The following is a 72,089-nucleotide window of genomic DNA, read 5'->3' as shown; positions in this document are numbered from 1 at the left end:
ATATCCTTTTGGTTCCTTCTTCATTGTCCGACCCTTATTCCATTGTGTACTTAATAAAATCAGTAGTTAAGTTACGAGTACTTACTACCTTGAAAGTAAAAAACAAAAGGTGTATACATACTCGTATGTTCATTCATAGTTGAGCCGTCCTCGCAAATATCTTCCCATATTTACAAGCCCCTTTGTTCATTACGTAAAGGTTTGCTCTACTCTCATCATACGGGGCTTACTACGAAGCAGTGTGCATGTCCGAGAACAAGCTTTAAACTGTACGACAAAAGAGTGAAGATATAATATTAACATTTAAAACTTTCGCGTTTTGAATACATTAAATCATAATTTTATTGGGTCTATCGCAAATTTCTTTTGTTTACCTTTGTTTGTAACGTTTCGACGCAGGTTATACTGACCGTGATCTCGGATTACTGAATGACCGAAGACTTCCTGTTAGATCTTAGCTTTTTTTTTAATTACTTGCTGTGCATTAGCCAGCGTAGCCTAAGATCCGATAGGTAACGTTTAGACGCACGTGGGTAGGTATAATTTAAATTATATAATCATGAATGAAATATAAATAAATTTCTATTTATTTCCAATATTTGTGTGCTGCGATTGCTGCAAATAATTGTCCAGAATAAATGGCAGTAAATTTGACTAGTTCTATTGACGTAACATGAATAAATTAAGAATTTTCGTAAGTATCAACTATCAACAGTCTTTTTTTGAAAACTTAAAAACATGAATTTACACATAGTTAGGCACCTTGATTGTTTGACGCATTTGGTAGATTTTCTTATGGAGTTTATCCTATTTGTTTGGGCGTTGCTGCTCGAGCATGTTGCCTGGCGTGCGGATAATTGGTACAAGAATGGGGCTAAACTTTACCATAAGATTAACCAGTAGGTAGTATGGCAAATTTGCATACAAGTTAGGTCGTTTATTTTGGATACTAATTTAACTTTCATTTAAAATTACATGCGCAGGTGATAATTATCCGTGCATACAAAGATGTTAATATTAAATTTTAGTTTAATAGCATCGTGTTTATGTTTTGAAAAATAACGATTTGAAAATTAACTATTTTTAAGTTGACATAAGTAAATTTTGCCGGGGACTTAAATAAATAAAATATACAACTGTATTTAATTACGGAAACGTAAATCTCACCGGATCTATGGGAGTGATTCATACACCTTCACCTTCACCCGCAGCTTCATTCGCATAGAAGTCATAAAAAATATGATAACCCCACTTTCACACCCTTAGAGATTGAAAAAAAAAAATTGATTGTATTAATCAGTGGAGCTGTAACATTAGAAGAATATATGTTTAAGATCCTACTGAAGATCCTACGATCAATCGTTTAGGACTTTAGGATGTGCGTTTTCTCTTATTATCGAGTAAATAGCTTTATATTGATTTTAAAAAAGATCGCGATATATTGAGTAGGTATCATCTATTAAAAAGTTATAAAACGTATCTCGGATTTTGGTGAAAACTCAAAATGTTAACGGTTTTAGTAATAATAGTGTACATTTATTTTACTTTTTGTAATTTGAGAATTGGTTCAATGGTAGGAGTGACGTCAACATCTAGGCCACGTAGTGTAGCCGTCCCGTGACTTCGCATAACAATTTCAGCTTATGCATTCCAAACATCAGCACTGTTTTACGTCAAACGGTATTTATCAGTTGTTGGTAAATGGGTTAGCGCCCAATATAAACTCTAAAATGCATTTTCACTTTAGTTTGTATTTATTAAGCGAGGATAAAACAATTAAGCATTTTCATAAGATGAAAATATTACATTAAGTCTTATAATGTTAAGTGCTAAAGGATAGATACAAGCATTGCATTCACGTGCCCTTTAACGCAAATAACATGACGTACTGACAGCTTGATTTCTAATAAATTATTCCCTCTAAGGAGGTTATTGACCAATTAACTTTTTCCATAGTCACGTGGCTTAGCTCGCGAAGCGACTAAGCGAAGATTACTTATTGATTGATCCTGACAAATTGTCTAATGTTCAAGAAAATCCAGGTACTTACCGAGTATTTATACCATAATGACCAAAGTTTGGATAAATAGCACACTGGTGTAATATTACACCACAAAACGATAAGCCACTTTTGACGTTGTTTGGAATGGAACTTAAAAGATATAAATAAATAACTTTAGGTTAGTCATTTTTAAAGGTAACACAAAGAGTAATAATGATGTAAGTAAGGATAATTACTAACAAATGCTAATAAAGGTTAACGAAATCAAATGTAACGTTGGTACCTCTGTGATTAAACATATTATACTACCTACTCTTTGGATTAAACCTCTTTTGTAAATTATGATACTAGTGCATTCGTATGTATTTAACTTCCACGTGCAATCCTATAATCTATTTATATTACAATATTTAGATATACAAGAATCAAAGTTTAATAGCGTTATTTATAAAAGTCTGACAAATTAAAATATTGTATAAAATATACTCATTTACTACGTATACTCATTAGTTCATATCTGTCGTTTTGACATAGGTAATAAGTATTAGGTAATTTAGAGAGAAACAAAATTTAACAGAGATAATGCTAAGTTTAATAAATAAGGGCCATAAGAGGGTTGGTGGAATAAATAGTAAAATAAAAGTAGGTAAGTAAGTATTAACCTGCACGTTACCTTTTATCATGTCTTAGTTTGCTAATCATTGAAAAAAACAAGAATAAGCTAAAGTTAGCTTTAAACTTCTTCGAAATTACTTAAAAGAACCCACTGAATATAATATATGGTTTCAGTGGAGCAATCTCCGCGTAATTATTCCGCTTACATACGCTGGAAAGGTTGAGACAGCGCGATGCTGCGTCTCAGAGTGCTTTGACTGCGCGCCCAAGGGACGTGGCTCAGTCCGCTCAGCACGGTATACCTAGTCAGGTCACGCCGAATGTCTATCCAACTTCGTCTTCATGCAAGTTTTGTGTGGAATTTATATTTGGATAGTTTTAGAATATATAGTTATATACTAAAACTCTAATTCAATGTGCTCGTTCATTCAGCGCATCGATAAAATACATATCTAACTTATATCAAGAATTTGAAATAGAGGCGGATTGTCAAAATAAATTATGTAGAGCCACTGTAAATTTACTGCCATATTTCGACAGAAGATTAAAACTGTTAGAACGCCATTTGACTTTGATCCTTATTCTTTCATTCATGAGTTAATTTGTTAATTATTACATTACTTTTAGCCTACTGTCGAGTAGAGGGCGTTAATTTTTGATATTTAACAAATTAACACATATCAGTGAAAGAATAAGGATCAAACTGAAATGGCGTTCTAAAAGTTTTAATTTTTTGTCGAAAGATGCCAGTAAATTTACTGTGGCTACATAATTTACTTTGAAAATCCGCCTCTATTTCAAATTATCTTGCTTATATTATCAAGCGGGTGTTATTCTTATCCTAAATGGAGATGTAGAAATTTTACACCCACAACTTTCTATTTTAGTTTAGCTGAAGCCAGATAAAATGTTAGTTATAAGCATAGCTCAAGTTCCATTCTGTAAATTATTGTGGATATAAATCATCTTAAATATGATTCACAATAACAGAAAAAAAGGCGAGTGGCGTGAGTAACAATTTGAAGCGAAGCCGAAAATTTTAATAAAGACGCCACGAGTATTTTTTGACTCAGTTAAAAACAACACTACAACACTACTTTGCAACTTACTTACTTTGCGTTGCATACAATACTTTTTCTACGACTACTTTGAAATAAAATTGTAAATTCAAAAAAAATTCAAGAAGTAGCAAAAATGGAGGGTACGGGCGGGTAAAAAATTAATGAAATTAAAAAAAAAACATGTCTATGGTTCACTTATTTGTCAGAGATGACATTTAAAATAAGGTTGGCAACACTGTATTTCGTTCAATATTTTTTAAGTGGTCATTACACGAAGTATCGAAAAAGTGCCTAAAAGATACTGCGTGTATGCACAAATGCTTTTTTGGGGATTAGACTAAAGACTTATCTTGACAACTATAAGGTAGAGTTTTTAAGGTGTGTGCACGACTCTTTAAATGACAAATAAAAGGACGGGAGTAGAAAAAATAATATAACAAGGAACTTCAGGCAATTTACTTAAATGACATGCTGTTTGTCATCTGCCAAGCCTGTGTAAGTTTAGTTTTCCTCAGAGTGCGTACAGGTTTAGTATAAAAGACGAGTTCTTCCAGATTAAATAACCTAATCATGAAATGGTATGAAAATTAAAACGGGATATCGAATTTTGTCCTAATCAGTCATATAGCTTAACAATCAAATTAACTAAATTGATAAAAAACACCAAACAACGCTTTTATTTCTTAATTTTTCCAATACAAAAACAAAGTTATTTACAAAGCAGATACATACACAACAATAATATATGCATTTAAATAAAATTCGCGATGTGCTTAAACCAAATTAATATGGTAACACTGAGGGGCAGGAATCCGGAAAACTGGAAATTCAATTTTCAACAGAAAATGGAGCACCATTCTTCACTGTCACGCTAACCCATGCTGAATCGAATTCTAACCATAACGGCCATTAAGGCTCCAAATATGCATAATAAATCACACTAAAACTTTAATTATGTACTACCATAAAACTTTTTAAAGGTGGACTTGGAGTGTGATATTACATACGATTGGATAGAAACATTGCTAAAAAATATTATTACCCAGGTACAAAAGCCTATAAATTTTCTGATTAAAAAAATACTCTGGGCTCCTTAGGATGCAACGAATAACGCTAAGATGACGAAGATATTACCACATCAAAGTTGTCGAAGGCCAAAAGTTTGTCGATCATCGCGAAGGTGCGCCAGCATTAGGTATCTACGTACGGCACGATGGTTTGACAAACACTTGACCTCTTTAATTTTACCGGCCCTAGCCAATCACTTAATTAAGTACTTTACAGTGTTATTAAATTGTAGAGTGGGTCAAACACAGATTTTTAAACAAAAGTTATCACTCTTGTGAGCAATAGTTGCTTAAAAAAAGAATAAAATTGTATTTGATGTGATTAAATAATCAGAAAATTAGGCCCTTAGTTTGAAACTAATCGTTGTGACCCAGGAAATCTACTCACTATCGTAATTCACGGTATTTAATTGTAAATCAATTCATGAAAATTATAACTTTATAAAATTCGATATAAAATATGTATTTGAAGCTAATAAAGTATTAAAAAGGTCAAGGACATTTAGATACCTTATTTTTCTACAAGCCACTGTTGGCAAGAAAAGCAACCGTTATTCTTAACATGCAGTTATTCTTTAACCTTTACAGACTCTACTACTAAAAATTGATTTTACATAAACATGGCGACGGCGTAGCATGCATTATATATAAACGTATATAAGTATTCTCCTCGGTCTTTAGGATACAGCAGATATAAAGGTACCACAACTAGAAGTACTTGGGTAGTACTTCTTACCTTTTCAAGAATCAAACATGTAACTTTTTGAATATTTTGTGCGATCATTATAAGAGCTCTGATTATTTTTTAGAGCAGCTAATTAGTTATCAATCGGGCGCCGACTTTATTTGCCCTAAAATACTCGTGCTATGGTTTGTCGCAATATTATTAAATTTATTTTGCTTAAGTAGTATGTATTACGTAATTTTCGTCTGCCAATTACTTCACTATTCATCTAATGGACGTCAGAATTTTGTTTCTAATCTTATCGTAACTTCTGTTGTCCTAATTTGTTGTATTTTTTTAATAAACGAAATTACTTCGTGAGAAGGGTTTCACCGACTTATACCGATTAACTACAGGGGGCCTAGCCAAATGATAATCGTTGATAGAAAACTCTCATCATCTTCCTCGCGTTGTCCCGGCATTTTGCCACGGCTCATGGGAGCCTGGGGTCCGCTGGGCAACTAATCCCAGTAATTGGCGTGGTCGCTAGTTTTGATAGAAAACTCTAACTGAAATTTAAATAATATATGGAAATAGTGACGTGACTTTTCGTAACGTCTGTCATCCCGGTACATTTTTTCTATTCGTTTGGCTTTTTTCGATGTAGGATTATAATCTTGACTAGGCCCTCAGGGCTTTCTTGGTCAGATTTTATGATAAACGTGAATACTTTCTGTGTTACTGTTACTGAGGTGAGTTGTTTTGATGTCGAGAATCAAACGTACGTTATTTTAAACTACATGTCGTTCAAATGAAGAATTGGTCGCCGACGGTCAGATGATGATTGTAAGATAGGCAACCAATTCATCCGTTACGGGTATGTGTTTAAAAAATGTAAAATTAGCAATATACTAGAGAGGAAGCGTTGTGGCACAAAGCACCAAAACGTTTGCTAAATTATCTTTGAACACTAGTTGCCACATCTAGTGAATTTAGGACGATGTCTACGATATCTCTGCTCGTTTTACATCGTCGTAGCGCTATCTCGTACATGTCGACTGTCGTTAAACACTCATCGTTACATTGCCAAATGTCGACTAGGATTCTCTTCTTGGAGCATTTTACGTTTTCAATTTCATAGAAGTTAATTTGAATAAAATATAAAGATAAAGATAAAAGATAGTTTATTCAAGTAGGCATAATTACAATGCGCTTATGAACGTCAAATAAAGCTAGGTAGACCGGCTGCAACCCTACACCTCTGCCCCGAGAATATAAGTTTGTAAAATTGTATTATAATATATTTGGTTATTTACGTAGTTATTTACTTTAGTTATTTATTTAGGAACTTCGTTGATCCTGCAGTCGTAAGATAACAGGTGGTCCGCACCCCTTTTTACCCTTAACCCGAATAATAATATTGCCAATTAGATCTAAAAAATTAAATAAAGGTAGGAGCTAAGCGGTGGGAGTGTTAAAAATTAATAAAAAAACGACCTCGTAGAAAGCAAGAGCGTTAAATTATTTCATAATTGCTTATACTACCTAATGCCCGAAATGAAAGTTTACCTAATTGTTTATTTTAGGTGATATCTATTTATATTAATATTCCTACAGAAAAAATAGATTTCGTGTATTGATGAAAACAGACTACCTACTGAAAACTTTTATACTTATGTTGATCAAAAATCGTGTAATTTGCCAATTGATTGATCTACAGCCTACAGCACTTAGTCAATTATGTACAATCAAAGCGCAATAGAGTTAAGTACTACTTTTACGAGATTAAAATGGGTTTGACTTAGTACTCCCAAACTGTAAAGAAATTGGCGAATAATATTAGACACAAAAAGGTAACGTTTACCTTTAGCTTGGCCAACAAAACATTTATTAATTGTTAGTCCGGATACGATTTGTTTCAAGCTTTTTATGTAATGTTAGATTTTACAATGTATAATTTAGTAAAAATAAAAATAAAATAAAAAATAAAAAATAAAAAAGCCTTTTATTTGTGAATTTTTTGAGCGTTTTTAGGGTTCCGTAGCCAAATGGCATAAAACGGAACCCTTACAGATTCGTCATGTCTGTCTGTCTGTCTGTCTGTCCGTCTGTCCGTCTGTCTGTCCGTCCGTATGTCACAGCCACTTTTCTCCGAAACTATAAGAACTATACTGTTGAAACTTGGTAAGTAGATGTATTCTGTGAACCGCATTAAAATTTTCACACAAAAATAGAAAAAAAAAACAATAAATTTTTGGGGTACTTCGAACTGAGACTCAAAAATTTTTTTTTCATCAAATATCATGATAGGTCTTCAAAAATGATATTGAGGTTTCTAATATCATTTTTTTCTAAACTGAATAGTTTGCGCGAGAGACACTTCCAAAGTGGTAAAATGTGTGTCCCCCCCCCCCCTGTAACTTCTAAAATAAGAGAATGATAAAACTAAATCTGTTTAAGCTAACACGAATATATTTAGTAACTCTATTTTTAGGGTTCCGTAGCCAAATGGCAAAAAACGGAACCCTTATAGATTCGTCATGTCTGTCTGTCTGTCCGTCTGTCCGTCCGTATGTCACAGCCACTTTTCTCCGAAACTATAAGAACTATACTGTTGAAACTTGGTAAGTAGATGTATTCTGTGAACCGCATTAAGATTTTCACACAAAAATAGAAAAAAAAACAATAAATTTTTGAGGTTCCCCATACTTCGAACTGAAACTCAAAAATTTTTTTTTCATCAAACCCATACGTGTGGGGTATCTATGGATAGGTCTTCAAAAATGATATTGAGGTTTCTAATATCATTTTTTTCTAAACTGAATAGTTTGCGCGAGAGACACTTCCAAAGTGGTAAAATGTGTGTCCCCCCCCCTGTAACTTCTAAAATAAGAGAATGATAAAACTAAAAAAAATATATGATGTACATTACCATGCAAACTTCCACCGAAAATTGGTTTGAACGAGATCTAGTAAGTAGTTTTTTTTTTATACGTCATAAATCGCCTAAATACGGAACCCTTCATGGGCGAGTCCGACTCGCACTTGGCCGCTTTTTTTTAATTTAATTGCAGTGAGACGCCTCATTCGGTTCTCGTATTGTTTTTTTTCTTTCTCGTAATGTGTTAATCATACAAGATAGTGACTCTTGGAGACCCTATACATCTCTAAGGATAATTTGATAAACTATGTTATTTTTTAGTTCTGACACTTAGAGACATTTACACCTCTAAATACGTTTAGATTTTTTTCCATGTATCTGTTTTGTTTTTATTTTAATATTATTATTATAGTTGTTTTATGTAATTCGACATTAAGAGACCTTATACATCTCTAAGTAATTGTATTACGTTAGTTTGATTTGGTAGTTGTAGTTGTATTTAATAATTGTTGATGTAAAAATTATTTTGCTTGTATGTAAATTCAATGTTGACGTGTAAAAGTGCCCTTGTGGCCTATTTGCTGAATAAATGTTGAAGTTGAAGTTGAAGTTGAAGTTAAAAAATATATATGATGTACATTACCATGTAAACTTCCACCGAAAATTGGTTTGAACGAAATCTAGTAAGTAGTTTTTTTTATATACGTCATAAATCGCCTAAATACGGAACCCTTCATGGGCGAGTCCGACTCGCACTTGGCCGCTTTTTAGGGTTCCGTAGCCAAATGGCAAAAAACGGAACCCTTATAGATTCGTCATGTCTGTCTGTCTGTCTGTCTGTCCGTCTGTCCGTCTGTCTGTCCGTCCGTATGTCACAGCCACTTTTCTCCGAAACTATAAGAACTATAGTGTTGAAACTTGGTAAGTAGATGTATTCTGTGAACCGCATTAAGATTTTCACACAAAAAAAAAAAAAAAAACAATAAATTTTTGGGGTTCCCCATACTTTGAACTGAAACTCAAAAATTTTTTTTTCATCTAACCCATACCCGTGTGGGGTATCTATGGATAGGTCTTCAAAAATGATATTGAGGTTTCTAATATCATTTTTTTCTAAACTGAATAGTTTGCGTGAGAGACACTTCCAAAGTGGTAAAATGTGTGTCCCCCCCCTGTAACTTCTAAAATAAGAGAATGATAAAACTAAAAAAAATATATGATGTACATTACCATGTAAACTTCCACCGAAAATTGGTTTGAACGAGATCTAGTAAGTAGTTTTTTTTTATACGTCATAAATCGCCTAAATACGGAACCCTTCATGGGCGAGAACGACTCGCACTTGGCCGCTTTTTTTAGTTAAACTCCACGTCTGGCAGGCGTGTCAATGTTGGTAGGATGCATGAGTCCATAAGTTACTTTTTAAGTGGTATTGGCATTTTTGATTTGAACAAATGTTTTAGTGACCAGTAGCGTTTCCAACTCGATGTTATGCGCCTCTCTATTTCTGCTGTATCTGTATCCAAGAATGATATTAGTTTGCCCAAGTATATGTATTCTTTTACATATTCGATTTTTCTTCCTTTTAATTCTATCTTCTTTTCCTTGTAGTTAGTCATGAGCTTGGTTTTCTCAAAGTTAATTTCCAGTCCCACTGATTCGCTGCTCTGATGTAGGCACTGTAACATATTTGCAAGTTCTTCTGCGTTGTTGGAAAATAATACAATGTCGTCAGCAAATCTTAAGTGGTTTAAATACTTAGAGCCTATTTTAATACCTTTATTCTTCCATCCAATATTTTGTAATATAAGTTCCAGAACTGCAATAAATATTTTTGGGGACAGTGGGTCTCCTTGCCGGACGCCTCTCCCTATTTGAAAGTATGGCCCTAATTTATCCAGCTTTACTCGACTTTTACAGTTGTCATAAATATTAGTTACTAATTTTATATATTTCTCCTCAATGTTATGATATTCTAATGCAGCTTTAATTGATTCATGGGAGATAGAGTCAAATGCTTTCTGGTAATCGACAATCTGGTAATCTAAAATTTAGTAGTAGCTTACATCATTTCTTGCCGCATTTTTATGATATACTTAGTCGTAAAAGTGTGAACTGTAAACGCGATGCGCTCAATTATTTAATACAAAGTAAGATTAGCTTTCAAGTTTGAATTCATGCCGATAGGTAATATAATTTGTGGGCGTTTCTGCCAACAATAGCATAGTTAGCGTGGTGAGTAATATAGAATTGTGGGACTGTGGGTTGGATTTTAATAGAATTATAATAAAAGGCAACGTGAAACATTCAGCCCACGTGCTGCCTACGCAAATGGTTATTGAACCAGATAAAATAGCAGGTTCAGGGATCGGATACCGGTATTTTTTGTATGGGAACGGAAACGGTATTTTTTCGTTCTTTGCTAATTACTTCATTTCTAATTGGGCATTGGGCAATCTAATAATACGAAATCGAAACCTACAAACACAACTGAGTGCTACATTTCGAGTATAAAATAATTCGAAAAATATGGTTATTTCTATGTTTTCGCAAAAAACCGGTTCCGATCCCTGAGCAGGTTAACCAGCATCTGCGAGCTGCGGTTCATGTGACATTTACAAATTTATTTTTGTGTTAATTTAGTATTGTTTTCAGATATAGTTTGTTTATTATACGTTTAATTTACTTGCATGTTGATGTAAACAACTGTATTGATTTAATTAAAAAATACTAGTGGCGTATTGTGTGTAACTAACTATAATTAAAGCTAATTAGACGAAATCAGAAGCAGACCGGCTCTAACATTTTCTAATGAAAAGTAGTTTATTTTTTTTACCCTAGTTTCTTTCTGTTGTTTATAAATAGCATAGCTTCATAAAACTTGTTTTCTTTTTTATTCATGCCTAAATTTAAATTTAAGTCATCTATTTAACTGTAAATATGTAGTTTCGGAATATTCCAAAATTTTGTTTTGAAATTAGAATGAAAATACGTTTGACGTGAATGAAGTTCTGTCGGGTGTTTAAGCGATCCTTACCACTGAGTGAACTGAAAGCACAAAAGGCACAATAGTAGTTATTTTTATGCGGCGGTGCAAAGTTGTTGTTTGTGAGTGTTTATATCTAAAGTCGAGCTCGCTTGCACAACTTTGAATTTAAACATTTCACTTAGCACGACTGAGCGAAATCTGTTTTGCACCCTCTATTTATGACAAAAAAGTGACACTAAAATAGGACTATCTATTTGTGTTACTCCAATCCAATTACTGAACTCGGGGCCAAGCTAAGAGACAATAATTTATAAAAAATGCCAATATAAACATAAATACCTAATACAAATACATGGTTAATGAAAATTAAATAGTCTCTGACCACGCTAACTTTGCACAAACTTGGCAGTAAGAATGCATACCTATACATCCCATTAAGCTCCATCCTTCGCGTATCACTTGGCATAAAAACTTACCGTGGTTAAAGGTCCGGTTAAACTGGCGTTTTTCCGTCAATGATTGACATTTTGGCTACCGTCCCTGGCCATTGCCATTATTTATTATCTACAGTAAGTACAGGAGGTACCGATGACTATAAAATAACGATTTTTATTAACTATCGCAATGGTGTACGTTATATTCAATACGTTACACCTCTTTTATTGGATTCTCTTTCTTTTATGCGATTACGGGTACTCTCTATTTACTTTCATGAAGTTTTGTCAGGCACGCCACCTCTTACGATTCTACACACACGCATTCACACACGTATTCATTTTACACACGCGGCCCAAAGAAATAATGCTTCGAATTCCTGAATTAATAAAACAATATCGTTTCAAATTAGTTAATTATTGAAAATGATAATACTTGTAATAAAACTAAAAACCCATATGTATGTACAAAGTAATGAAGGCGGGAAGAAGGAGGCCTTTGAGTAGCAGTGTGACACTCTTTCAGGGTGGTAAAAAATGAAGTTTTGAAAACAGACTTACCTTAGATTAGAACTGCATATTTTGATTATTCTTGCTCTAATTTAATCACAGCTCTACCATGACACTCTGGCAACCGAAGAGAGGAAAGAAGCACAATTCATTACCATTTTGCATAATTATAAATCACCGGTACCTACTATTTAAGGATGACTCATACTAGAACGGTACGGGTCCGGGCTATGGCGACCGACACTTCGTTTTCTATAGAAAGCCACTTCCGAGCATTGGTAAACACGTGACGTTACACGTGACGGATACATGTTTACGCAATTTTTTATCTAGGTATTATTTTATACCCAGTTTAAGCTTCCCAATAATAGGACCTAATCACTGGCTATGTATGGCTTCCTAACCGACTGCACACCGAATAAAATTGTTAGCATTCAAGACAAAAAAGTTACTTTGTTTCGTTGCCTCCGGTACAAAGCAAAACAGGCATCAGGGGGAAGTAAGTAAGTAATACTTAATATCACTTACAAATACGATTACCACCTGATCTGGAATAAAATGTATTGCCTTCCGAATGAGGCGAAACATTATTGAGCCGAATTATGAACGACAACCGAGTTGAGAAGCGTTTGAATTATTCATAAGTAGAACGGTCGATGCGAGGTGCCGCGAGACAGTCACATGTAACCGTGTCAGATGTTATCATGCTCCCAAGGGCTGCACGTTAACGGCGAATGAAGTCGGCTGTTAATACATTTTACACGGATATTTATGGCTTACGAATAACGTGGGGTTAAGAATTAGGTAAGAGGATATCATCAACAGTCCTCGCAAGTAGGTTTCAGACACGGATGTGGATCGTTCATAGGATCAGTGTCTTAAAACCATCCGTTCAAGCATTGTAGCTTCAGTTATTAAAGTTTAGAAGTTGTTTCTATCTCTATGGCACGCGCATACTTGTAATTATATTACAGTCCCGCTCGCATAGTGGTAGTGGCATTGGCCAACGGCATCATGGGCGGGACAGCAATATAAAATTACGCACGCGTGTGAATGGGATAACATGGGTACTAAGAAAAGAAATAACGTCATGCCATAATAAGCTTTTTATTTTTATTACATTGTACGTCCATCCATCTTGTAAATAATATGTATGCAGCAATTTAAGGACTCACCAAAACAAATATTATGGCTAAACGCAAATTACTTACTGTTGGCTGGGGCTAGTTACAATACGTTTATTTTATATTTTTACTAAGGACAAGTAGGTATTGAACTGGAATAGCTAGGTAGATGTCTTTTTGCATTGTAACATTGACTTCAGCAGGCATTAAATTTAATATCTTGCCCATAATAAAAAAAAAGTTTCTAATTCTCAATGTTATACGAATAATACTTTGGGTCCCATTTTCATAACTGTGATAAATCTGTGTGGCAACATCAAGACAACATGTTTATTATTTTACATTATTTAATTACAGATAAAATGTATGTAGGTAGTAGGTATTTTTAAATTATGACTCAAGCATCTCAACATTGATATATGAGTCGCCTAACTTCAAACTCGGGTAAATCCATGTGTCAGATTACCTATGCGATTTTTGTATTAAGAAAAGGTAATAGGGTAGATATTTGCTGAGAGGGTCGAATGGATTTACCCGAGTTTGAAGTTAAGCGACACATATATGTTAAATAACAAATCAGCACTGTCAAATGACTTTACGTACAGTATTTATATAAATTAAATATTAGCATCAATAAAACAACATATATATTGACCATTATTTTTAACTAAACGGGACCCACAAACAGAAAATGCTACCCGTTGACGTCGTTTCTAAATAGTACGGCTAAAGTATCTACATACATTATGATATAATTTGAATATAATTTATCTATACAATAGCTCAATGTTTTTAAAATAAATATGTCGATTTGCGTTAAATATACACATTTTTCTAACATATCACATCTTTTAGCCTAACAAATAAATTTCTACAATAGTCAGTGTAAAGAGCTGCAGGAAGACTTTGAACACCAATCGACGAGAATGACTTTTCACAGGGCATTCAGCTAAACTCAACACGTTTTCTTGCTTATACATACTTACTATGAATTGAATAATTATTTGACATAATATTGTAAGTGATAAATGATGTCAATGTTTTAATATCGGATCATAATAAAAGTTACATATCTATATTTTTGCGTTAGTTTTATATTTGATTTCAATCTGACTCGGATTACCTAAAGTTACCGCAAACTAAATAACAAAAGCTCAGAATAATCCCATGTTTAAAGTCAAACCCTTCTTTGGCAATTACATATGATTACTTTAACATACATAAATCTGTTTTCACAGTTTTATTCTAATCATATCGAAAATATTCTGCTGAATTACACAGACTATACATAATAATTGAACTCTTAAAATACTGTCTCACTTTTAAATTGCCTACCAACACGTAATATTCTGAAGTTTTTAATGACTTGTGGCGAGAATACGTACCTAAGTAAATATTTACAAAAGTCACGAAGTTAAAATATTTAAGGAATACAGATCGTTAGACATCAGCAGGTTTTATTATACAAATGAAATGGGTTGTAAAAAACACATTATATTACTTACTTCAACCTAAATATAAGAAGATACTTACAAAAGGTAAATAATCAAAGAGATGTAGTATACTGATTCTGCAGAAAACGATATTATTAATGATACACTTTGATTTCCAAAATTGGTAAATATGATAAAGAAACTCTCATTATTTTGGTTCTGAAGACGAATGTTTTTCAAGTTTCTTGGCAAGGGTAAAATCAAACTTTTGAACATTGCTAGTTCGTATTACTTACTCCATATCATATTTTATTTTATTTTTATGTCGATTGTTATATAATATATATTGTTTTGAATATAAATTAATTATCGTGCCTCCAGTTTAAAGTATATTGAACTGTCTTGAACGACAGAGGGTATCGATTTATTTTTATTAAGGAAATCGGACAACATTTAAAGCAGTATCCATACATTTTGCAGTTATTATATTAAATATCTAACCGAGTTTATTATAAATCTTTTATAGTGATACAGTAAGTATAATTTCACATTTTCGTAACGTTAGTTTATGACAAAATAAATTATTGGGCATCAGTATCGGACACAGTTTCGATAAATATTTGGAGCTTTACAACCCTAAAGAAGCAATCTGTTCTGTGTTCTCTTCTGTGTGTGTGGCAGGATTATGTAATGCAAATAGAGACTAGTCAAGCCTAATCCGATCCCTATTCTGCCTAGTTGCAAGTGGAATTATTAGAGACCGTGATCTTTTAAATATTTTCTGTTTTTGTGATCATAAATTTGTTGACAATTTTAAAATTGGTGGTATCAAGAATGTTTTTGGAATAAAGTGTAAGTAGATATTTTTCCTTCCGTATTGTTTGTTTACATTTAATTAAATAGTGCAGGTCAACACAAAAAGTAATTAAAATTTGAAATTAGTAATTAAACTTTTTTAAATAAACAACTACTCATGTATGCAACTATTGTAGGTATTAGTAGATATGTTTTAAGGGCAATAGGTATTTTGGCTTTAATTTTATAGAAATAGGTACTTTTAATCCAAGAGGACCTGGCAGTTTAAATGGCGACCAACATTAAAATTTCTGTCTTTATTGTCTTATTAAAAAAAAAACAGAAGGTATATATTATGTTATGATTTAATAATAATTATATTTATTAAATACAAACCGATCAAAGATCTACGGGCAGGGTATGCAAACAAACGTATTTTATAAAATTAATTTCAGAAATTTAAAATAACCACAATGCAAAAATCTTAATAATTTTAAGTAAATTAACCATTAGGTATATTTACTTTCAGATCAAAATAAAGTTAACGGTATATATACCGTCTAGAAAAGTTAACGGATTTTACCAAAAATATTCACATTAGTTTGTTATGAATGTTATGATGCATTTGTAATGTGACGGCACATTATTATTTGGAGGCCCCATTAGCATCGTACCACGCTTGAGGTAACCACCGTAATGTTCATGAATTTAACCAGATTATGCATATGAGCATCCAGTAATAACTTCATTATAAATTATCACTGTGTATTTAATACATTATTTCAAGTGTTCAATTAGATATATTCAACAAATGACATTAATATTGTTTCCATAATGTCATTTAAAATTTTCAATGATATCAATAGCAAGCTAGAGGCTGTGTGAAAAGAGAAGAGTCGTGGAATATATGGGGCCCAATACATGCCACGACTCTTCTCTTTCCGAACAGACTCTATATATTTGGTAGGTAAAACCTTTGTGGTTTTGATGTTACTTAAGTGGTTGCGAGATAGAAACGAATGATGCTAATATTCTAAGGCATAAAATGCGTTATCTAGGGGATAGATTGGAGCTATAAGTATTATTAAAGTTGTGTTTTATGTAACCCTGTCGGAGAAGAACATCAAGTATAAAGTCGTATAATTGACTTACATTGTAAGAAGCTCAGGTAAAATAATAATTGACTAGGTATGTAAATGTAAGTATTTAATTATAAATGTAGACATCTTTATACCTACTAAAAATATGAACTCTAGTTTAGCTATAGACACTTAAGTAATGCCGTAAAAGTATTAAAAAACAACAACGATTCAATCTCATAATATTTTGATAACAATTATTAAAGAAGCAAAACGTGTGAATTATGTAGGTAACTGTTGAATCAGACTAGGAACTTAAAAATGAACGGGACAACCATTTACCTTGAATGTGAGACGACGGTAAATATAAAGAAATTATGGTTTAAAATATAATATTGTCATACAATAAATAACTATATTATCGAAAAAAAATGTCAACACATCGTGCACAACACGACACAACACATTCACTACCAGCGAGGCTAGGCGAGGTTCGTAGGCGCTTTTCCGTGTTACCGGCCACGCTTAGCTCGCGGTAGTAGTAGTGTAGTTGCTACGCGCTACTCCGCCGTAGCGCGTAGCAAATGAGCGCTGGCGCGTTGAATAAAACAAATTACTACAAATTGGTACTCATGTTTGCGATTCTAAAACTCGACAGTTCCTAGGGCTGACGGTGAGAAATATTGGTTGACTAGCAGACTCCAGCTGAGGAACCAAAGAGGTCGATAATACTGCAGGCAGGTAGACGTTGAATTACCTTGGCTTGAATCTGAATGTGGCCTCTTTATACTTAACTCATTTACAGCAACTGCGAAGAATAAGAAAATGTTAGCTGTTTTGGTTTGGATAACATACAATTTAAAACAATGAACTGAGAACACAATAACATAATAACAAACCGAAAACATCGGAAAATGGAACATCTTCTGAACTGTGGTATTTTTATACAGAAGTTAATCGGATGGCGGGCAAGAAGGCAGCGATTTTTTTTGATTTTAGTGAGTTTTTAATTTTCTTCCGTAAGTAAATCACTACATCGCTCGGAATGATTTCATCTGGGATGGTAGTGGTGCACGTAAGCTACCAATGAATATCGGCGCTGATAAAGTTTGGGATCGCTCTCAATTCTGCCAAATAGCACAAAATACTCACCAGTAACGGTTTGTTTCTTGATGTCAGCATAACGCTCGTCCGGACCGATTTTGTCAGGGATAGTGGCCGTGCACGTGAGCTGCAGCCGGCCGTGCGCCGGCGCACGCAGCTCCGCCACCGACACCCACAGAGAGATCGGCGTCACCGGAGGCACGCGAGGGCGCTCGCGGATCTACCAAATAGCACAAAATAAAATATTTAAAACCTTCGCGTTTTGAACACATATTAACTCACATTTATAGAGGGGTCTAACGCGAAATTCAATTACCTTTATATACCGACGTTTCGACGTATTGTGTGTTGCGTGTCGGACTATTGACAATAATTAACATTATGTGTAGTGGGTGGTTTGAAAATGTGATGTCTACCCCAAACTTTTTCATACACTTTTCGTCGGGTAGTTGCACAAATCTCTGTTTTGACATTTTGCTGGGACATCAGTTGGCCGCGACCATGACCAGTGAAACCTGTGTCGAAACGTCGGTATATAAAGGTAATTGAATAAATTTCGCGTTAGACCCGTATAGACGGGTCTAACGCGAAATTTATTCAATTACCTTCACACACACACACACACACACACACACATTTATAGAAATGTGAGTTAATATGAGCACAAAATAAAGTCCGCGTGGTAAATCTTGTGAAAAGAGTTGTCGGGTGCTAAAGTCTTACCTATGTAACCATCTCAACCTGAGACATTCTAAACTTTAAGAAATACTTGTCAACTACTTGAAGTTGAATTGCACAAAGGTAAGATTGATTAAAGCGATTCAAACTAACCCGGGTAGTGTGCGGTTAGTCGTGGTAGGTAACTAATGCGTTGCACGGAGGATATTTATCTTAACTAGGTGCTTGACAATTCTCACGCCGATGGTATCCAACATCCAACATGCTGATAATTGAAGTTACTACATATACATAATAAGTATTATGTAAAAGTATTACGAGGCAGATTTACTGTAGTATTTAAAATATTATAAATAAAAATGTCTATGTCTATTTACCTGATACTATTACGACTTTATTTCCTTATACCTAATTATTAAATTTGCTTACCTATAATGTCAATTTTATCTGTCTATGGCTCAAATTACTATTATTAACATTTATTTTATTTTATTAGGGAGATCGCTGGTGAGATTAACGCCGAGTTGTAAGACCTCTATCATGTCGCGTGAAAGAAAAATGGGCAGTAAAAGCTAGTATAGCGTGTAGGTTATAATTATTTAAATAAAATTTTAATCAGATTGGATGTCACTTAATGCGAGGCCAGAAATAGCTGAAAGTTCTTACCGATTTTTGCCACAAAGTATTAAATAAAGTAAAGGTGACAGTGCTCGACATGCTAAATGTCCAATAGGGGACACCCTGCACCCCATTGTCACCACTATTTCCAATGACAAACGTTTAAAGATGTCGTGTAATGGGACAGTGACGAGCATTCGGAACCTATTCGTTGTTTCATCCATATTGTTACATACTTCCTTATTCCTTCCTTATTGTGTCCAAAACTGAAAGATTAACATGTTACTGGCTCTCCAAACAAGCGAGTAACTTATGCAATTTGTCAAGATGTTCCTTTATGAGGGGAAGATAGACTATGGCTATCAAATAAATGGCATCTCATTGAAACAGAACGCGTGTAGGTAATATAACATTCAAAGTGATCGGATGGGTTAGTCCGAGATTGAGTACCTATACAAAAAGAAAAAAAAAAGATATAAAGAAATTACGATACCAACGAGGAACTACCTCAAATACTAATTTTTAAACTAATACATAAATAACTATAAGCGCTGGTGGCCTAGCGGTAAGAGCGTGCGACTTGCAATCCGGAGGTCGCGGGTTCAAACCCCGGCTCGTACCAATGAGTTTTTCGGAACTTATGTACGAAATATCATTTGATATTTACCAGTCGCTTTTCGGTGAAGGAAAACATCGTGAGGAAACCGGACTAATCCCGATACGGGCCTAGTTTACCCTCTGTGTTGGAAGGTCAGATGGCAGTCGCTTTCGTAAAACTAGTGCCCACGCCAATTACTGGGATTAGTTGCCAAGCGGACCCCAGGCTCCCATGAGCCGTGGCAAAATGTCGGGACAACGCGAGGAAGATGAATGAATACATAAATAACTATAACAACATCGTATCACTACATTGTATAAAACAAAGTCGCTTCCCGCTGTCTGTCTGTCTGTATGTATCCTTAGATCTTTAAAACTACGCAACGGATTTTGATGCGGTTTCTTTTAATAGATATTCAAGAGGAAGGTTTATGTATAATTTGCTAACGGTCGCTATTAATTACTAAATGTAGAACAACTGTTGTGTATTTTTTATATTAGAAAAAAAAAGTACCTACTATAGAGCAAATTTTCTCAATTCAGCAATCGCTTAAACATGAAGCTTATGCAAGTCACCCTATATCTATTAAGATAGTGAATCCTCAACGGTTGGCAAAAAAATGTGACTCTTCGCAAAGTAAAATGTCCGCTTTCAATCAGATGGTACCGAGCGTGTGATACCTGCCCCTGGAGTTCCAAAGTTTTCGTTTTCTACCTTTAACAAATTACTTTAACGAAACGGACTATATGCGTACCACGAATTTATAACCTATTATTTAAAAAAAACTAGTTTAGCTTTGAAGTTTGCCAGTATTCTGGCATAAAAGCAAGAAATCCACGAATTATTCGTCTTCCGTACAGTACAACGCTCAGTCGCTCACCTTGGCAGCATCCTCGCTGTGTTCGTTGAGCGTGCACTTGGTGTGTTTGGTGTGGTTGAGCACCGGCGCGGCGGTGGTCTCACTCACGAGCGCCCAATACTTGGCGGTGTAGTTGAATTCCGGTGCGATATAGCGGTGCTGGTGCTTTCTGTGCCGGTAGCCCCCTCCTCCTTTCGTACGAGTGGAACTGGATACCCGGTAGGAGAAATATTGCACAGATTCGTCGTCCACCTAGAAAAAATGGTACCTTACAGAAATGTTCGCGAATTTTCCCCTTAACCTGTCGAATCCCACGATATGACGTCACCATAAGCGTTCTGGCTCATATATGAGCCGTGGGAGCTGACAGATTAATCGGAAATTTACTACATACAAAATAGATTAAGACCGTGGTAGAATTTTTAATTTTTCTGATTCTATAGCAACATTAATTTCCTGAGATTATGAAAATCTTTACATCACCAGCGTGTCTACCTGCATAAACATTGATGCTAGAATTTGCTCACGTTTAGACTTTTGATCAAAACACAGTTATACACAGTAGGTTTCATTCTTACTTAAACCACTTTATATCATGTTCGTCGCAAAATCTAGGTGACATAGTCAATTTCCGACTCACGCCTAGCGCCCGCGGCATACATTATTCCCTACTCCATAATGCAAATAGAATAAAAGGGACAAATGTCTGCAAGGAAATCCAAGCAGCAAGATAAAAAATACGCCGACTGAAATTGAAAAAAAAAAAAACTATTTTAAATATCGACTACTTTTAGGCTGATAACTAAAATAAAAAGTGGCTTGTTATGTCAAAATGAAAGTTTTTCAAATGTTATTAAAGGATACTACGAGTATAAATTTGTTGATTGCACCAGTACATGCGGACACAAAAAAAAAACATTGTGATTCCTCATAGTGAGTGTTACTCTAACAAAGTGCTAAGTGGCACAGAAATCAAATTGTATTTGACTCCCAGCGATACAAACACGCGATTGACAGTCGCCCAATTGCACCGCAATACCAGTATTATTTCAATTATATCGCCAACTGTATCCCTACATTAGCTGTTGTACTGTTTCTAGCCTGAGTCTGAGCCTGCGACTAGTTGTAACGCTGCAAAAACTAGCAGTGTGTAAAGGGTTTTTAGTGGCTGATTACCTTTTTCAATGTCACCATGCAGGGGATATGCAATCGCAGCCGGCGTTCTGGTGCTGTTTGCCCGCAGCAGGCCCCGCCTGCCACGTCCAGGGGCCCGTTTCACAAGTTACACACTTTTATGAAACGGGCCTCAGGTTACCGAATTCATTATCACAGTATGTTTACCTTCTCATTATCAATGTACCAAGTGAGACGGGGCGCGGGCGCCGCCGGCGCGCTGGTGCAGTTTGCCCGCAACAGTCCACCCACAACCGCGTCCGGTTTCCCGAACGTTATGATCGGCGGGTGCTTCTGCGCATCTGTTAACAACGGTCTTTATTGAAATTAAACGTTTATTAATCAATCTGTAATACGTCTTTGGTTACCGCTAGTTATTTATGAGATAGATAATTTAAATATAATGAATTTATAAGTGCATTATCAAGCTAGATTAATGATCAACGAGTCTTTTTATGTACCTGGGCGTTTTTTTTAAAGTTGTCCCCTACACTTTTTTCAAATTTGGGATTTTTTATGTTATTTCTACTCAGAATCACGAGCTCTTTCTATCCTAATAGGAGAAAAAAGTGTCCTAAGGTTTTTATTTCCATTCCGTCACCATTTCTCATAGACTTTGTATGGCGGTCGCGGAATGGAAAGACCGAAAAATGTATGGAAATTTCGGGACACTTCATTTCTCCTATTAGGATAGAAAGAGCTCGTGATTCTGAGTAGAAATAACATAAAAAATCCCAAATTTGAAGAAAAAGTGTAGGGGACAACTTTAAAAAAAACGCCCACCTACCAAAGTAACTACTTGGTCTAACCTGGAGCCTGTAAAAACATAAACTCGTGCATGATATAAAATGAGCCCTTCGTTTTTAATCAGTTAAGCTGAGTTTATTAAACGTGCTTAATGAGCGTGCGAGTAGGTATCATCATCAATTCATCATGCAGCCTTTCCAAAGTTAATTAAGGCCGTTCTACTTTTTCGTGGAGAAAATACGCGAACGAGATAAGCAGACTTCTTGGTAAACCTAGGTTTTATGTTTCACACAGTTATTATATAGGTATACGATGTGATCGTAAACAAACCGAAACAAAACAATAAAATTCTACTTCATTCCGTACCTTTTGTAATTCACGCTATGGTAATAATAATTGATAGTCTGTGTGGAAAGAGAAGAGTCGTGAAGTGTGAGGGAATTCTACGACTCTTCTCTTTCCGCACAGAATATATATGTCATTCGATTAATAAGGATAAGTTTGTCAAGAGATTATTTGCATTTATTTAATGTATTTGTAGTCAACTGATTAACACTAATTAAGCTCCGTATCGCACTTCTTACAAGCTCGTACGAAATATTAAATATGTATTCTTAGTAAAATGATATTGATAGGTGTATGAAAAAGGCCAAACTATTGTAAATAAATCGACAAGCCCATATCAGGGGTCGCAACAAACCAGCCTACACAGCACATTCGTATTTATTCAAATGAGCTCATTTCGTATTCAGTGTCTGCGTTTTGGGCGAGCCTGATAATATTTCACTCACAGACGACAGTCAGCTCGTGGGGCGGCGACGCGGCCGTGAAGATCGGGGTCTCGAGGGACACCTCGCACCAGTACAGGCCGGAGGCCGACGGGTCCAAGTTCTCGATGGTGATTGAGTCCTCCGTCGATAGTGACATCTGTTCACAATGACAAAAAACAGTTGGTTTATTTACCTTTAAAAAAAAGCGAAGTATTACAGTACAAGCTCAGAAGTGAATAAAATTGTTCTTATTATCATCATCATTATCATTATAATATCATTTCCGTACTAATGTTAAAATAAATTTGATCTAAAATGAATTCTAGTAACTGGGATTACGTTTTTGTGTAATTATTCATATGTTACAATATCCACTAATATATTAACTAATATAGCTCATTTGAGAAACTACAAATGTATCGAGAAAGTCTCGAGAAATCCCAATAAGGCCTAGTTTTCTTTTTAAAATAATAATCCTATATTGGGTAACCCCAATAAGGCCCAGTTTTCTCTCTTTAAGACTAAGTCAGATGGCATTCGTTGTATGTAAGTCTAATGGATTATGGATTGGATTCGATTTCCAAACCTGGAAAGCGCTATGATGTGGAGGATTCCAAATATTCCTAAATTAGGTTCAGCATTAATTCACTTCATCTAAATACTCCGAGCAAAACGAACCAAAAGCTATTTAAGTTAACTAATATTCTAATGAATTTCACAGCCGGGATAAATATGCTTAACTTTGTAATTATACTTAAGTAACAAACAACATGCTCTCAAGACAGGAACTTCTCTAACTTAATAAGATTAAACAAGCTAATAAAGTGCGTGCGTGTGGAAGAAGAAATAATGTAAAAGAGGGCAATATTAATAAATAAAGGTACATATTAGGTACGACATTATCGTATGTAGGAAGCACGTGTAGCTAAAATAAGTTGCGAAGTTGGCAACTCTGGAAGTGATTAGTGACTTAACTGTTGCCTGATTTTAAAGAACAATTAGCAAGAATGCCGTTAAATTATACTCTCTAATATATATAAGTACTGTAAAATAGTATAATATTGTTTTCGGTTTACGAATGTGTTGCAGAAAGTTGTTTATTAAAATTGTGTATTGCATAGTGTTACTTGGTAGAAATATCATTAGGCAGAAATACTTCTGGCATACTGCTTTTCGCATAACATTACTTCGTAGAATTTATTTTCTCATAATATATTTTGGCAGAAAACTCTAACATAACCCACTTCTACCAAATGAATATTATGCGAAATGACTATTATAGCAAGTATAGGTATAAATATATGCTAAATAATATGCGATAGTATCATTTTCAACTAAAAGTTTTTCTGCGATATTTGATATGCGAAATGTATTTCTGACAAATAATATTCTGCCAGATGAGGGTAACCCGTTTCTATTGTAGTTATCGTAGGTATAGTTAGTATTAAGTACTTCGTTGGTGTAATCAATACCGGCCCATTAACTTTACATCCCGAACAAAGCTTAAATAAATCTATAGCCTTAGTTCCATTACTTTTCTTTCGTTTGAGCAGTTATTTGGGTTAACTTTCAACACTCTGTGGAAACAAACTTTGTCAAATTACTTTTATTAGTTAAGTAGGTGCTCGCAAAAACATTCTAGAACTTTGTTTTGTTACAAAGAAAAATGTGAGGCCACATCTGGATTCTGGGTATATATATCCTGAAGGGACAAGCGCGTAATGGTTTTAACACTTTTAACAGACCCAATATCATGTTAACAGTAAAGTAAATTCGTGTTAAAATCTGGTATCTAATGTCTGTACGACGATCTCAGGTAATTAGAAGATATTAATTAACTGCCGTAATTGATCTTACTTAAGCACCTTAGAATTTTGCAGTGCGAATCTATTTTCAGCGTCGGGAATGAGAGTTTGTAAGCATCAGTAATTTTGCAGCGCAGGTGTTACTCCGCCCTATATTCAATTTTATTCGTTTATTCTTAAAACAAGAACCGTTTAAAATATTTAGGTGCCTTAGAATCCAAAGAAACATACAGTTATACGTGCCCGGAATAGGGGCTTTTCAGAAAAGACACTCTTGTCAATTTGGCACTTGTTCCTAGTTTTCATTAAATTGGATAGATAGCTATAGGTAGCTATAAATGTATCCACGGTGTCTGCCCGCCCGGCTTCGTCGCCAGACTAGGCAAAGGCGCTTTGTAGCAAAAAGTTGTTTTTACGACGACGCTTTTCATTAAAAATGGGAAATTTTCCTTCAGCGCTGGCTGTGTGAAAATTTTCGAAACTGGTCTTTTAAATGTGCTAAATGTTGACACCTAGGCTAAAAGTTACCTAGTATACGTTTTATACTAATAGAAACTACTGTAAATGTAAAAGTTTTATGGTTTGCAGTACGTTTTATTTATTATAAAAGAATGAATGCTTCTCTGATTTTCGTTACTTTATGTAAGGTACTTAAGGTAACGGAGGCACTCGCTCCCGGACGTACTGGAGCAGCTTGGACTCGGAGCGCAGGAACTCCACCTTGTAGAGGAGCTGCGGCGGGACCTGTATACTCGTACATGACGACTTACATTCAACCGCCCCCCAGGAAACGTGTAGTTAGTGAACGGAGGCACTCGCTCCCGGACGTACTGGAGCAGCTTGGACTCGGAGCGCAGGAACTCCACCTTGTAGAGGAGCTGCGGCGGGACCTGTATACTCGTACATGACGACTTACATTCAACCGCCCCCCAGGAAACGTGTAGTTAGTGAACGGAGGCACTCGCTCCCGGACGTACTGGAGCAGCTTGGACTCGGAGCGCAGGAACTCCACCTTGTAGAGGAGCTGCGGCGGGACCTGTATACTCGTACATGACGACATACATTCAACCGCCCCCCAGGGAACGTGTAGTTAGTGAACGGAGGCACTCGCTCCCGGACGTACTGGAGCAGCTTGGACTCGGAGCGCAGGAACTCCACCTTGTAGAGGAGCTGCGGCGGGACCTGTATACTCGTACATGACGACTTACATTCAACCGCCCCCCAGGGAACGTGTAGTTAGTGAACGGAGGCACTCGCTCCCGGACGTACTGGAGCAGCTTGGACTCGGAGCGCAGGAACTCCACCTTGTAGAGGAGCTGCGGCGGGACCTGTATACTCGTACATGACGACTTACATTCAACCGCCCCCCAGGGAACGTGTAGTTAGTGAACGGGGGCACTCGCTCCCGGACGTACTGGAGCAGCTTGGACTCGGAGCGCAGGAACTCCACCTTGTAGAGGAGCTGCGGCGGGACCTGGTGGAGACAGCGCAGCGTGGCCGAGCCGCCGCGCGCCACCCACTTCGGCGCCGTCAGCTTCACCTCCACGTCCGTGGCCTGACCGCTTCCTGGACATGACAAACATTATGTTACTTCTAAGGGCCACTTGCACCATTCACCCGGGGTTAACCGGTTAAATCTGGAGTTACCATGGTTACCAGTACACTTTGACACTGGGTTAACGGTTTAACCGCTTAACTTCGTGTTAGTGGGATGGTGCAAGTGGGCCTTAATTGTTTAATTTAACAATGGAGCAATAACTAGGTACCTACTAAACCTCAGTTTTTCTCTCCATGTTAGAAGTTACTTTCTATAGTCGCTGCAATTTTACAGCTTTCAGATGTACCAGGTAATTAAGATATAGTCCGTCAACCAAATCTTGTCAGTAGCAATGTAAAGCAAACTAAAGTAGGGCAACACTCAAAGAGCAGTATTGCGCTAAGAAAAGCAGCAATGTACATCGAACCAAAAGATATTTTTTTTTCCGCTGAGCGCGCCCTGCGTACGTCAATTCAAATTGTCACTCGCGGTTTATTGAAAAAAATTGAAACGGACGGACAATTTAAAAGCGATGTTAAAACAATGTTAATCAAAATGATGAACAAATTTGAAGATATCAAAAACTATCGTAGTGCTTATATTCTCTTTGTTCCCTATCTATGTCTTCTAAGTTTACTAAAATAAAATCATATCAAAATGCAGATAATTAGATAGTGCATATATTTGTTATTTACAATATAATATGCCACTTGTTAATGTAAATTAGTGTACTCTTCTGGATGAATATGACATACCTGTGTAATTTTTTTGATTGGTATATATTGTACAATAGGATTACATATTAAAAATAAAACAACTGATATTTGGGTGTTTATTTAATTTAAAGGTAAATAAGATAAGGGTCACTTTAGCTTACACTATAATTCAGGTCATTAATTGAAAAAATATAATGAAGTTACCAATGTTACCGGGTCACTTCAACCAAGCATAATACTCTGTAGTATTCTATTGCATCTTTGTAAATAGTCACAACTGATTGCTGAAAATATTAGACATGTGGGCCTATGGACGGTTTCCAGGACACAATTTATGGTCTTGTTGGAAGGATTTAGGCATACGTTTTAATTTTATTTATGCCTTTTAACCCTAAAACAAAAAAACTGAACATAATCTTAAAAGTTCGAAAGAGTTCTTCCAGTATGTACTTGTCATAACCTCAATTTTTAGTAATGTTTACCATCAACGAGCATGATTGTACATTGTAGGCCCCTTAGCTTTGCTTATTCTTATTTAATATATTGGTATTTAATGGTGACAGTAGAAATATCTCTTGAAACAGAAACGATTCAGAATGAAAACCAAATGAAAACAAATAAGGTGACGGCTGTCGTTCACGATCCACATTCCACAGATAAAACACAGATGACACGCATTTTGGAATTATTCGAACACAGTGTTGCTAACCCGCGATTTTTCAAATTTGCCGCCTTTTACTACTGACAAGATTTGGTTGACGGACTTTAATATATATATATACTAGCGACCCGCACCGGCTTCGCACGGGTTGCGTAATTTTAAAGATCTAAGCATACATAGGGACAGACAGACAGCGGGAAGCGACTTTGTTTTATACTAAATATGTATCGTTTTTATTATTATTGAGAAACAAACAGTCATTCATTAACATTAATTAGTAGATTAAGCAGCAGTAAATAGACCTATAGTTTCCTTTAGGTAATATGTCTATTGTATCTTGATTTTCTTTGCCACACAATTACTGAGTGCTCACGTAGCCTCGAGACGTAGACGAGATTTTTTAACAGCCTGTTCTTTGTAGATTTCCTCGTTAAGGCTGTAGCATTTACAAAACCAACAGTATATTTTTTATTTCTTTTTGTGCGTTCATTGTTGAAGCCATTGATTAATGAATTTTGGGACAGGAATGAATACGAGTAACTGATGCTGCTACATTCATTGCGTATTCAGTAACAAAAGACTCGATTTTCGTTATAAAATGCAATGCAAATGAGAAATATACGAGGGGGCAAACTGAAAGTTTTTATAATGGAGAAACTGTAATAAGGCGCTGCTTTAACTCTTTCTGATGACGTGTACAAATTTTCGCTTGAATTCACACGGCTCATTCTCCTAAAGCCCATTTTGTATGGCAATTTCAGGTCGTCAGATGTTTTGTATGTTATTCATCAAATCAAATAACAAGCGAATGACATACCTCAAAAAATTTATAAACAGTTATACTTTCAACAACTATAATTTGTATCCTTCTGCTAGAGTCTGTGCGGAAAGAGAAGGGTCGCAGAATGTATTGGTTCCCATATACGTAGGTCACTCGATAAGTTTTGTGATGCTCGAAATTCGAAAATGGAACGCAGCTGAATTATATGTTTTTTTCTACTCCAGCACTTAAATGTGTCAATTAAATGACTGACAGTGATATCTAAAGCAATGTCATTTGAATGCTTTGTCTATAGGCTCATAAGATGACTGCTAGCAGTCATCTTATGAGTATAATACAACTGCTTTATTTTTTTCGACTCGACTACGTCTCGTTTTGTAACTTCGACCCTTGAATTTTAAGAACCCTTATTATATCACTGTTGCATAAACTACTATTAAAAAGCAAATTTATTTAAAAATAGAACACAAGTTGCCGATTCGCACCAATTCAAAAAATGAATATGTTACAGTCATTTTTCTAAAACGGTTCCCGCATTTTTTCTTTGAAACGATGGAGCTTAACCGCGAACATTTGCGTGCTATGATATTTTATGATTTTAAATTTGGTTTATCTGAACAATTGTGTTTGCAACGATTGCAGTCAGCGTTAGGAGATTCTGCTGCTTCACGGGCAACAGTTTTTAGATGGTTCAACGAATTTAAAAGGGGTAAAACCAGCCTCGAAGATGACCACCGAAGTGGTCGCCCGCAAACAGCAGTAACTGCAGAAAACGTTTGGACTACTGAAATGTTGGTGCGAGAAGATCCACGAATAACATACAAGGATATAGAGAATATCTTAGGCGTCAGTTCGGGGAGCGTTAGCATCATTCTACATCAACATCTTGGAGTAAGGAAGCTCTGTTGTCATTGGATACCACATTTGCTCTCCGATACTGAGAAACAGGCTCGTGTAGATTGGTGTCGTGAGATGCGTCTACGATTCGACAACGGGACATCGCGGCGTGTATCGGAAATAATTACAGGTGACGAAACATGGATTTACCAATATGACCCGGAAAACAAGCGGCAATCGTCAGTATTCTTCTCAGAGGGAAAGTTACCAACAAAACTACAAAGACCTCGTAACGTCTTAGCTCCCTGCGATTTCTTTTTGTTCCCGGTGGTGAAAGAAAAAATAAAAGGGAAGTTTATTTCGAGTGCTGAAGAAGCCGTGGCTGCATATGAAGAAGCAATTTCGGACCTATCTGATGAAGACTGGCAAAAGTGCTTCCAAAGTTGGTTCAGACGAATGGAACTTTGTATAGAGAGTAATGGAGAGTATTTTGAAAAAATGAAAAATAAATAATACTAATATCTTCAATAGTTTTTTTTTAATCTCAAAATTTATCGAGTGACCTACGTATTCCACGACTCTTCTCTTTCCGCACAGATTCTATATGCTCTCTAAGTGACATTTTTAACAGCTTTTAGTGTTGCCTATGTATGTCTATGCTGCGGACAGATTAAGTTTCAGGAATGTTTAGTAAAATATATGATTCTTGTAGGTATTTAGGTAATATTTGTTTTGTTGGTGTGGATTAGTTGGGTGTGTATTCAATTTGACCGAAGGGAGCCCATTGGAGCTGTGTACATAGTCCCTCTAACATACGAGCCGCACGTGTCGGCCGGTGTTTGCTCCTAACTGGCGTTGCTAACAAATGGGATGCCGTTCAACTTTTTGATTGTAATAATACCGGAATACGTGTTAACATAAATTCCGGAACAAATAAGGATAACTCTCTGGTCAGATGAAACAAAGCTTTTCTTTCCATTTAATGTTTAGGTTTGACAATTCTTTCAATAATAGTATTTTATACAATCGTGATATAATGGAGAGCTTTTCAGTCGAGTATTAAGGCCACGAAGCTTGCTGAGTACATGCTTTTTTTTGAACTTAAAAAAAGCAAACAAGCACGAAGCGAAGATACGATTCCAACCTTATCTCAATACATCTGTTAGCGATTTATCAGATAAAACTAGAAAGGTTACAAGAATTCTGCAAGAGCTCGGCGTAATAAATTTACACACATAAAGACTCTGTTTGCCCTCTTGTTCAAAGGTCGTGTCACCTTTCTTGACTTCTTACGAGATATAGTCTACTCAATTATTATTGTTGTTTTATGCTTCAATTTGTTACATATTATTTATTAGTGACCAGCGTGTTTCAGAAACTATTTGACGCTATTCAGTAAAACTAGATGTCGTTATGTTGTTAGTTACCGACATATCACGCAATTTATCCTAAAGGTATATTTATAGTAATTTAATTTATATTATGTAGCAACGGCTGGCTGACCAGGTGGCGACAAGCCTGGAGATGTCGGTCAGCACGGCTCTCCAAGAGGCAGAGGACAGGAGCTGATGGAGAGAAGCCATTTCGAAACTTCTCAGAAGGAGGCACGATCCTCAGTAATGAGGGAACGACGGAACGAGGAGCAAATATAAAAAAAACAACAACCTACAATAAGAACGCCGCACGCCCTATAGTTGTAGCTTTCATAACTCAATTAGTTTAATTAACACACAAAACTAAAAAAAAACAACATACCTAATAAAACTTACTCAACCTACCTGATACTACACTACACTAACTAATGCTGCAGGTAAAAAATTTGCCCTAAATAGCTTTCTAGACAGCCCAGTACTCCAATTTTGATGCTTACTATATTGCCTTTAGGTACTAAAGCTTAATTGAGCTATAAGTTTGCCCATCACACTTATTTTCATTTGCGACCTTCACAAAAAATACTTACCTAATACCTACAGACTTGTCGGTTTATTGTTGTAACACTTGTAACAATATTAAGTGACTTAGTATTAAGTGGCATCGTCATTGGCTATGGATGATTTAAACGAGCACAATCAAAATTAATAGGTAGTCATAAAAATAATCATACAATATTATGAAATTGAGATTTAAAAATCAATCGTGATCGTTGCTCCGCGTCGCAAATTGCCTCAATAAAAATGTCGACGGCCGTAAAACCGGTAATGTCGCATCTCATTACAATTTAACGGTTTCATCAAAACTGTGGTCTAAAGGCGACATTTGATGCAATATTTTCACTCAGTAGAAAGCGTTCCTAATTTTCTAAACTCTGGTATACAAATGAGCCACATTTCATGCGTAAATATTCTACACTGTATAATGTTTATTGTACCAAGGGGAGTTATTATGAGGAGAGTTTTAATCACAGTCTTATATAGCGTTTCTAAATAAAGCTAAACTAATCTTCTCAGCCAAACCAATATTAAACCTAATCTAGTTCTGTGAGAGTAAACACAATATAATTAAAGGACTGTCTGGCGTCAAGTTTCTCTATCTCTTTACGCGAGCTGAATTTGTTTGTCCAGCCGACGTTTTGTGCTGTCAAAACAAGAATAATTAGGTATATACTTCTCATCAATGGATAAGGTTGAAAAAAATAGATATATACCTATTATCTAGATTTTTAGACACGACTGTATTTAATACGACACAAAAGCCTGCACTGCGCATACGCGAGAGATAAAACAACAAGCGAAGTTAAAATGAAAAACTCCTTATAATTATCATACATTATAGAAAATTATAGTTTTGCCTATGGGTATGGATATTTATCGCTCCTAGTTGAAAATCGCAAGCGTGAAAATTGAGTTCAAGGGTATGCCAAGCGCTACAGAGCCATTGATAAATATGCATAATTTACCTATTTAGATTTATGTAAATATTTTGCTTTCGGCATACGTACAACGTACAATTTACGTACAAGAACATAGGTAGTTTTTTTTCGAAATTGTGAAGTACGTAACTTGTACAATATTTAAAAAAAAGCAGGAAATTTAAAAATAATGGAGTCCCCGATGTCGGCACAGTTCTAATAGTTACTCTATGATCGCAATATTTGCGCTCGGCGATGAGTGTGTTCGGCCTTTGTACAGTCAGCAGCAGAAGTTGCTAAGCAGGCGAGGTGTTCAAAATTACCTTGACACGCCCTTATTCTCTTAACAATAAAGTCGCGTCAAGATCATTTTGAACACGTGGCCCGCTTAGCAACTTCTGCTGCTGACTGTACGCAGGACACCGGCACCATCCGCATCCTTATTACTGAATCGCGATTAGAAAGGGATTGAGATAGCTGTCAATCCATATTGATTTTGACGTAAGTGTATGGAAATCTGTTATTTCTAATCCCTTTCTGATCGCGGCATGATAATACGTGTGGCGAGGAGACACATTCGGAATTTAGAAATATATGCTTGTTTTGATATTTAACAGTATTTGGCACTTATTATACCTACGTATAAGCGTTTTTAGGGTTCCGTACCTCAAAAGGAAAAAACGGAACTCTAATAGGATCACTCGTCTGTCTGTCCGCCACAGCCTATTTTCTCCGAAACTACTGAACCAATTAAGTTGAAATTTGGCACACATATGTAAGTTTGTGACCCAAAGATGGACGTGTAGGTAACGTAATTAAATGAATTTTAAATATGGAGGCCATTTTTGGGGGGGAAATGAGAAAATTAAAAAATAAAATTACTCAAACTATATCTTGTTACATATCAAATGAAAGAGCTCATTGTAAGAATCTCAAATATATTATTTTTATAATTTTAAATTTAATAGTATAGCAGTTATTCAAAAAAATAGGCAAAAAATTACCCCCCCCCCTTCCCCCCTATCTCCAAAAATAAAATTACTCAAACTATATCTTGTTACATATCAAATGAAAGAGCTCATTGTAAGAATCTCAAATATATTATTTTTATAATTTTAAATTTAATAGTATAGCAGTTATTCAAGAAAATAGGCAAAAAATTACCCCCCCCCCCCTTCCCCCCTATCTCCAAAACTACTGGGTCTAAAATTTTGAAAAAAAATGCATAAAATAGTTCTTTACCTATAGATGACAGGAAAACCTATTAAAAATGTGCAGTCAAGCGTGAGTCGGACTTAATGTTGATGTCAACTACTTATAGGTACTTACTTGTTATTCGTAATTCATTGCGTATTTTTTTGGAAATTGTTCATTTGCAAGTTATTTTTATGTATTCAACTCGTATCAAGGTTTCTATGAAATATCGGGGAATTATTACACTTAATGTGTTTATTCGTTATTCGCCAGGAGTGGAGTGTATCGCTATTGTAAATCCGACGCCGGAATCCCATTCCCGTCTCTACTTTTCACATAAAACTTTGTATTTATGCTTTTTTACACGTTTGAAAAACATTTTTGACTAAAAATGTGTTTAAAAAAAATTGTCCATTGTGAGTCGCACTCACGCACCGAGGGCAGACGCAAACGAATTCGAAAGTAGGATGCGCACATATTTATGTAGTAATAGTGTGTAGTGACTTAGTAAAATGCAATTGTTTTTTGTATGGAGGCCGAATCACCTTAATGTTATTACAATCTAACTAATTATAATTAGGTATAGGTACAGTACATAAGCAAAAAAATATATAGTTATCGCCAATCATCATCATCATTCGGTAATTCGGTAGCTACACATCCTTATTCCTATGGTATCAAAAGTGAGTTACGATAATAATATACACAATAAATGTATTTGGCCGTTATAAGTAGCCGTCATCTACTCACTTAATTGTGACTGTACCAATGTCCAAAATCTACCAAAATTGATAAGCTTGACTGCCGTATTCGAACTTCAAGATATTCACAAGAGACGACACGCACTAGATCCATTCTAGATACGTTATCTTAAACATATCGTTATCGTATCTTGGCGATGTCTAAAAGATATCTAATAGATGTCTATTACAAAATCCGAATCGAGCCCACAGACTTTAAAATTCGGATAAACAAGCAGCCAGGGTGGACCAAGGACATGAAAAAGTTGTTTCGGGTTTTCTCATTAGCAGCCACAAGTAAATTATTGCACTTAGACTAACGTCCTCCTTCGTAACGATTTTATCTACTAAAACAAAGTGACATAGTAAATCTTTGATACCGAAGTCGTTTACCCAGATTGTGCGCTTAATAAATTATCAGACAAAGATCAAGCCACCGCAATCCGTAGGGTTGCCAATGACGATACTTAGAAAACGAACAACTCGAACAAGGCCGCTCATGTGTTGTCTCATGACTTCTTTGTTCTTTCTTGTACTTGCGTAGCTACATGTTAAAGACTATTTACTAAGCTTCAGGGTTTAGCTTTTGTGCCTTAATACAATTTTATATTACCAATGTGCTATCATTTATTACTTCTGGAAGGAATACCTAGTGAAGAACGCCACCTCTATTTTTTAAGTCAATTACACCATCCGTTATGCATTTTAAAAACTGTGGAATATGCGTGTAAATGAAGCATTGTTAACTTCATTCATCTTTCCTCAGTTTGGACTTAGAAAATATTGCATATATGCCTCCGCATAGAAAATACTGTGCGTAACGCACATTATATGCGTATTTAGATCTGTAACGTTAATTGCATAATTATTGACAAGATTGTTAAAAAATAGAGTTATTTGCCAAAACAGATTTCAGAGTGCAATAATAATCTAACATCCTTATAGGTAGCCACAGCACACAGGAATCAAATTAAAACGACTTTAGAGTCGTAGAAAGTATTGGATCCCATACAATTCACGACTCTTCTCTTTCTGCACAGACTCTAGTGCCGTAAAATGTGAACATGCCGTTAAAATTTATATGAGAAATGTCAGGCACAGTGCAGCTAATACCCCTTTTATTTCATTGCGCCAGCCTGACCAAAATGAAAACGTAGTGAAAGCTCACTTGTTGATCCGAGAGGAGCTAGAACCTTTTCCGGCTGTCACACATTTTGTGAATCTTTCTATCTCAGTACAGGATGGATCCGTCTTTTCTGCCTCTATAATTTATCGTTATTCTAGGTTGTTATAGGTAGTCATCGCATTGTTGGATTTTTGCACCACTGCTGGGCACTGACCTTCCCTTGTTGTATCAGAGGGTAGCATCGTCGTAGTTTTTTATAGATGAGGTGAAATGAGGCTGGCTTAAAGTTTCGATCTGGGGGCCGATTTTTGAATATCGATCGCTCGATTTCGTCACTCGAAAATCGGTGAAAAACAGCGAAATGCTAATTTTTGAAATACGAGTGTAAGAAATTGGGAATCTATTGGTATTGACCACTCGTTTTCAATTCTATTAGTAGAATGTACAGGCCTAGTAGTGGAGATATTACTGAACGAAATACACGAAATCGAGCGGTCGAATTTCAAAAATCGGTCTCCTGGATCGATTTCTAACTAATTTCTACTTTCACTCAATACCTTCAGCTCACCTCATCTTAACAAAAATTAATACCTATGTAAGTATGTAATTTAAAATACGTGACTTTGTTACATAGGTAGCGTGAAACATTGACCTTGTAAGTATTCTTGAGAGTTGTTAACATAGAGAGTAGGTAACATAACCATCATTTTCATTACAAATATTTTTATTCCTTTTTTTATTAAATTAGTACCGTACAAACATTAAATAAAATAACACGTTACCTCACCTCACCTCTAGTATGTATGTATTCCCTTTTAGTTTTCAGTGTCTTGATAATTGTGATCATTGATCACGTTCTAGATTTTACCCTGTACTCAATTCAAAGGCTTTCAACTATGCAATCGTATGTTCCGCCTCAATAGGTTTATTTTTAAGGCGAATAAAACATCAATAGGTTAGGCTAGAGAAATCGTTTTCCTATTTTTATTTGCTATACGCTAGGGTGTCAGAAAGATTAAGATTTATCACGCAGGAGGAAGCGGGGTATTTTTAGTATAATGTATTCAGGAAATTTTAGTTCATTTTGGGGCCTAAAATCAATGAAAAAGTGTGAAAATCTGACCTAAATCTCCCTACATAAAAATATTTAAGAGCCTGTATAATGGATTATTTTGCTAAAAGGGACGGGAAGGGGGATAATATTGAAAATTACTTAGACATGTACTTAGTTAACATATATTGACGACCGGTCTGGCCTAGTGGGTAGTGACCCTGCCTGTGAAGCCGCGGTCCTGGGTTCGAATCCCAGTAAGGGCATTTATTTGTGCGATGAGCACAGATATTTGTTCCTGAGTCATGGTTGTTTTCTATGTATTTAAGTATTTGTATATTATATATATCGTTGTCTAAGTACCCACAACACAAGCCTAGAGCTTACCGTGGGGCTTAGTCAATTTGTGTAAAATGTCCTCTAATATTTATTTATTATTTATTATTATTATTTATTATTGTAGGTAAGGTTAAAAGTTAGGTAAACTTTTGTACATCGTTGCATCACTAATTGCAATAAAACTGCAGTGGATTCGTTTGCGAGCATAAAAATAAATTCATGTACATTAGATAAGGTTTCATAGCTAAGGACTGTTGCCTCTAATACCTATAAAGACTGTTGAATCACAACCCTACACAAAGTGTAAGTAATACATTTCTTCCGCACACGGCATTGGGGTCGCGCGCAATGGCCCGCGGTCGCTGCCGTGCAACTGACACGTCCGTATATTGCAAGCTTTGTCCCCCACGCGTCCCTAGGGATGTGCTTTTCACGGGAATCTTACATAAACATAGAAGTATTACCATACCTCCCGTATGAAGCGGAGTTATGTATGTGGCTAAGCACAATGGTAATCAGTGAATCGGTGTACATTTTATTGTACCGGAAACACACCTCATCGCGTCATTCATCCGTCGTTGTGGTTAGGTACTAAAAATCTCATTCAGTATAGTAGTTTATGCAACAGTGATATAATAAGGGTTCTTAAAATTCAAGGGTCGAAGTTACAAAACGAGACGTAGTCGAGTTTTGTAAAAAAAGACCCGAGAATTTTAAGAACCAATTATGAGCTGTTGCATACATTACTTTTTCTATGACAGCTGCAGCAAAAAAAAAAAAAAAAAAAAAAAAAAAAAAAAAAAAAAAAAAAAAAAAAAAAAAAAAAGAGTTATTATTAAAAAAAAGAGTTATTATTAAAAAAAAAGAGTTATTATTAAAAAAAAAGTTATTATTTAAAAAAAATTGAGTTATTATTAAAAAAAAAAAGAGTTATTATTTAAAAAAAAAAAGAGTTATTATTGTAAATGAAAACATACCTCTTTCAATCAAGATGATCGGAACTTGTATCTTTAAAAAAAATAAAGCAGTTGTATTATACTCATAAGATGACTGCTAGCAGTCATCTTATGAGCCTATAGACAAAGCATTCAAATGACATTGCTTTAGATATCACTGTCAGTCATTTAATTGACACATTTAAGTGCTGGAGTAGAAAAAAAATATATTACTTTGTAAGCAGCGACAATTTGAGCGACTGTTATGAATAATATCAGAAGATTCGTTTAGCCATGTTTAAGACGAAGAGACTGGTTGTATTAGGTCTGGATATAAAATCCGGGTAAGACATGCATTTTGCAAAGGCACGTATATTTGTTATTGCCGCTGATGTATGTTTTCTATGCATTCAAGGCCAACCTCTAGGCTACGGCAACAACCTTGACCATAGTCGATCCCATCACCCGTGTACGCGAAAATTAATGTTTAAAGACGTTTGATCATATAATTTGAAAAGTTCAGAGTACTAAAAATTTTTTTTTATAGAATTACATGAAATATTCGTATTCGAAAGACAGTCCATAATGAAAAGCGGGTGTCTCTCCCGACGTCGACGGCATTTGCTAGCTATTTCCCGTTCCTGTCCACGCACGTCACTATGCCTGTCCCGTTTGATAAGTGAATGCAATTATTGAGTTAGCTCTTCTAAAAGGCTTTTGAATGGTTCTCTCGTAATAATGAAGGCGGAATCGGCATTGTTCATAACTATCTAGTTCTGATTGGCTCGCAAATCTTTTATTTTATCTTCTTTTATCTTTTATTTTCTTTCCAACGAGCAACGAAGAAAATAATGTCAACCTTGTAGATCATCTTCTTGGCGTTATCCTGGCATTTTTGCCACGGCTCATGGGAGCCTGGGTTCCGCTTGGCAACTAATCCCAGTAATTGGCGCGGGTACTAGTTTTTACGAAAGCGACTGCCATCTGACCTTCCAAGCCAGAGGGTAAACTAGGCCCGTATTGGGATTAGTCCGGTTTCCTCACGATGTTTTCCTTCACCGAAAAGCGACTGGTAAATATTAGGGCTCGCGGTCGAGTCCGTGTTTCGTTTACACGTTTCGAATACCCGTTTCCGAATAACACGTACACGGTTTTCTGGCCCGTTCCGCACGTGTAATTAAGAAACGTGTAATTAAGATCCGTTCCCACGGATAAACGGGTATTCGAAGAAACGGATCTTATTTACCCGTGGCTCCGGAAACGTCCTTGACGAGTAGCGAAGGAACGAACCGGCGTAGGTACTTAAGAGCTACAAATGAATAGACAAAAGATTCGTCAGGAGTTTCTGTCATATTTAACCTTATTTCGTGGTTTATAGAGTCGAAATTCAATAAACGGTTTACAAAACCCTTTTCTGAGCAGGTAGTTTTTGCTTGCAATGTTGCAATACGAGTAGAAAATTAGAAATACATTAGGTATACCTACATGCTAATATCAAAATAGTATTTTATATAAGACTTCAAATACTAATACTTTATGGTTTATTATATAACTTGATAGCAATAAATATAAAGTGCTAGTAATAAAAAATAAAAGCAATAAAGAGTATAAAAAGAAGACTGTAGGATAAAAACTGGCCCTGCATGATCTGGTAGGTATACATACCTACAATATTCTTGCCAATTGCACATTATTAAACAGTTCTTATATTTTTAATAATCTGTAGATATAAGTCCTATAAGTATAATTATAATTAAAATTGAAAATCAAACGAACTTACCAAAGTGAAGTTCGATGACAATTATGTAAACAGCTTCATTCGACGCGATTTATTGTTAACATGCTGTAGTAGCGCCACCTAGCGTCAGCCTTGCACGGATTTTTAGAGGGTATACTTTTTTTTTTTTTTTTTTTTTTTTGTACTCCCACTACTAAACCATCACTCCTGAACGGTCCGGTCGGCGCTCTCGAGTCATTTGTTTAGAGTTACCTACCTACCTATTTTTCACATTTTATTATTATAGGGTAGGGCAGACAAACATGTCTTTGTATAGGGAGGGTTTGCATAAATCGCGTCGAATGAAGCTGTTTACATAATTGTCATCGAACTTCACTTTGGTAAGTTCGTTTGATTTTCAATTATGTCTAACAGCTTCATTCTTTGCGATTTATTGTTAACATGCTGTAGATGTTCAGAGCACAAAATAAAATGTGAAATTGAGATAAGTACACCATTATAGGTGAGTAAACAAATAAGTAAGTAAACAATCATTAGTAGTCAATCATATTTATTATATGAATAATTGTACAAACTCATCACATAGCTTATCGGTAAGTATACTGTAATGTTTCAGAATGAATAAGTAATAATCAGGTAGGTACATTGTACATTTAACCTCATCTTTGTTAACATTATAATCATATACATAGGTAGGTAATACGTGTAAGTAAAAAAAATTGTTATTTACAGATTACTATTGGAAGAGAGGATTACATTTGCGAAATCATTGGGATTGGCAATAATTGGCCTATTGTAAAATCTAGCGAAAACTGAGGAGGAATCTGTCCAGCCTGCAGTTTTCCTTATGACGTCTATACTGATCCCAGATCTATTGGCTGCAGACGTCGCTGCGTGTCGAGTACTATGCGCACTAAAAATGGTTGTATCTATTCCACTCTTAGATAGCATATCCTTAATCCATTTACCTATTGTTTGAGAGGTAACCTTCAAATGAGGTTTTTTGTAACTTAAAAATAAATAATCATCCTTTCGAAACATTTGAGTTTTATTTATGTAGGATTCTAAGCATCGAGCTGGACATATTTCAGGCCGGTTGTCAAAATAAGGTAACCTCAGAACTGGCTGTGCTAAATTGGGTTTCGAAGTTTTTATTAGATCAGGTATCGTAATCATAATTTCTTGGGAAAAATATATTTTAATATTGTTTAATTTAATTAAAGCAAGTGTTTGTATTCGGTGTGCAGTTACTAAAGCCAATAAAGTTGCAGTCTTTTTTGAATGAGTTTCTAAATCGAGATCTAAATTAGGATATTTCTGTGCTAAGTAGTCTAATACAATGCTTGGATTCCAAGTTAAATTGTATTTTGGATTTGTAGGGCGTAATTTGAAAATCCCTTTCATGAAACGTTTTATCCTATCATCATCTAAATTACCGAGTAAAAGTGATAGTGCTGATTTATAAGAGTTTATGGTACCATATTTAGCACCCTTATTAAATATATCTGTGAGAAAATGTAAAACAATCGGGACTGAAACGGAATCATATTCATAATTATGAGTATTACAATATGATATCCATGTTTTGATACAACTATCGTATTGTTTATACGTAGAATCGGACAACGACGATAACATGATTTCCACCGTACTATTAGACAAGGATTTTTTCAAAAGAGTTTGCCTGAAAGCTTCGCGGCAACTAACTTCAGGCTGCGGTGCAGGTTGTGTTGAGTTCTGAAAGGAGAGATTAATAAATCAACATCCGGGCCAAAAAATAATAATTCAGAGTTTTTTAATCTATGAAATAAGGGGAACCAAGGTTGTGATGGCCAGTATGGTACCACAACTATTCCTTCTGCTTTTTCCTTAATAATTTTTTGCAAAACTTTAGTTATTAATGCGAATGGTGGAAATGCGTAGAAAAACATATTTTTCCAAGATATTGTGAAAGCATCAATAGCCCATGCTTCTAAAGCCTAGCCAAGGCTAAATAAGCGGCTTTGAGCTCTAATTCATTGATATGCAAACATTTCTCGTGATCTTTCCAGTAGCCGGAAGCTTCATTATTATTACAATAAGCACCCCAACCAGACAGAGATGCGTCGGAAAAGATTTCCATTACAAAATCATTACAATATAAAGGATTATTTCCCTCGTCAACTTTTCCTAACCACCAAATAATATCAGATTTTAATTTTTCAGGTATTGTTACAAGTTGTTCATAACTAGAGTTATTAAGTAAACATGAAAATTTAAATTGTTCAAAGTATTTTGTATACAACCATGAATATCTGATTGCCGGACAGGCAGATATTAATAAACCGACAAATCTTGCAAATTCTCTCAATTTGCATGTTTTCGTTTTTAGCATGTTAGTAAGACTGTGTTTTATCTTTTCTTTTTTAGAAAGAGGCAATTTCATTATCAAATTCTCAGAGTCAAAAACAAAACCCAAAAATGTACACTCTGTTTTAGGCACAAAGGAACTTTTTTCAAAATTAATGAGAAATCCCAAGTCCTCAAAAGTCTGCTTAGTCAGAGCAACGTTAGATTCACATTCAGAGAATGTTCCACCAACACATAAAATATCATCTAAATAAATCACTGAAATCATGTGATGTACTTTCCTTAAGTATTGCATAACTGGTTTTAAAACTTTAGTAAAAACCAGAGGTGCAGTGCAAAGGCCAAACGGGAGGCAGTTAAATTCATACAAAATATTATTATATTTAAATCTCAAGTATTTTCTATGTGATTTGTGCACTGAAATCAAGAAATACGCATCTTTCAGATCAATTGACGCCATGTAACAATTCTTAGTAATTAATTTAGACGCTGTTCGGTAATCTTCCATTTTGAAATGCTTATTTTCAACAAATTTATTGAGGCATTTAAGATTTAAAATAAATCTTTTATCTCCGTTTGGTTTTGGCACTAAAAAGACTGAAGAAAGGAATTCGCCAGGTTCATGATTGCAGTGAGATATAGCATTAATCTTAAGTAGTTTTTTAATACAGTGATCAAAATCAATTTTTTCTTGTTTAGTTTTAGGATAAACACTAGGATTGTCTGTTCGATAGGGAGTCGTTTTAAAAGGGATAGTGTATCCTTTTATCCAAGACAAGAGCATATTATCATCAGTAATTTCAGACCACTTGTCATGAAAATATTGTAGTCTGCCAGCATATTGTACCTGATCAACTACTTCCGATGATGTCCACCCGCTGTCCTCGACGTCGGCGGTGCGCGGTCGCGATCGCGATCGTTGTGGCGTCGCGTACTGTTGTTGTGTGACATCTGCCTCTGCGAGTAAGCAGGGGCTCGACGGTTGTTGGTCTTCGTGTCCGTCTTGCGGTGTTGGGGTACGAAGTTTAAATTACCCCTATTTGCAATTGTTGACTGAACATTCGGACGATTATATCTGGGTTTAGGGGGATTATTCTTTAATGCTTCGCCAGACTGCTGAATAGTTTTTGCTGCCTTCAATTTTTCTGAAACATTTTCTCCAAACAGCAGCTTATCCCTATTGGAGTCGATCAGAGTCTGTTTTAATTTTGCGTTAATAGACGATATAATGAAACCCCTGCGGGTTCTTGTCTCTGTAAAATGGCTGTCGCAGAGAATGCGGCAAGCATCACTGAGAGGTTTCAATAGTTTTTGTTTTGAAGTCTCGTTTGCAAGGACCATTTCAGTTACTGAAGCTAAAGCGGACAAGGCAATACCCAGTTGTTTTTGCTTGTAAAGTAGTGACGTGTCTCTTTTTACTAGGGGGTCAGGTAAAGCCACCCTAACTTCCGGGTTGAGAGTCGGGGCCATCAAAAGATCACAATTATTAGGAATCAGATATTCTTTAGTTAGACTTTCCTTTAGTTCTTTTGAGAGGCCTTTGGCAAGAATATTTTGCCATCGACTGGCGATATCTTTATGAATAGGCGGTCCCATAGGGGTTTCTTCCCTTGGAGCATCGCCTAGTAACTGAAGAATATCTTCATCAAGTTGCAAATCATCTGGTTGATTTTCGCCTGATGTACCTGGATTTTGCGGCAACGGCATGGCAGGTTGAGGCGGTAACGGTGAGACAGGTTGCGGCGGTAATGGTGAGACAGGTTGCGGCGGCAAGTCGGGCTGCGGCTGGTTGTCCACCTCGGCGGAACGCGGCGACGGCTGTCGCGTAGCTGAGTGCGCCGCCGACAGGCAGGGCGCTGTCGGCTGTGGCGATTGTGCCTCGGATGCGTCCCATCCAGGTTCGCAGTAATACGGTAACAACTCCGTGTAAGGTGTTTCCGAATACGGTACATCTGCGAAAAGTACAGTTCGTTTTAGAATACGTGACAGTATCAGCCCAGAAAGCAGTACGCATCACTATTATATTGACAGAGAGTACCCATACTTGGTAAACTCGCATCAAATTTAGGCAACAGAAATGTAGCCGAAAAAAGCCAATTATTTACGTAAGAATGTGACAGTAACAGCCCAGATTTAGCAGTACGCATCACCATACATTGACAGAGGTAACCCAGGTGCGGTATCCTCGCATCAAATATTGGCATATTTATCTTCCTCAAGATAGGGTATTTTCAAAAACTTACCGTTAAAATTTTCTTCGGACGAACAGTAATCTTCCTGTTCGTTAGTCCTTCTTGCCAGTTTTTCTTGTAACTTAAGAATCTTGCGACGAATTTCGTCTTCAGTTTTATGTTTCCTCTTCGGCATTGCTTCTAGCGTGGGCGCCTACGATGTTCTAAAGTCCAGGAGACGTGCGAAGGCTTGAGCACGGAAACGCATAATGACTCGAGAGCGCCGACCGGACCGTTCAGGAGTGATGGTTTAGTAGTGGGAGTACAAAAAAAAAAAAAAAAAAAAAAAAAGTATACCCTCTAAAAATCCGTGCAAGGCTGACGCTAGGTGGCGCTACTACAGCATGTTAACAATAAATCGCAAAGAATGAAGCTGTTAGACATAATTCAATCAATTGTCAATCATATTACTGATATTACCTACAATGTATGTGTGAGTTTTCTCGAATAGGTATATTTTATCGAATAAATATTCTGTCAATAAGAAATGTATAGGTATTTTTTAATCGTATTATTTTTTAACTTACGTAAGCCAGACATCTAGGTATTAAGTATTACAGTAAACCATGTAAAAATTTATAAATAATCATGTGTACCTATCTGCCGCTGCATTTGTTACAATTTCTTGTGTAGACGTGTTCACCTTATTACACCGACATAAAGCTTATAATTGGTTGTGGCAGTTCTGATAATGGTTTGGGAACCTACTTGTTTTCGGCGATATCAGACAAAAGGGTATTGGAAAACAACACGTTCTAATGAATGGAACACCACCGGCCGGCATTTATTACCTGAACACTCGTGTGAAAGTGACCCAAGTGAACATGAATGATTACCAATTTTGAGATCTATCTTAATGTTTTTAACAATATAATCGCTAGGTAACCAAGGTAGCATGGGTTTTTAAGGTTCTCGCGTGAAATCCGTTTCGAATGCCGCTTGTGTGTACTTTTTTTTGCGTCGTTGGCAGATTTGCTGTTTTCGCTCAGCAGTAAATTGATAATAATAAGAAATAACCACGAAGTAATTCATACTTATTTTCTTAACTGTTATTTTTAACTAATATAGGTAGTATTTGTCTGCACATCTATTCTTCACGAAACTATATTACTTACACAATTATACATGTATAAAATGTATTTCTTTGATTGAAATATAATTATATTAATTATGTAATTAATAATGAATATGTTAGCTTAAAAGCAATAATAGTAAAAAAAACCGGCCAAGTGCGAGTCGGACTCGCGCACGGAGGGTTCCGCACCATCAACAAAAAATGGAGAAAAACAAGCAAAAAAACAAGCAAAAAAACGGTCACCCATCCAAGTACTGACCCCGCCCGACGTTGCTTAACTTCGGTCAAAAATCACGTTTGTTGTATGGGAGCCCCACTTAAATCTTTATTTTATTCTGTTTTTAGTATTTGTTGTTATAGCGGCAACACAAAATACATCATCTGTGGAAATTTCAACTGTCTAGCTATCACGGTTCGTGAGATACAGCCTGGTGACAGACGGACGGACGGACGGACGGACAGCGGAGTCTTAGTAATAGGGTCCCGTTTTTATCCTTTGGGTACGGAACCCTATTTAAGGTTTTAATTTAAACTAGGGACGAGTAGGTTTAAATTTAAAAATAGTCGACAATATAGGATAGGGACACCTACTTCGATTAATATATTGTATAGTTGGCTAAATATGTTATATCAACACAGTTACAAATAATTTAAAAAAAATCGTACGCCAAACGAGTTCATCTGAAGTCAACATTCAATATTAGACCTTACATACCCAGACCTAGAGCATTGATCGGCTCAACCTGTTTCGGATCCGTTCGGGCCGGTGTTAAGTACCCGTGTAAACGGAGATACGTATCTGAGAAACGTGTCTTGGGAACGTTTATTGGAGACGTATCCGGATCCCGGCGGTTCCGTGTGAACCGTGTTCTTAGCACCGCCGAGCTTAAGAACACAGGTATTCGTTTCGGCGTGTAACACGGATACCGGGAGCCCTAGTAAATATCAAATGATATTTCGTACATAAGTTCCGAAAAACTCATTGGTACGAGCCGGGGTTCGAACCCGCGACCTCCGGATTGCAAGTCGCACGCTCTTACCGCTAGGCCACCAGCGCTTTTAATGTCAACCTTGTAGATAAGCATTGAAAATTATTCGTAACCTTAACTAGGTCTTTTTCAAAATGTAAATATACATCTGGCTGTGAAATTTGAATAAAAAATATGTTATAAAATCCTACGAATTCTTTATTGAAGAAGCCAAATTTATTCAAACCAGGCAATTTAGCCTTGAGATTTCCCTTTGAATGAAGTGTTGATCAGACGTAACGAAGTTTATTTTCCAAACAACATAAAGTACTCCTTGATTTTACACCGATTCCTTTAATTGGGATCATAAAGTTGAGTAGATACATTTAAATATGATTGAATCGATACCCTGTTATCATTTTACCTCATTTTTTTCAGAGTACCTATTACTTAGTTAAAGTGCAACCTTTAATTATGATTATTTAGTACACAAAAAAAGCATAGTTAAGAGGAAAATAGTTTAGTAATCGAACCGTAGTTACTATGTCAAATCTTTTATTAATAAACAGGTGCGAGAAATTACTATAAAATCGAAAGAATTATTCCACTCTTTTTTAAATATACATACTACATATAAACCTTTGCAAAACATAATTGCGGCGTGAGAAAACACACTGCAACTGACATTATGAGCTACCCTTGAAGTGAACTTATACAGAAATAACTAGAAGGAATGAAGGATAATCGATGTTTGACTAGGCTGTGACCGTTATTATTATAAGCATGCCATATTCAACTATTATATCGTACAAATATATTTTAAGTTAAATTTACAAACCTCAAATTCATCGTTTTAAAGACATTAATTCTTATCTACTAAATCTCTACTTCATTGTCACTGTCAGATGATTATTAATAAGTTTTTGGCAAAAAATTCATTTTTGGTACAAGCTTTTATCGCTGACTGTACTTTTCTTACGACAGACAACTAATACTCATCGAGACAATTATAAAAACTCCTAACACAATTAGGTTGCGTTGTTTCATCACAGAGTTCCTATGGCCACCTCCTGTCTCCATCATCAGATCAGCTCGATGGTACCGTAATATTGCATTGTCACCCGACTTATATGTGACTGCAAAGTTTCAGCTCAATCGGAAACCGGGAAGTGGATCAAATTTAACTTGCAAGATTCCATTACATAGTTACATACAGGGTCGACCTAATAAAAGCGTGTTAAAATCAGAAGAACGATGCTACCGTTTACCACCCTAATTGAAGCGATTGTCAATAACAGTGATTGACGACGTTTGATGTTTTTTCTTGTGTTTTGTAAAAAGAAAATTAATTATTTTGTAGAAATAAACATATTTTTTCTTATGTTGTAAAAACATAGAACCATTAGTTATTACGTAGTTATACTTGGTCAACCAGATCTTGACAGTAGAAAAAGGCGGCAAATTTGAAAAATGTAGGCGCGAAGGGATATCGTCCCATAGAAAATTAGAATTTCGCGCCTTTTTTACTGACAAGATTTGGTTGACCAGCTATATAACAAAACAAGAGCAATCTCTCTCTATTTCTCTCTCTCTTACGTACTATGGCATAATGTAAGTATATTTTTATAAAGTATACAATTTTTGAGTAAATAATTATCATGAATTATGATAGCTAACACAATTTACTTCAAAATTGATTATACTTAATTGACTTTGAAAAATAAGTACCTACAAACTAAAAATTTATTGTAAGAGAAGAAACTTTCGAATGTCATTAAGGCAGGTTTTTATGCATAGTCGAGTAGGTAACAAGTGTCTGTGATGTTGTGTATAAGCGTTCATATACTTAGTCATTACTCAATTTAAGCCATATACATACCAAAGGTACGTAATTTGTGTCACGTCATAACCCGACTGAGACCGTAACCGAACAACGTTACGCAAACTGTAATTGTATTTGAGTATTGGCACCCTTGCACCCCCCGGGGACGGTCGGCACCTCCGCTGCATACAAATACAGGGTGACGACCTCTCCACAGAAGTATAAAATTCCAGACAGGGCTATATATTTATACATAAATTACTGAAATAGTTGATCGTTCAATGCAGTGAGCACGCAACCTGCGGCCTTAGCATATTTTTATAATAAAAAAGGTATTAAATGTTTTATCCACTGAGTAGGTACCTAAACTACCTAAGCTAATGCACTATGAATGAGGCTTTAAAAGTTATAAAAGACTTAATTAAGTAGGTGCAGCGGCTAAAGCGGCCGAAAAGGTTAAGTTTCAAAAATACAGGAGTCTTGTCCCCGGGTATTTTTTATGTCATTTGGGGCTGAGATCCTTGGCCAGTGGAGTACTAAAACTCTTTAGCTCTTCAAAGAACTATCCAAAAGACTAGTCGACTAAACTTCACTGGCGACTGAAGAGTTTCCTCGCGCAACCTATAAGCATCACTATACGGTAGGGTTCAATGTGCTTGATAGTGTTAGGCTGGTTTTAGTGTCACGCGGACCGTCCGTGCGGATCGCTCCGCACCGCCAAATTGTATGAGAAAGCTGTCCGCGCGGACGGTCGTCCGCGCGGACCAATCTAAAACGCTCCCTGAACTTAATACATATTGGTCCGGTGCGGAGCGATCCGCACGGACGGTCCGCGTGACACTAAAACCAGCCTTATAATACTTTCCTAATTACTAGTAATAATAATGAATAGCAGAGGCTACATCCCGGGTGTTAACTATTGGACCTTTAACCTAGCTCTCAAACATAAGGACATTTAACTAAAATAGTTTGTATGTATCACGGAAGAAAGAAAGAGCGCGCGTATGTATGCTTATGCATTTAAAAAGTTAGGTGCAAGCAGAAACTAACTTAACGATATTTTCTTGCAGAACTACGCAAGATTACGAGTAAATTAAATAATAGGTATTACATGTTATTGAATATAATCTGTGGATGTTATACCTAGCTATGAGACCGAACGTATTTAAAAACACACAACGATACATAAATGAAACCGATACACATCGGCTACCGTAAATACGATTATATTTCTAAATATTTTGTGCAGGAAGTAGAAGACATTTCATATTTTATATTGTTATGTAAAAGTCAATAAAAATAATACTGACCTTCTTTTGTGGAACTGAGGAGCAGTGTAATCCAGAAATGCCATACCCATGGTGATAGCACCATCACCACCCAATATCGAATTATTCACTTATGCTTAGCATCGTGTCTTCAGTTGCCCTGTTTTGTCATTGCCACCAGATCTGAAACCGACAAATATACAAAAATAAATATCATTATATATATGTATAAGTAAAGCAACATACATTTATTTTGCACATCATTATAAGGAGGAAGAGTGGGAGACTTCCGAGGATAGGGATACCTGGAAGAATAAGAGGGAGGCCTTTGCCCAGCAGTGGGACAATATGGGCTCATAATAATAATATAAGGAAGAAGGTATGTTATGTAACCTTTTGAACTTAATAAACTTTATCTTATCTTAAGGTTAATTGTTGTTTTTGTAACTCTCTACCTTGTATGACGGACAAGCAACATCGACATAATATGAGTCAGATATTTGTAATAATTGGAGTCGATTCCCACAAACATATCAATTACCAAATGTACCTATCCCGATTTATAGTAAACCATCACTACTTAACTATCATGTTGGAATACTTAAATGAGGTTGTTGTGATATAGTTTTAATAACGAAGCATAATTACACAGTGGGAAGCGAAGCACATTTCATGGTACCTACTATCAGAAATATCAGAATATACCCGTACCAGTAATTAATGAATCCGTATTTAATGAGGCCAATGTTAGTTAATGCCTAATAGCAATACAAATAAATTTTAATGAAATATTATATATTACAAGCGCTGTAAGAAAGTTATCGTCTGTATAAAGCAACGAATTCTCATTACGCTACGCTTGCGGTACGTAAGAAACTACTTCAAAGGAGTAATGCGGATTCTCATCCCGACGACAAGTATAAGGCAGGCCTTGTAATGTGAAGGACTGTGTTATCATTGGACATCAGTCCCTCGTGATAATATTAGGGGTGAGCCGTCCGCATGACATTTTATTCATGAACCCTCAATATGTCTCTCTAGGTATGTCACGCACCCGAAATTTTCATCTGGGCCATTTCGCACTTCACTAATATGTATAGGATTTTCTTTTGATCTGAAGCCTGGATAGCGTTAAATCTGCTTATATTATACCTACGTTTATTTTCTTGGGACATATATCGTTGTCAGATTATGTTGTGGCTACTTTACTTTTTTTTATAGATTGACACGAAACTGTTACCAGGTCGCGCCACTTAAGGTTTCAGTTAAATATGTAAGCAAATGGAGATTTTCATTTATAGCCGCAACGTTAACGTGTTTAATTCTTGTGTTAAATAAACTGGTAGTTTAACACTTTTAAAATATAAAGTAGGTTGTATAACGCACACGGCCATTGTGTCTTGAGCCTTGCTTTCACGAAACCGTTTCTTGACCAGTCATCCATCAACGTTACGCTTAGGTACATCTAATCGTCTATGTGATAAATGGGAACAACTTGATCTAACGCTTTACAAAACATTTCACTTTCATAAGTACTACATTTCATACTAGGGCAGGGCAAGGGTTTCGTTTCGATACTTTCCAACTGGGCAATTTTTGTCAGGTTCTTTTTAATTATGATATAAACTCTATATGCTCTATGTTCATGCTGTGCTTTTGTATAATAGTTATTTGGAAATCAGTTCATTTGGAGTCCTCCTGTTTGGTAAACAATCAATAGGGAATATTAAGCGAAAGTCTGCGTAGGGGGGCCCCACTTCCTCAATAAGTCACAATCTAAGGGTCTACCGTTAACGAAAGAGTCGGAATTTTATTATCTAACCTCTCTATCACTCTTGTATATTCGAGCGATAAAGAGGCAGAAAGCTGAATTTCGATTTCGCGTTTCCCGGTAGGCCCTTTATTAACAAACCGCCTTTATTTTGATTGTGTCTGAAAACTTGTCAAAAAACAGTTTAAGGTACAGTACGTATAAGTTATTCTATGGTATAGGTACTTAAATCACTAGTGCCGTACTCTGGCGGCAAAACATTGCAGTAATACTCCCTATTTGAGGAATGCTGGATTTCACACATCGTAAATTGAGTACAATCGACATCAAGGATATTTTTCTAACATTTAAATAGAGTCTGTTCGGAAAGAGAAGAGTCGTGGAATGTATTGGGCCCCATACATTCCACGACTCTTCTCTTTCCGCAAAGATTCTACATTGTTTTATTGGAAATGGGAATATACAGTCAAATATGGTTAAATAAATACCAAAATGTTAAAGTTTCTTAATGCTTAAGATCATCGCTATACACTCAAGTCGATGTTACATTGTTTTGCTTCATGTTGTTTCCTTAATGGTCTAGCTGCACTTATAGGTCTGTTTACGTAGTAAACATTCTTCGGGTTGCACCCGTCGCAGCTGCAGCAGCAAGTTCAGCTAATTAACTTCTGTAAAGCTAAATACCGAGACTGCTGTGTAATTATTTTCTCGACTGGATGTTCCAGTCTTAAGGTAAACTCAATTATCTACTAATATTGCTTCAAATAATTCCAAACTCAAAACAGTCATTTATTCTGTCTTTTACAATATTATATTCCCACCAGGCAGAAACAATTTGATTTTAATTATCAAAAATATTTAATTTGGTACTTCACCTACATACTATAAAAAATTGAGGCAACACTGCATTTTTCATAAACGAATATTAAATAAGTATTTTACAATTATTTATTTACATCTCATCTGTGTAAAGCGCATTATCATGTCGAATGGGAGAAATTAATTTACCGGTATAAAACCTCAGTTCTTCATTTTAATGATTTCCGCAAGTTTTTGTCCTTTTCAGGACTGTTGGCTCTGAATAAATCTTTGTTTCTGAACCGCTCGAGTGCAATAAAACTCGTTATGGTTTTAAACTCAACGAAGGCAATTAAAATTAAATGTAGGTAGGTATTGTTTACTTCACTGGCGATAGAATATTGTAAATTATACCTGTAATAAATAACAAAAGCCGGGCGTAAGATAAGTAATAATTAAAGTTAAGGTTACTTTTTACTTCTTATAAATATAAAATGATCTCCTTTATTTCAGCTGCCCATTTATCAGAAAATTTAGCTGCAAAAAGAACTTAACAATAAAATTATATTAATTTAACCACAATTGTGTGCTGAATTCATCGGGCAACTTTAAAATGAAACTGCCAGGCGAGTGCGTCAGGGATGCCGCCATTGCGGGTCGATACCAAAAGTTTAAATGGAAAAGTGTCGGATTTTATTTTGCGCCACTCTTTGCTTTAGCAAATTAACATAGCCTCAGGTGTTTTAAGAGTTCGTACCTAAACGAAATTCTTAAATTTTGCTTATATTTATGCTGTTATCTTACAAAAGATAAAAATATTGCTTATACTATCTATCTAATACCTTTAAACGAGCAATTCTTGTTTATTTATTTATTTATATATATATATATATATATATTTCTGGGATCTCGGAAACGGCTCTAACGATTTCGATGAAATTTGCTATATGGGGGTTTTCGGGGGCGAAAAATCGATCTAGCTAGGTCTTATCTCTGGGAAAACGCGCATTTTCGAGTTTTTTTATGTTTTCCGAGCGAAGCTCGGTCACCCAGATATTTAAGTTAATAAAAGACTATATTTATACGGGGTAAAATCGTATTTTAAGTTTAATTTCTTACTACATAAATATTTTTGTACCTTAATAAATGACATTTTGCCCATAGCTCGGTAACTTTTAATAAATATATCAATATTAAGTGGTATGAAAAATATATATACTATAAGTATCCCCCACGCATATTACCTTCGATCTGAATCCCTTAGATTTCTAATGTTTTTTGTAGCTTATAACTTTTTTGTTAATTAGTTTAAAATTAAAATCCTAGACACGTTTTTCGAGACGTCAAAGACGAACCCAAATAATGTAGATTTGGTATATCTAAGATCCTTCACAGCAATCTAGTTACCAAAAAAGTGTTTTATAGACAATGTTTAAAAAAAAAGAAAAAAAAAATAAGTACTTATTCATTTCTTTCAATATACGGTCGATCTTCCGATAGCCGATTGTCCTTTAAATCTATCTGTAGTGCAAATGTAGGAGATACGATTCAAAATTTGTCAAAAATCGATGAAAACCGCAGGTAGCCCCTTAATTTGACACGCAGCGCGAGGACGTGGCAGCGATATTATGGGACCCCGAATATTGGGAATTCTTCGCTGCCCGCATTGGTATGCCAAGAATTGTTTGGTGACTCGGAACGGGCGCTTTACGGATTCCTAGCCAAAACAATTATTTTACAATAAATATTTAACCGATTTCGTAAAAAGAGGTGATATACAGGATGTCTTTATAGCATCCCTCGTAAATGAGCTCAGTGGGATTAAAAAGCAATTTATGCGCTTAGGTAGGGATTTGGCTAAGAAATCCGATTTCGATCATTTCTGATTCGTCAGCCAGATTAAATGGAAATATATATTTCGGTTACGTTAAAATCTGTTATTTGGACTCCTTAACTGTTTAAGTGTGGAGTATTTTTTTATGTAGGCCCATAAAATCATGTTATTAATGTTAGCTTTATATACAATAATAGTTCTTTATTTACATAATGCCTAATTATTTACAGTGACATGCACTGTTTTATCTACACACATGGCTATTATAAGAACCGATGTTACGACGAGCATAAAGAAATTCTTATGTCAATAATAACAAATGTAGTACACAACTAAACGGGTAATTTATAATTAAGTAACCTATAATTCATTGTAATAGTCTACTTAGTAACGTGTGAAACTTTAGGCCTATTTTTAGTCATTTTTGTAAGACTTATTTGTAAAAGGCTGATTGTTTTCTAAATAAATAAAAACCTAAGAATTTGTTTTATTCATCGCCTCTACAGCGGCTTCGGTGCATAAAATAATCTTATAATGGTGATTGTGCTTTTATCACTTATTACATAATGTCAGTCGACTTACAATTACGACAAATACGAATGAGGCGCCTGTCGTGTCTAGCGGTGTCTAGTTCAAAGGAGTAGGTACCTACTTAAGTTATAAAGGCGCAATCATTTTAGTCGTAAGCGAACAGAATTCTTAGACTACCATATACGAGTATGCACTGTATGTAGGTATATTACTGATATGTATACAACACGATTTTATAATACATTTTTCAGCTACAACAATAAACAGAAGTGTAGATTCATTTTTACCCCCGTTTTACTCAGTTTTACCCCCGGTAAATTTTTTTGCGCAAATTTTTTTGTAATATTTATTATATATTTTGCGGAAACATAATTTGTATAAAACCTTGTTAAAAATTATTCATTCTCAAAATAACAGTTAAAAACGAGGCGCGCGTTCTTAGCAAAATTAAATAAATATTTGTAGGAAACAAAAGATATCAGAGTAGTTAGTACTCGCACTCTTGAATTCATGATGTTTTAATGTAAGAGGGTATTTTGCATTCCCTTTTACGGAAGCCGTGTGCAAATCTCGTTAGACCCGCAGGCGGACTCAAATACACTCGTTTTAGACTAATCCGTTCTTCCCAGATACTCTTTCATGTATTTTTAGGCGTCTTTGCGCCTTGTTAAAAATATTTCATATCCATATTTACGGTTATTAAGGTTCCATAGCCAAAATGGCTAAACAGGCCCCGTAGCCAACATGCGTAGCGAACGAAACGCAACTGTCACTGTCACACTAATATGGAGGAGAGATAGAGACACACACAGCGATTCGATGGCGAATCGATAGCGATCGTCACCTCGGCTAGGCCGCCTGAAATGTTCATATATTCGGATATTCTTCATAGTATGGAGTTATAAGTAGTGTTTTGTCATTTTTAAAGAACTTTATCAAAACTACAATACTATAATGATTGAACTGGAAGTTACATAACTTTTATAATAGTAGATCTGAACAGATTTATCTCTTTATTAAAAAAAATAAAACCTGGGTTACTTGTTCTAACTTTGAACTAATTGCTATGTCGTAAGTGAGACTTTTCCAAAAAAAGTGTACATTTCATTCATGTCTTCAAAATATTGACTTCTTGGGCTCATTTTACTCAGAATCATTTGTACATTCACGCCTCATACATAAAAAAAATGTGTCCAAAAAATTCCTTTCCAGATCGTCACATTCTTGTATGAATTTTTTTTATTTGTATGAACGTGACGCACTGGAAAAAAAAATGTTCATACAAAATTTTGGAACACATTTTTTCATGTATGAGGCGTGAATGTACAAATGATTCTGAGTAAAATGAGCCCAAGAAGTCAATATTTTGAAGACATGAATGAAATGTAAACTTTTTTTGGAAAACGCTCAAGTATATCGTGTTAGCTCACCCTGTGGGCCTCGCTCTGGGGATTCGTATACTGCTTAAAAAATGTAAAGACGATGTTCTTCTTGACAGGTTTATAATTAATATTCGTTGTACAAAACTGGTTTCTCATCTTGCGGTAATTCTCTACAAGTTGACAGCCAAAAGCTAAGTGTCACAGATAACATATATCGCTCAAAGTATAGATTTGGCGGGCTTTCAATAACTGTCATTAGAACTAATATTACAAGCACCTTATGTTGGTTCACTGTATGGCCATATTGTTTTATTAAACCGTTACGTTGATAAGCTTGGAATAATACTATATAATATAAAAGTATCACAGAATATAAAAATGCTTATATTCGGCCAATCCTGGGTACAACGCGTCTCTGCGTTTTAAAGAGTTAAACATAAATAATCCACATTACACATAATGCACCACAGAACAATAGACAAAAGAATCAATATTATTCAACTTATGAACTGCATCATTACAGGCATTCCTCCAATGCCTGCAACGACTCACTCTTATAAACTACATCAATACATGCCTTCACATGTTATTGACTCACTGTTTCTTACACACTACATCAATGCATGCATGTACATGTCATTGACTCACTGTTACATCAATAACGCTTTCACATGTTACTGACTCACTGTTACATCAATAACGCATTCACATGTTATTGACTCACTGTTACATCAATAACGCATTCACATGTTATTGACTCACTGATATTCTCTTAATACATAAAGACATGGATTCACATGTCATTGACTCACTGATACTCTCTTAATTCATCAATACATGGATTCACATGTCATTGTCTCACTGTTAATCACTTAATACATCATTACATGGACTCACTGTTACTCATTTTTTTATACATGGATTTACATCATTGACTCACTGATACTCACTTAATACATCAATACATGGATTCACGTCATTGACTCACTTAATACATCAATACATGGATTCAGATGCCATTGGCTCACTGTTAATCACTTAATACATCATTACATGGACTCACTGTTACTCATTTAATACATGGATTTACATCATTGATTCACTGTTACTCACTTAATACATCAATACATGGATTCACATGTCATTGACTCACTGTTAATCAATTAATACATCCTTACATTGACTCACTGTTACTCACTTAATACATCAATACATGGACTTACATGTCAGTGATTCACTGGTACTCATTAACTATACTTATCAATACATGGACTCATGTCAGTTACTCACTGTTACTCATTTAATACATAATATAAATACATGGCGTCACATATATCATTGACTCACTGTTAATCACTTAATACATCATTACATTGACTCACTGTTACTCACTTAATACATCAATACATGGACTGACATGTCATTGACTCACTGTTGCTCACTTAATACAAAAATACATGGATTTACATATTATTGACTCACTGTTATTCCATTGCAGCTCTTCATCTGCAATGCCTCACTGTTAATGTATGTACCATATATAGCTCACTCAACTTTAATAATTGCATGTCTTTTATACTGAATCACTCTTTATTGTTTGACATATTGCTATATTATTCTTTATAAATTCGCTCTTATAACTCCTGTGTTACAAATTTTTATACCATACCTTTTCCTCTTTAAGCTCACAAAATTTATTATTCTTTATAAATTCACTCTTATATTTATTTACTCCTGTGCTACAAATTATTATACAATACCTTTTCTCTTTAAGATCACAAAATTCTCTGACTCACTTTTAGAAAATGATTATGGACCCATCATATATAAAATAAATAAATATTAGGGAACGTCTTACACAGGTCAGGTAATTATCTCTTTAATAATATTAGTTTCCCTCTATAACAAGTTGTATTGGATATATCTTTCACAATTTCAATATATTCATATTACTCATACTGTTACTCTTGTAGTGATCTCATCACAATTTCAACAGAAAGATAAAACAACATCTTTATCATCTTAAACAGTAACATGCAAAATTTAAGTTTTTCTTTCTCTTGACTCTCTTGTATTTCAAATTATTTTCACTAATATTAACTTGCTTAGCATTTCAATTTTACAACAGCTATGAATACCACTTTATAATTAATTATGAATAATAAACTTCAAATTGATCACAACTTTTCACATGTATCAATTGTATCATCATTATTATTTTTCCATTTAATAACATCTTAAACATATATCACTTGCTTTGATAGTAAACATGTTTACCCTTTGCTTTCACTCTGAATCACTATGTAGGCATACTAGTATACTTCTCTCACACTTAAGTTCTCTTGTACATTGTAACAGCTTGTTAAGTAATAGGAGTATCTTCCTCTCTAAATTCTACATTAGCTAGTACCGAACATAAGATTATGTCATTGCGCTTCTCTAGGTATGAAATCATGTTTGATAACTATGCTGCCTATGGCAATACAACCAGTTACTACTTTAAATGTCAAGCAAAGTTTATATATTCTCAAATCATCCTAAAGTTAGTACTTTAAATCATCTTCAACGGTCAGTATTTTAATAATTTGTAGCGTATACTTTACTTCCATAAGACCCTAACTGGCTCCATCTATAAATTTCAAGCATCAGTTTCTCTCATTGTGCTCAGATGCTCCGGCTATCAAAATCAACCTGTGCCTAGTATTGTACTCTGGTGATATAAATTTACTCAAAATGGTTAGGTATCTATTTTTCCTACCTGTTACCTGAAACAACTTTATCACTGGATATCTCACACTTATTACCTAATGCCATTTTATCATAATAATAATTCTCTAAGAGCTGTCCTATGCCAGTTTCAACATGTTTGTCAAGAGTTCTCCATAATATTCATAATCATAATAATCATTTATTCGTCGCAATCATTTATTCTTTGTCGCAATCATTTATTTATTTTTCATTCCGGCCATGTGAAAATAACTGATGGCTGGCGTTGGTACTTGGTACCATTATGTGAATGAGATGAATGTTACAACAATCCCTACACTTATTCTTATGTGTACGCCTTATCAAGAGACCTACTTACTCACTTCTCTTTACGGTGTACCAGTAGGTACTAGCAATTCACTTTTATAATTTCTTCTATCACACCTTGTACATACTACAACCATGGAATCTTTCCATACTTCACTTTCACTGTTAAAACGGACAATATAAAAACAAATCAAGTACCTACACATATAGCATGATATTTACAGCCAGTAATTCAGTGTGAAATTCATAGGTAACAATTATGAACCAGATTTTCCTTGAAAATTATTCCCATTAACAATCAATATGCTCACGAAAAGCCAAACACATATTATTAATCACTTGAGTATAACAGCTATTGGTGTTAATTCACGACACAAAAACAAATCTCGCAATGTTATCTTAGTGTAAAGTTTGTTCAAATAGGTTAGTTTTCCTCATTCGGATATCACTTTCTCCAACTCAATCTGGGAGTTAGTACCTAATCAATCACTCTTCTGACTGCCAAAACAGATTAAAATAACTGGAATTCTCTGACCACTGGCTCCCAATCTATAGATTTAGCGTCTTTTCCAACTGGCGGGCGTCGGTTTTAAAGCAAGCTGGAGCAGCTTATCCCGACTTCTGAATTGTTAGCTCACCCTGTGGGCCTCGCTCTGGGGATTCGTATACTGCTTAAAAAATGTAAAGACGATGTTCTTCTTGACAGGTTTATAATTAATATTCGTTGTACAAAACTGGTTTCTCATCTTGCGGTAATTCTCTACAAGTTGACAGCCAAAAGCTAAGTGTCACAGATAACATATATCGCTCAAAGTATAGATTTGGCGGGCTTTCAATAACTGTCATTAGAACTAATATTACAAGCACCTTATGTTGGTTCACTGTATGGCCATATTGTTTTATTAAACCGTTACGTTGATAAGCTTGGAATAATACTATATAATATAAAAGTATCACAGAATATAAAAATGCTTATAATCGCTTCATTGTAAAAAGGCAAGTAATCGTTTGAAAATAAGTACTTACTTACCTAAAACCTGATACTACAGCTACATAAACATCACGTATAAAGGCCTCGTATATTTTTCAGGAATTGGGTTCTTCCCTTTTCAGCGGGCAGCCGGTTAATAATTTCTCTACCATTCGGCGGATATCCCGCGCTAAGTACGAAAAATCACCTGCCGTGATGCCTTCCTCCGACTGAAAAGTCCCTCATTTTTCATTCATTTGTTTCAGGCAATATTTACGAAAAAACGGAAGCGTTTTGAGAGCTTTTGAGTGAGGATACCTACTGCAATTTATCTAAAGTTTATATGTGGGTTTATCATACAATCTCATGATGTGTATTCGTATTTTTGCACATCTCTTTCTGCCGTATTCGAACTTCATGATATTCACAAGAGACGACACGTACTAGATCCATTCTAGATACGTTATAGTTTAGATTAAAACTAGTTCTCTTTTGCAGTGCAATTCGGGCAATCAATGTCTCTTTTACGATAGATCGTGTTAGATATCTATTAGATGTGAATTAGATCTCTACCTAAATATCTTGTGGAAATCGTTCAAGAGTATCTCCAGAATCGCGGAAATGTCAAATTTGACAGGTTAGATCCTAAACATATCGTTATCGTATCTTGGCGATGTCTAAAAGATATCTAATACATGTCTATTACAAAATCCGAATCGGGTCCTTTGACTCTTTGTAACACAAGTTTAAGTGAATCTCTAAAGGGAACTAAATCATCGAGGTGTCATAATTTTGCAAACAATACTGCAATCTTTACACATCATAAACAGTCTGGCACGGACGATAAACTCTGCATCGTGTAACGTAAAATATAAAGTGGTGCTCACAAGATACATGAAGTCTTATCAATATAGGTACGATATCGCTAAGCAGTGCGAGCATGAGCTGAAAAATGCCAGGTTACCCAAGATCAATTGGAGGGGAGTTGCCTTCCAGCTAAAACCTAACCCTCTCATTTATATCACCCTCTTATCTTACATGGGGGCAATCTCGAGTGCCTTACCCTTTGTCAGCATCGACCTAAATGTAAATTCGGCGGACAACTTAACTATTCACGAAAAAGGTTGTCTATCAACAGAGTATAAAGTGGAATTCGCTTGCTCGGGGTGAGCAAGAAAAAAAGGTACATAAGTATTTCACGTTATGAAATATTAAAATCCATAATACATTCGTTTTACCAAGGCTGTAAAGCCCTTGGTTTTTAAGGTGTTTATTTACTTTTTATGGTGCGATTTACGAAGAATCGTAAATAAATGGTGTTATAATAGACGTTGGCCTGGCATTAACGCATAAAATTGAGTTATTTGTTGAAAATATTTTATAGCTTACCTTTTGTGATGCGAGAATTAGCAAAAGGGCTATACCTAAGTGAATAAAACAGGCATGAACAAAAAGGTGATGCACTTAGCACTCGAGTTGAGTACGAGCTCGGAGGGCGGTTTGCACAAAGCGAGGCGCGACTTGTGTGCCAGGCTAGGGCTCACGCGACCCGATTTTACCCCGAATGTGAATAAAAATGCAGGAACCTGCACATATGTAGATATAAAGTATATTGTGAAGGTAAATTTGACATCCCATCATACTCTTATCTTTGGAAGGTTTTAAGGTACCTAGATTCAGGATAAAATTCTTCGATGCTAATATCTGAAGTTTTTATCCCACTTTGTTGTTATAAATAGGTACTTCTTCTTCTTCCTCGCGTTGTCCCGGCATTTTGCCACGGCTCATGGGAGCCTGGGGTCCGCTTGGCAACTAATCCCAGTAATTGGCGTGGGTACTAGTTTTTACGAAAGCGACTGCCATCTGACTTTCCAACCCAGGGGGTAAACTAGGCCCGTATTGGGATTAATCCGGTTTCCTCACGATGTTTTCCTTCACCGAAAAGCGACTGGTAAATATCAAACGATATATCGTACATAAGTTCCGAAAAACTCATTGGTACGAGCCGGGGTTCGAACCCGCGACCTCCGGATTGCAAGTCGCACGCTCTTACCGCTAGGCCACCAGCGCTTTTTTTGTTATAAATAGGTGTTACATATTTTGTTATTTTACTTTGACGTACAAACGTTTATAAGGTGCAGCAGGCTCAGAGAACGGAGTTTTTAAAAATTTGTAGCGCTTTTTTACATCACAATATGGTTGCCAAAAATTTAATGAGCAATCTTCAGGCCTTTCTCTAGGGACTTCAGCGAATCCAATCCTGAGTTTTTGACTTGAGGTTTTGACTACGCTCGATAGAAAAAAATCGCGATCATAGGTTTAAAATGCTCTTTAAAAAAATATAATATATTTTGCACAAACAAAACTTTTTTATTATTAAAACACATAAAAAAACTTAAATTCAAAACGTCATAATCCCGTTCCCGAGCACGCACATTCATCTCGCGCACGCTACACTCAGTGAGAGTGAGAGAAAAACACGAACCTACTGGGCCTTCAAATAAAATAATCATGTATTTGCAAATTTTGTTTAATTTTAAATGACCGAAGAGCGTAACGTGCTCCTGCGATCCGCTTTTACCTCAGCGTGTTAAAAATAGCTATCGTTTATAAATACTCTTTAAAGGTCTATGTAACAGCATTTCCAAATTGTTATACTTACAGAAAGGTTATATTAAACTTCAGCAGCGTTATTTTTGAGGATCCATCCCTGTGATAAGAGGCAAGGTATTTTAAAAGACACAGACCGAATCCCTCGCATAAGCTGCAGGCGTAGCTAATGTGCGAGAAAATTGCGTCATAATCTCTGCGCGTGCAAAGACGAGACACGTCTATCAAACTTTTGTATCCACGCCATCGCCAGTGCGCTGTTAAGATCAACTATCGATTTTTTTAAAGCACCGCGCATCATACTAGAAAGTGCTGTAAGTACGTAATTATGTCGCTGGCAATCAATATGCCCGAAGATGAAAACGCGCACTGGTGGACGTGCTAACTTAGGATACAATTTTGTTCTAACAACAATACGTTAGCGAGTTCCCAAATCGAACTTAAGATAAGTATACTCTAAGGATTCTAAGGAAACCAGGAAAACATTTCAAAGCTCGCCCACGTTATGCCAGACCGATATAAGAGCCTCCTACGCGCCTAACTCGCCAAATTTTGCTGATCTAATAGAATAGGTACCTTATACCTATCTTAAATATAAAACACGAGTCTCTAAAGCATGTGCCAGACGACAGACAACCACAGTTTCTGCAAGATGACCTTGGTAAAAAACGGTTTTAACAAAAACGGTGCTCGGTAAAAACAGTGGTTTTAAGCCATGTAGCAACTGGTTGAAACCAAATTCTGCATGACCTTTAAACGCCCTTGGTAGACAGGCGTGCTCTGCCAACCATTGGCAGAAGCAGTGGTTGTAAACCATGTAGACAGCCGCGCTTCTACCTCGCTTCTACCAAGGTCATTATGCAGAAACTGTGGTTGTCTGCCGTCTGGCACATGCTTAAATCTAAATTATGTTTGCTAACTTTTCCTTTTTTAGTTGTTTTTATCGGACATAGATTTCAGTACCTACCTTCAGTACCTAAATATAACACAGCAGTCACATAGATTTGAGCTCTGGTAATAAACAATTCAGAAACAAAACACATTAAATGTACTGTTGATGCTAAGAACATTTATATTGTTATGTGTGTAAACAAACGTTTATAACGTATTACATTGTCATTAGGCTAAAAGTGTAAACATACACATAGAATATATGGTTGTTTTATTGAGCATCTATTTTTGGAAGCTATGATGAATACGTACATAAATTGTCCATTGCGACCCTACCTTGAAAACAACAACAGTTAGCGTACTGTCATCATCTTCCTCGCGTTGTACCGGCATTTTGCCACGGCTCATGGGAGCCTGGGGTCCGCTTGGCAACTAATCCCAGTAATTGGCGTGGGCACTAGTTTTTACGAAAGCGACTGCCATCTGACCTTCCAACCCAGAGGGTAAACTAGGCCCGTATTGGGATTAGTTAGCGTACTGTATATTTAAAGTAAATTATTCGTATTGAGTGCCTCAGTAGTACCAAAATATCGTTAAAATAACAGTAAATACATAAAATAGGTATTTCCTATTTATAGAATTCACAAGAATATAATTTAATATGTTAAGAGCCAACAGGAGCTAAGATTTAAATATTTTAGGTAAATATACCCGTCTCGCTATCGGAAGCGGCTCCTAAAACTAGTGCGAAAAGGACAAGGCGAAAAACCCTGCGTAAAAATCTCAAAAATCGAGGTTTCGTACTCGACTGTTTCCTCCTCCAAAACTTAACCAATCGTAACCAAATTTGGAAATCTAAATGATTATGACATTATATGTGTCGGACCGTTTTGCTTTTTTGTTTAATTGATATCAGTTTTGAATAGCACGCCTGTCATTGCGGCATAGTCAATTAGGCCATTTTGACCATTTTTGAAGGGCTCTAGCGCCTTAAAAAACAAAAATATCAAAAAAAGCAAAACGGTCCGACACAGATATTGACAATATTAATCTGTGTTGAAAAAATCATTGCTCTAGCTTCAGAACCCACGGAGGAAACAGTCGAGTACGTTTGTATGGAGAAATGACCACTCCTGTTGGCTCTTAATGAACCGATCGTACAGAATCTGATGTCACTAAAATGCAAAATAGGTATCGAGCTAAAAGCTAAATGTTGTTATTAAGGGTACATTGGACACAGTCGTGTATTTCAGTGGTTCGGGGCGGAGTAGATAATATTAGCTAATAGAACAGTGAGTATTGGAGTTCATCGATGCGACCAAGGCCGTCCATAGTGACGTGACCATTTACCCTGAAACAAGTTGAAAATTATGCAAAGCTTTAGCTTGTTTCAAAATAACTTAAGGTTCCGAATATTTTCTACGGGACCTCCAATAATTCCAGAAATATTACCTAGTCAAGTTTCTGGAAATGTAGCCAATATATTACAATAAAACCTTATGCAAAGGTTATCCATCGCGGTTCAACGTGGCAACGCAGCGAGCGTGATGGGCACTTTTGCATCGGGGGGGTCGGTCGCGGAGCGATTTTATCGGCTAGTTAAATTTAGTCTAAGTGTAATTTGTGTTTTATTTTTTAAGGTTTCTTGTATCATTAGTTAGTTTAATCGTATGTTTTTTTTAAGTTACTTTGATGTGTAAATCTGTAAATCTGACATAATATTACAATTAATTAGTATTCTAAAAACTGATGACGAACAATATATTCACTGTAAGTATATTATTAAGTATACTTGGTCAACCAAATCTTGTCAGTAAAAAAAGGCGCGAAATTCAAATTTTCTATCGGACGATATCCATTCGCGCCTACATTTTTCAAATTTGCCGCCTTTTTCTACTGACAAGATTTGGTTGACCATCTATATGTATAAAATTGTTTTTTTTTGTTTCCGATTTCATATTTCGGTAGTAAATCAATTATTTCATAACAATTGGTACCTATGCTATTGCTGCAGCTTACCTTGTGCCTATTACTAATATAATTCAGAGAATAAATAGGTACCTACACAATAGGTTTTTTTAAATCTCTCTTAAGACGGAGTTTTGTCTAACCTTAATATTTATAATATAATATTTTTTCTTTCATGTTTCATTTTTTTTCGTAAGTCCATATTAAATATATACATACCATACATACCTATTAAGATGTTTTTTTTTAAAAGATGTGTCCCGCCGAGTTTGTTGCCGGTCCCATATTGGGATACCCTCCTCCAATTGAGGGGGGATTTAAATTTTCTCGGGGCAGAGGTGTAGGGTTGGAGCCGGTCTACCTAGCTTTATTTGACGTTCATAAGCGCATTGTAATTATGCCTACTTGAATAAACTATCTTTTATCTTTATCTTTATCTTATCTTTATTATATGTATACTCACTCGAGTACTATTTCGGCACTATACCTACTACCTACACTGTAACCTTCGACATACTTATCACTACGCCGGGCCCGTCCCAGCTTTAGTGGATCAGTTGAATATTCTAAAGCAGCTGTACTGTTGAACGGTCGCTTCCCTTAGCAGTAGCTAATAAACACTCCATGTATTTTAGAAAGGGCTCAAACTGAAACAATTAACTCTAGTCTCGACTTTTCGACTGCCAGTACTGCTTCCCGAATAAGTGAAATTTAAAGGTGTTTTGATTTTGAATACAAAGTTAGGCACTGGCATATATTATGATTGTACCTTTTATGTTTTTAACTAGGTACCAATTGTAGGTATATGTCAAGAATTGTGTATGGAATACTGACTGTCACAAAAAATAATATTGAATTTATTTTACTAGCGGTGAATACTAAAATAACACTAACAAAAACCAAACAATCACCTCAATAAGTTGCTTCTTATTGACCTAAAATATTTTTAAGTACTTATAAAACTGTAAGTACCTTACTAAGTCACGTGTTACTTCTGAAAAGGAATTCGAAAACGTCACCTTTTTTAGTTATAGGTAACCGGCGAAACATAATTCAATTTAATGGCCGGAATAATTTTTAGATATCTCGTTCTTACTACGTGTTTTCACCACAAGGCTCCCTTCTCTAGAAAAGAGGGCACCTTAGACAAAATATATATATATTTCTACCCGAAACCGTACTTAATCTGGTGTAATAAATTTTCGAGACACGCAAAAGCATCTGGCTCCATTCAATAGGGGATTATTCCAAGTCTGATGTAGCCTATGTCTTGGGAGTTAAAAGATTAGCTCTCTCAGGAGTTTCTCACAAACTCAAGTTCACGTTATGTTTAATGATTCATGGAGTTTCAGGAAAAGTTGTACTTTTGGTCTCAAATGAAAACGCTGTTTTTACCGGTAAATTAGCACAAGTAAACAAACTTTATTTTCAAATACACAACGGTAGTTTCAACGTGAGGTATCGATTTTATGAGGCAATTAGGGGAAACTCATACTTTAGGGTTCTGGGTGTGATAGTTTGTATATTCACCATCATATTTGATACATACAGCTACAAGCTCTTGTCGTTTATCAAGTGCATATCAATCCCACTAATGCTCTGACTTCTAAAATGGTTATTGTAATTAAGGGCAGTTATTGCTTCGATCGAATCCCCACGTTACCTCGATTATTTCACGTCCAATAAGCCCCTGTGAGTCCATTAGGTGGAACAAACGATTGGGTAATGTCGGTGTTTCTGTTTTCATTCCGATACTTGCGCACGTGTGGTCTCGCCTTATCGCCGGATCGACATTAACTAATTGAGTCCCTCTGTGCTATCAGATGTCACGTATGAACATTTAGTAATTAACGCTCAGTTGGACATAACACCTCAGACAATAGGTTGAACATTTGAATGAAGCTAGGTACCCACTTGATATTGTGTTACGAGCACTTAAGTATGAACGCCTTAATTTAGGTATTGTAATATTTTGTATACAAGAATTTTTCGCGTAACTTGCGCTTGATGAATTCATGTAAAGTAACTAATGTTTTTAATGAATTCTAGCGCAAAGATTAAGGTTGAGTCATGGTTTTGAGGTTGGCATACCGTATATCTCAAAAACCTGTTGTTGAATGCTCTTTTGTTACCCGACTTATCTTGCGGACTAGAGGGTAGACGTGGAAACACAAGTGGCGAGTTGGTTTAATATTTACTGCACCGGTTTTGCCCTTGAGTTATCTTTGATGTCGTTTTTTATGATCTTCCATCATGAGTAGGGCCAGTTACAGTCTGCGGGAGATTTAATTGGATACCTGTTTGGCCAGACCGCCATTAAACAAAAGAAGAAGAAGAAGAATTGGATACCGTATTTTTAGATGAGAGACGTCTGGTTTTACATCCAATAGAATAGTAATAGCTTAATATTTTTTGCCCGATTCCTAGCCTAGATCTAATTATCTTTAATAACACCTCTGCGTTCATGACCCAGGCAAGGGCAGCGTCTGTTCGGTGTACCCCTGAGATTTAAATAGCTATTTTGTTGATAGAGACTCAATGTGTTGGCTTCAGCTTCGCGTACGTCTCTCAAGTTTCAGAACATCACAATAAAGTGTCAATCAGGAAGCAATAACGAAAAATTTCGTGGCTGTTTTTGATACATTTTTTCTGTTAAATATTGGCATCCAATATCTCAATTCTCAATCTTAAAAATTACATATATACCTACTGGAAACTTCCCAGTATGGTTTTTTCATCGAAAACATTGCAAGTAAAGTGTAAACAATATTAAATATTGGAGAATAATATGTACCGCAATATTGTTGCAGTTCAGAGCCGCAATTATCGCTGGTAGCAATATTACTTTTATTTTTCATTCCCGAGCGGCGATTCACATGTGCCGCACTCTCGATATCCATTAAAAGTTGAAAATGCTCACTCTGTTAAAAGTTACGCTTAATCTAAAGTTGCTTCTACAGGTTTTAATGAATTCTGAAGCCGCAGTAGGCTAAGGAGGATAACATAACGAAGGGATCTATATTGGGATTCCTAAAGGTTTTCTCCTGTTTTTGCATTCCTTAATACTTTTTGCCACAATGATAATTTGTGCTAACGCTCATATGTCCTAATAAACATGGCTATTATATGATAGAACAGAATTCTCGAATTATATCGATTGTCGAGAATGAAAGTGTATGATTGTTGAAAATAGAAAATAGTATGTACAATTCGATCACATCTTAGATTTCTATAAAAATTGGTATTCTGGTAAAGTACATGAAGCTGAACAATATCCACCATATTTCCCAAAATGTCCGAGAAAGTTTGTATGAAACATCCTTTTTTGGAAATCTGGTAACAAAAAAGGATGTTTCATACAAACTTTCTCAGACATTTTGGGAAATATGGTGGATATTGTTCAGCTTCATGTACTTTACCAGCATACCAATTTTTATAGAAATCTAAGATGTGATCGAAATGTACAAATTATTTGAGAAATGCTCACGTAATACGTATAGGTAGTACGTTAGTAGTATCAAGTATTTCACTATTTATATATTTACGTTTATTTCCGCTCTAAAAACAAAACTGTACTGATTTCCATTAAGCGACCATGAGATCCTACAAGTTTCAGGTCCATTCGCTGCAGTAAGAACCTTCCCATATATTACAATATAGAAGAACACATTCATTCAAGCTCAGTAAATACAAAACCTTCAAGACTTAAATCGAACGACGGATTTGAAACAAATCTCAGGAAAAACTTAAGTGTATTTGCAAGCGTCTTGAGACTGTAATAAATAATAATCTGGTTAGATCCGAGCCCGTTAAGTTTCCTTCGAGACGGCAAGTTGCTCACGAAAGCGCACCGGCTTCGATGAATAAAATCCAGGTCAGGAAATTTTGCCCTAACCCTATTACAGGTACATCCCCGTAGTATGGGTAAGTACCTATGTACAAACTTTTGACTCCTCTTGCGCAGATCATGCGCACTGAGCTGCTAAGCAAAAGTCGACCTTGATAACTTTTATAAGCTTAAACATAACCGAAAATCTATAGCTAATTATATCCTTCATCCAAAAACATCGTATAACTTTAATGCACCTATTTATATGTATCTTCAGTAAGTATTTTGAGATACTCGATTAAAAATTTATAAAAAAATTGGCAGATAGGTGAAATAGATACTTTTTTAAAGTTTCGTAAAACATATTCTCCTAACTTCTTTGCGAAACTTTTCAGAATTTTCCAACTTAAACCACTAACGAACACATAATACACACGTTACGTAACGAAACAAACTTTTTTGTGTCCGTTTACTTATGAAAATACACTAATTTTTCATGTAGCGAGTAAGCAAAGCGGGCACCTGTAGCGTTTTTCCTACATGCCGCGACGCGACGGGCGGGCTGAGCGATACTGGGCGCGTCGGGCGAGACGGAGCGAGTCGCGGGGAGTCGCAGCGAGTCGCGGCGAGTGCACCGGGCGCGGGCGAGCGTCGTGGGGGCGGACGCGAGGCACACTGAGGCCGTATGGCACAACCCCGCCCGGCATCGACCGCCTCTCAGTCCTACAAGTGCGACTCCACAAAAACCCCTTGTTACTCGCGGGACAATTAATAGCATCGAACCTTTTCCAATTGCATGGTGAACTTTGTGTACTAAAAAATACACGATCAACGAAATTTTGCCGAGTTGGGTTGAGTGAAATTGTTTCAGGAAAACGGATTCAATTTATGAACTTGAATTTTGTGTACCGCCTATCTACTTTTCTATTAAATATTTTACCTAAAAGTTAAATTTAACTAAATAAGTACAATAGGTATCTACTTAATTTCAGTGGGAAAACATGTAGGTAATAGACGGATTGCACGAGACTTATGACACGACTAAGAGTAAACTATGGGCCCGATTCGGATTTTGTAATAGATATCTATTAGACATCGCCAAGATACGATAACGATATGTTTAAGATCTAACCTGTCAAATTTGACATTTCCGCGATTCTGGAGATACTTTTGAACGATTTCCACAAGATATTACTTAGAGATCTAATTCACATCTAATAGATATCTAACACGATCTATCGTAAAAGTGACATTGGTTGCCAGAATTGAGCTGCAAAAGAGAACTAGTTGAAATCTAAACTATAACGTATCTAGAATGGATCTAGTACGTGTCGTCTCTTGTGAATATCTTGAAGTTCGAATACGGCAGTCTAATGTACTGTACTTAATACGAGTACATAATAATAATACGTACGTTTTCACTTCATTAAGTGAATAGAAGGCATGTATGTATTCGTAAACTTGTATAATATCAATATCAAATGCTTATTTTAAGAGAGAACGAATTCTTTTATTGCGTCTTTATTTTTTACCTAAAGTATTTATTTGTATTGTTTACCAAAACTTTTGTACTTATAAGTAGGCTCTTAAATTTAAATACCTACTAGTGTTGCCACTGTTGACTAGTAGGTAAGTAGAAATGTGCGAGCATGGTGTGAACGAGCCATGAAGAAATCGTTACGTATTATATTTCTTATTTTTACTTAGATTTTCATTTATTATGAGACAAAGGCGATGAAGCCTAAATTAATTTGATTACAAACAGGTGTTTGATGTTTAATAACCTCAACCACAGAACAAGTTAGAATGGCGATGCGAGCAGGGTACCTGTCGCCGCCGGTTTTGAGCAAACGCTCGCATGCTACTCGCCCGCGCTGACCGAAAAACGAAGTAAACATGCCTTTTGCGCCACAATAACCTTCAGATTAAGAAGCCAGACATCAAATCTGTCTAAAGGAGGCGTATCCATTCACCAGGCACACAAGTTTTTACTACCGTTGCGCGAGTGTTAGTAAATGTGGAGAGGAACGAGCGGCGACACCGGTTCCGATACAAACTGCGCGCGATAGCCATTCTAACCTCTTTGATATGTTCTGTGACCTCAACTGTAGGGGAGACCCCAGTAGGTTTGCTGAATCCGCCCACGGCACATTGCTGAATCCGCCCACGGCACATTGGTTTAATAATCACAAAAAGAGTACCACGAACAATAACGAATCTCAACCTCAAAGTGAGAATAAATTAAATTCGGTATTCCCGGGAACATTTTACCTTGAAAAGGCATCTGCTTTTTGAGCAAGTGCGCCGTGCCGTCCGCCTAAATACTACGAAGCCAGATGTAGTAAGGCAATATTTTATAAAACAAACTTTACCATTTTCTCTTTATAACTTTTCAAATAGAGTCTGAAAAGGTGGAATTGAAAACGCTTTAAGATAGGTCACACAGTAAGTACTTTTGATTGGGTATGGCTAGTTGCCTAGCGCTTACATACCAGGTTAAAATTGATACCTAGATATAGTTTATTGCGAAAATACTTACTAGTAGAGATAGGTAATAGTGAATGTTTGTACATGTGTTCACACTTGGTCATGCTAGTAGGTATAATTATCTGCATTTGCGTAATTCATTATGCTTTAGAAATAACGTATTTATAGACTTAAAAATATGAACCAAATTAAAGTGACAAACAACGAAAGTTTAAGCAGACATTACAAAATATATGTATAGTAACCGCATATCTGGGGGCACGGCAGTGCCCCCGCCAAGTCGAGCGCGAAGCAAACACTGCTGTACCATCCTTTACTGGAACCATTTCGCCGCATTTTCAGGCCCCTATTTGAGAACCTCTGGATAAGACCAGAACGCAGAAATTTTCGTCATCCAGTAAGCTATAATCACATACTTAAAATCCAAAATTTCAAGTCTGTAGGTCATTTAGTTCCGAAGTTAAGCGAAAGCAAAGTTTCGCATTTATGACACTCACTCACTCACTCATGATCATCAGAATAGAACTAGTACTTCCCACAAACTCAGAGAGCTGAAAATTGGTACAGAGTTAGGGTTTAATGGCCACATAAAGGGAAAACCTAAAAATATTGCTATATCAGTCACGTTTTAAAGATCTAAGAACTGCATAAGTAAGTTTGTAATCCCATATAAATATATGATATTACAAAGTTACTGTTGCAGTTCCTACAAATAGTAGGTAAAGTAAAGGTACACTACGATGTACGATGTGAGTATGAATGA

The 72,089-nt window shown here is 35.9% G+C and overlaps 2 protein-coding genes across 2 annotated transcripts; both read right to left on the bottom strand.

The window, feature by feature from the left end:
- Positions 1-17,223: 17,223 nt before the first annotated feature.
- Positions 17,224-69,629, bottom strand: LOC134651863 (uncharacterized). The gene is made up of 8 exons (XM_063506987.1): positions 69,362-69,629; positions 49,265-49,405; positions 26,361-26,572; positions 23,223-23,358; positions 21,853-21,986; positions 20,533-20,763; positions 17,807-17,978; positions 17,224-17,462 (listed from the first exon to the last, which is right to left on the bottom strand). Exons 2-8 carry the CDS (start codon positions 49,326-49,328, stop codon positions 17,299-17,301), a joined length of 1,113 nt encoding a protein of 370 aa, XP_063363057.1. The 5' UTR covers positions 49,329-49,405; positions 69,362-69,629; the 3' UTR covers positions 17,224-17,298.
- LOC134654305 (uncharacterized) lies at positions 41,501-44,225 on the bottom strand. Its single transcript, XM_063509774.1, has 2 exons — positions 44,102-44,225; positions 41,501-43,810 (listed from the first exon to the last, which is right to left on the bottom strand). Exons 1-2 carry the CDS (start codon positions 44,223-44,225, stop codon positions 42,714-42,716), a joined length of 1,221 nt encoding a protein of 406 aa, XP_063365844.1. The 3' UTR covers positions 41,501-42,713.
- Positions 69,630-72,089: the final 2,460 nt, after the last annotated feature.

Source organism: Cydia amplana, chromosome 1 (assembly GCF_948474715.1).
Source record: "Cydia amplana chromosome 1, ilCydAmpl1.1, whole genome shotgun sequence".
Classification (NCBI taxonomy): domain Eukaryota; kingdom Metazoa; phylum Arthropoda; class Insecta; order Lepidoptera; family Tortricidae; genus Cydia; species Cydia amplana.
This window is presented reverse-complemented; position numbering and strand designations above follow the sequence as displayed.

Excerpts from the sequence above, each read along its gene's own strand:
- LOC134651863 (XM_063506987.1), bottom strand. The coding sequence starts at position 49,328 with ATGGTGCTATCACCATGGGTATGGCATTTCTGGATTACACTGCTCCTC. Across the intron at positions 20,764-21,852 it reads GGTACATTGATAATGAGAAG|GTGGACGACGAATCTGTGCA; the intron begins GTAAACATACTG and ends CATTTTTTCTAG. Across the intron at positions 17,463-17,806 it reads CAAGAAACAAACCGTTACTG|TTGCTGTAAATGAGTTAAGT; the intron begins GTGAGTATTTTG and ends TATTCTTCGCAG.
- LOC134654305 (XM_063509774.1), bottom strand. The coding sequence starts at position 44,225 with ATGCCGAAGAGGAAACATAAAACTGAAGACGAAATTCGTCGCAAGATT. Across the intron at positions 43,811-44,101 it reads GTCCGAAGAAAATTTTAACG|ATGTACCGTATTCGGAAACA; the intron begins GTAAGTTTTTGA and ends TACTTTTCGCAG.